General features: G+C 40.0%; 3 protein-coding genes across 3 annotated transcripts; 2 read left to right on the top strand and 1 right to left on the bottom strand.

Annotated features, from left to right (window-relative positions):
- Positions 1 to 16,465: 16,465 nt before the first annotated feature.
- LOC110013859 (uncharacterized) lies at positions 16,466 to 33,057 on the top strand. The gene is made up of 2 exons (XM_023957433.2): positions 16,466 to 16,872; positions 29,924 to 33,057. The coding sequence occupies exons 1-2, from the start codon at positions 16,701 to 16,703 to the stop codon at positions 31,084 to 31,086; spliced, it is 1,335 nt and encodes a 444-aa protein (XP_023813201.1). The 5' UTR covers positions 16,466 to 16,700; the 3' UTR covers positions 31,087 to 33,057.
- A 10,020-nt stretch (positions 33,058 to 43,077) lies between these two features.
- LOC101157186 (mitochondrial calcium uniporter dominant negative subunit beta) lies at positions 43,078 to 58,311 on the top strand. Its single transcript, XM_023957439.2, has 8 exons — positions 43,078 to 43,409; positions 52,865 to 52,934; positions 53,029 to 53,196; positions 53,866 to 53,970; positions 54,084 to 54,244; positions 54,317 to 54,520; positions 57,896 to 58,012; positions 58,099 to 58,311. Exons 1-8 carry the CDS (start codon positions 43,299 to 43,301, stop codon positions 58,174 to 58,176), a joined length of 1,014 nt encoding a protein of 337 aa, XP_023813207.1. The 5' UTR covers positions 43,078 to 43,298; the 3' UTR covers positions 58,177 to 58,311.
- Positions 58,312 to 60,264: 1,953 nt separating this feature from the next.
- Positions 60,265 to 64,669, bottom strand: LOC144994423 (caspase-6-like). Its single transcript, XM_078952207.1, has 8 exons — positions 64,508 to 64,669; positions 64,200 to 64,241; positions 63,775 to 63,808; positions 63,543 to 63,692; positions 63,330 to 63,406; positions 63,065 to 63,240; positions 62,749 to 62,899; positions 60,265 to 62,084 (listed from the first exon to the last, which is right to left on the bottom strand). The coding sequence occupies exons 1-8, from the start codon at positions 64,521 to 64,523 to the stop codon at positions 61,852 to 61,854; spliced, it is 879 nt and encodes a 292-aa protein (XP_078808333.1). The 5' UTR covers positions 64,524 to 64,669; the 3' UTR covers positions 60,265 to 61,851.
- Positions 64,670 to 72,089: the final 7,420 nt, after the last annotated feature.

The following is a 72,089-nucleotide window of genomic DNA, read 5'->3' as shown; positions in this document are numbered from 1 at the left end:
AAAAATAGACAATTTCCTCTATATTTACAAAAGAAAACCACACTAGAGGCAAAGGTCCTACATTATTTGAAGAATAATTTCCAAAGTAAAAAATAAATCAGTTTAAAGCTAAATCTCTATGAGAATCTCTCTAGAAAACAAAATAAAAATGATATCTACCAAAACAACATTTCCGCCTTCGGCGATCGGGAGCTTCGCGATCCGCTGTGCAAAGGCGGCTGCCGGTCCGAAGAAAAAAAGCTTGTCCGAGGTGCGTCCGAAGGAGGACGGCAGAAGGCGGAAATGCTGCTACGTAGTCCTGAGAAGCTGTGTAAAATTAACAGAAGTTCAAAACCATCACAAAGCCCTCTTCTCTGACGCTAACACAAAGCTACACTTCTCCTAGCATCTTTGTGTCTGTTAGCAGCCGGACACACGGAGAAAGCAGTGACGTCATCGCCCCGCCTCCCCGCTGGAAATGCTTATTCGAATTGAATAATGTGACAATGTTCACAGGGTGGATTTAAAATGAAAATGCACACCCCTCGTTGCATTTTCGTTTCAATTAAGACACAGAAGAAACGGTTTTTAAGTAGAAAATGAAAAAAGCATTTTGAAGTATTGATTTTTCCTTTTAATTTTGAGTCATTTGATGCAGCTACATTTTGAAAATTATAAAACCATTTCTGTTAATCCGTTTTAATTGTCAAATTAGATATTTCTAAATGAATTTTGCTACACATTTACAAGAGAACCGAAAATGGTATGTTAAATACCATTTTCTTTATCATTTTAATGAAGTAACAGAATATAGTGTTGAAGAAGAAAATGAAAGAGCATTTTGGCTGATTGCTTTTTCGTTTTAATTTTGAGTCAAAAAATGCAGCTTTATTTTGAAAATGAATATGCATTTCTGGTTTTGCCTTTTATTTTTAATTATGCTACACAATCCATAGCAACTCACTTGGACTGCTGGACACAGCAAAATCAGCAGTGTTAATTTAACTCCCATAGTGTCAATTTTAACACTTTGCCAGTGATTATATAATTCTCACCAGCCCAGTGTTAAAATTACACTTTATAAAGTGTTACTATTTTACCTGTCAGCAGCCAGGCTCCAACGGACTCCCTCTTCAGCTTGATGATGACCCTTACTCTGGTGTCCACCATGCAGGTCAGCAGCACTGGGATGGTTTGTGGCAGAGTGTGAGGCGGTTGGGATGAGGGTCAGCCCCACTAAGTCTGGATTTCTTGGGGTCTTATTCATGAGTGTGGGAAGATCGTAGCATGAGATAGACAGGCGGATTGATGAGGCGTCCGTGATTATGCGGTCACTGTACCGGATGTTGTGGTTAAGAGAGAGCTGAGCCAGAAAAACTAAGCTCTCAATTTTCCAATCTATCTTCTTTGCCATTCTATGGTTATAAGATCTGAGTCATGAGCTCCTGACTACAAGTGGCTGATATGAGCCTTCTCCACAGGGTGGCTGGATGCTCCCTCAGAGAGGGTGAGAAGCTTAGTTACCCGCTGAAAGCTCAGAGTAGAGCTGCTGCTGCTCCACATGGAGAGGAGCCATTTGAGGTGGCTGGGGCATCTGGTCCAGATGCACCCATGACACCTCCCTGGGGCGGTGTAAGGGTCATGTCCCACTGGGCAGAGGCCCAGGAGACGGTGTCTCGGTTGGCCTGGGAACCTCTTGGGGTCCAGTCTAAAAGGTCTGGTTGTGATTGACATGATTAATTTGGTTTAGGTTCATGTTATATGACCTTTTTGACAAAACCCTCTGTGTTCACTCAGACTTGGGACCGGGACATGGAGACACTTGATTGCGTCTCCATGTGGTTGCATTATTTTGCCAAAAAGTCAATTTTGATCAATCCAAATGACATTTTTCATTTTTTTTTATTTATATCTACATTTTCATTAGAATATGTAAGGGTTAATGGGCAACGAAGTGTGCATTATCAGAAATTAACGCACGCCGTGGAAGCCTGAACCATCCGACGTGAAGTGGAGGACGTGAAGTGAGTTAATTTTATGATAATGCACACTTCATCTCATTTCATTGTCACCTACAGAAGAAATAAATATTCAATTAGTTTTTAGTACTTTATTTTTGTATTAATTTTTTCAGTTTTTCACAAAAAGCGAACAATTTGTTATGCGATGCAGTGCGTTGTCACGGCAACTTGACAACGTGCTGCTTAGCCGGCTGAGCCGACTGCAGCAGCAAAGGAAAGCGACATACATGCTAATCGTCATGATGGGTTAAATAAAGCATAAGTTCAGAGAGAAAGTTCACCTCTTACGGCATGTTTTTGTCCAGATGATGAAACAAAAGTTTGTTTTTAAAAAAGCCAGCGCAATGATATAGAACATTTAAGCTATGTGACCGGAACTTCTTTTTTAGCTGTGCATTATCCCTGCAGGTTAACAGTTTTTATACCATGGTCTGGGTGAATACTCGATTCTGATTGGCTGCTGGGTGTACATTAAAAAGTCACCTAGCTTAAATGTTTTGTATCACTGCGCCGGCTTTTTTAAAACAACCTTTTGCTTCATCATTTGGATAAAACAAGCGGTAAGAGATGAACTTTCTCTCTGAACTGACGCTTTATTCAATCCATCGGGACGATCAGCATATATATCGCCGAATATTGACTGCAGCGGTGGTGCGGCGCGACGCGGACTATTTGGACTACTAACAAATAGTCTCATAGTTTGTGAGAAAAGGGATCCAAATTTAAAAAAAAAAACAAGAATTAAGGACTAAAAAAGGCTTAATATGTATTGCTTTTGTAAGTGACCATAGTATGTAAGGGTTAATGCGTTAAAAAGTAGTAACTGCACACTTCGAAGGCCATTAACCCGCTTATACCATGGTCACTTACAAAAGCAATACATATTAACCAGGTTTTAGTCCTTAATTCTTGTTTTTTTTTTCGATTTGGATCACTTTTCTCATAAACAGCGTACTATATGTTACGTAACACGTTACACGTAACATATGGTCCGCGTCGCGCAGCACCACCGCTGCAGTCAAGATTCGGCGATTTATATATGCTAATCGTCCGATGGGTTGAATAAACCATCAATTCAGAGGGAAAGTTAATCGCTTACCGCTTGTTTTTGCCCAGATGATGAAGCAAAAGGTTGTTTTACAGAAGCCGGCGCAGTGATACAAATCATTTAAGCTAGCCGACCGGAACTTCTTTTTTCACCGTGCGGTTATCAGGTTTTAACGCATACCCAGCAGCCAATCAGAATCGAGTATTCAACCGGACCATGGTATAAAAGCGGGTTAATGGCCTTCGAAGTGTGCATTATTACTTTTTAACACACTTTGCAGAAGCAACCGTCCCCCGCTTTGCGTCGGACGGGTTAGGCTTCCACGGCGTGCGTTAAAAAGTAATAATGCACACTTCGTCGGCCATTAACCCTTACTTAACGCAGACCCAGAGGTCAAACAGAATCAAGAATTCCCCCGAACTACAGTAGAATTATGGTTATTATACATTTTTTGTTACAAATCTAGTTTATATTTTTATTAGAACTGCAATGACTGATAACCCATTTGTTGTTGAAAATATGGTTTACATTTGTTGTCCTGCTGTCAGCCTGCTGTTCTTTCATCTGGATTTTTTTCCTGCTCCCTGTAATCAGTCCTCACTTGTCTCATCTGTTAACCACTGCATATATCCTGCTGTTTCTGTTCGCCCCAGTATCAGTTTGTCTGCTTTGTCTTTGTTGTTTGGGTTGTCACTGTGTTGGATAAATGTGAGGTTTTTGTTTTATTTTTATTTTTTTCTTTGTGAGGTGGTCCGCTGGCGGTTTTTAATTTTTCTTCTTGTTGGACTTTTTTTGAGGAGTCTTGGATCTTTAGATTCACTGGACTGCTGACATCAAGATGGAGGACAAACTTTAAAGCCTACGATTACCTCATGATTAATCATTGACTGATATTTTCTCCTGCCATGTCTGTTTCTCCTCTATCTCTTTTTTGTGTGTTAGACTTCCTCAACGTGGGCTGATCACAGTTGTTCTTTGACATACAGCGAACACTAGATTGTGAAAGTTGTTCCCAGAGACCAGGTTCTCCAAAGGACGCTCGACTGAAGCAGCCGGACGCGGTACGGGCACGGGGCGATCAGTGACCCATGCCAGTGACGTGCAGTGATGTTGATGGCTAGTGAGGCACTGACTCCTCTGGAGTCAGATTTACAATTGCAATAACTGAATATTTCACCATTCATCCAACATCTGGTAACAACATACAAGATACACACAAGAAGACATTTGTCCTACAGAGAATGTTTCTTTCATAGAAATGGATAAAACACTCTTCTGGTGTACAGTAAACCCTTGTTTTTCGCAGGGGTTACGTTCCAGAAAGAGCCTGTGATAGTCAAAAACCGTGAAGTAGAAACCTCTATTTTTTTTCAATTATGATACAATTAAATACTCTATTATACATTGAAAAGAAAGAACAAACCATTTTACAGGCTCAAGCATTTGTTTCACAAATCAAAGTACTTTAGAAACGTTTTTTAACAAATAACTTCTGTTCTGTACTGTCAAATAATAATTTTAATCATCAATGTGAACAGAAGGCGTCAAATCGCGGAGATTAGCCCCGCCCACCGCGACCCGCGTAATTGGATTAAACGGGAGAAAATATAAAATGATGATTATGAAAAAATACAAAGTACAGTCGCACAAATAGTGACTCGGGTGTATTTAACTGCTCTAAGTTCAGACTGAGCCGCTGCATCCTGACTCCGCTCTGCAGATTTTTCTTCTTTTAAAGCCCGCGGTGCAGCTGCAGGTGTGTTTGTTCGGGAGAAGAACATAGTGATAGGCAGTTGTTGTCGCTCTTTTTTCTTCTTCGCAAAAACATCCTTATACACCGACATGCCAACATCAAGAGAATTTGCAAGTACATAATGTAAATTTGGCAAGCTGTTTTACGTACGTGTACATATTAAACTGCAACGTTATTGACGCACAGGTAGAGAAGAAGCTGAGTGGCTTTTTAGCCAATCAGAATGCAGAACACAATGCACGCTGCAAATCCGTGAAGTAGCGAAACCGTGAAAAGTAAACCGTGTTATAGCGAGGGATCACTGTACACATTATTCATATATACTGTAAACAATTTAAAGTGTACAGATGTGTTCAACACACATTTAATTTTGACCCTCATTAACTATTTCTGGTATTTTTTCAACTTTACATTCTGGTGCTTTCATCAGTGTTATCAAATGTTGTCTGTTAATTAAAAATAATTCTCTTAGGGCTACAATTTAGTTTCCAAATACATACATTTTTTCCACCTTCTCCCATGTTATTGTAAAAAAAATTTGCTGCTTACTTTTTGAGTCCATGCCTTCTCCACAAAAAGCTCTATGATCTGTTGGAAAAGTCTCTCTTATTTTCCTTTAGTTTAATGATTCTCTTCCTCTCATCGGAGATTATGGCCAATAAAGAAAGACGTCCATGGTCTGTTCTACTGCTGAGTACTTCTCAGCTTACGTCTGCCCCCTGCTGGCGAGGCTCATCTCACCAACAGCCTTTTGTTCGCGTTCTTACTGCACGTCACTGTTAAAACTGAGCCCTGCAGTCAGACATGACCGGAATGGAGCGCCAAATTGTTCATAATTAAAAAAATTAATAAGACCTTGTGCAATCACACAATCAACCAATAAATCTCTCATAAATATATAAAAAGATCATGAAATTGTGAAAAACCTGCACACAGATTTTGAATTAGCCATTATATTAGTAAATATATTTCATTTTGCTTTAAAAAACTGTTCATTATTTTTAAAACAGCATTTTAAAATAATAAATTTTAATCATGTTGACTATTATTAAACAGACTTTATAGTCCAAGCATCTGCAATCCATTTTCTAATTGAGGCGTAACTTGCCTGGCGATGCCTCCCAGTCTTAGTTAACTGTGTTCGGCATCCGTCATTCATCATTCCTACGCCGTTCACTACCTTACTTTGGACGCCCTGTTCACAATCTTTTCACTGCAGTAGGAGAAGATGGACAGCTTTTGGTTGTAATCCACTAAAAGTTGCGCCGTAGTCCTTGGTCTGATGGAAAGATGGCCCAGTTTCATAAAGCAAACACACCAAGACTAACCTCCTTGAATATATTTCAGTTTAAACAGTGCTTCATAAGCGTGTCTCTTTGTATTTGTAATTTTCAGGGTTATTTCAGAGTTGTTGCTGCATAATGCATATACCTGCACTTTTGTACTGTTTGGGGGCTATGTCTTTTTTCACGTCCTCACTTCCCTCCTTACCGTTCTTAGGGCTGCACAAATGAGGAAAACTTGCAATGTGCGATATAAGTGATAAAAATTGCGATGACAGTATAACTTGCGGTATATGAACAAATGGCAAAACAACCAAAAACAATATTTCCATTTCACTGCAACAGTTTAATTTAAATACAAGTCAAAATACCTTTAATTATTCTCCAAATGACATCGTCTACATGGCCAACAACGTGAAGGGCTCTATCTGATTGATCAAATGCATAAAGGCATTCATTTAATTAAATATTTTAAGCTGCCATAGGATTGTTTTTAGCACATTTAAGGTTTATAATTTATCATGATTTTCGCCGACTTATGCCTATGGATATCGCACAGCTTGAAATTGCTATAATGAAAAATTCGTGATTTATTTTGCAGGTTTAGTTCACATGCTGTCCTCTCCTACGTCCTCTTTACAGAACTCACACAACAACACATTAGGGCTCCCTGTACATTTTGGAGAAAAACTTTAAGTGCGCCTTATGGTCATGAAAATACTGTATGTATAAAATATCCCCCCCCCCCCCCCCCCCTTACTGGGCTAATTAAGCACCCAGGTCCATTTATTTTTTTTAAATAAAAGATAGTTCTGATTCAGAATCTCTGAATGATCTCATGAACTTAAACATGGAAACATGATTACCATGTAGAACTCTTCAAATTAAATGAACCTGATTTCTCAAAATACTCTGAGTCTTCCATGTTTTGTAAGTGAGATAAACACAAACACTGCTCCATGTAGTAATCAGGCAAAAAACAATGGCTGGTAGCACCTCCCACACATGGCTGCGACGTCAAGCTTTAAAGAGTACAATTTTTTTTTTTTTTTTTTATTTTTATTTTTTTAACTTGTCCTGTCCAACAGCTGGGCAGACAGACGAGAGCTGAGGGCCTCTTGTGTTGGACATATTTTGCTTTAACAAGAGGGGTTATTAATCTTCTGACAAACCAAAGGTATGTCTGAATAAACCCCTTTTGTAATTGAGGCCAAACTTTATTAATTTCAATCATGTCTGAAAATCTTTGGTGTTGGACCGGACGGAAAAGGAAAGAGGGGAAGAAGAGAGAAGAGTAAAGAGTACAATTTTGGACAGGCAGGGCGGCAAATCCCCAACAACAGGTTATATGTCTCCTCTGGTGCGTTCGTGGAGGTCCAGTATATAGAAGCTTAGCGGAGCTTCAACAGCCACCCAGCCTAACCTAGTCCACAACTATCTTTTGATGAGAAAAAAAATCAGCCAAACCGACCCTAAAGCCGCCCAAATTATGCATACCCAAAGCCATAACCTGCAAAATTATAACCAAAACTGCCCAATTGGGCTGAAAACTGTCAATGTTGTCGATGTGTTGAGGTGCATACTCCTACCTAGTGTTGAGGGGTGTGCACGTACGCTGAAGCAACTTTGATCGATGTAGTTAGGGTGCTGCTGCTTATGTCTGGGTAAAGGAGTAGCCAATCACAAAAGTGCCTCTGTCTTGTTTGGTTTTATTGGCAGACTCATTCTGATGAAAAAGCTCATCATGAAATAAATAAGTCATTCTGAAAAACAGAAACGTGAAATAAAAACAAAGCTACTTTGGAACATATTGATTTTGAAATCTGAGTTTGTGGAAAAAGCCATAGAATTATAATAATATTCAACATTATTAAAAATGAATATTTTAAAATACTGTTTTAAAACAATGAACGTGTTTTTAAAGCAAAATGAAATATATTAAATATTTAATGGCTAATTTAAAATCAGTGTGCAGGTTTTTCACAATTTCATGATGTTTTTATATATATATATATATATATATTTATTTTAATTATGAACAATTTAGGCCTCCATACTCCCGAGCCTCACCCAGAGTTTGCGCTCTGTATGTGATCGCGCGGAGGGGTGCAATGACCCAATTTCATAGGGTATGAGGCCACATTATAAAATGCGACCCCCCCCCCCCCCCCCAGCTATCTAAAGACCCTCCCAACACTGTTATTGTTTAAATGTGTTTACAGTTTTTCTCAAATGCTAAAACATAAAAGCCAGTCCCCTAAACCAAATGACCAGTTCTCTAAACACATTTACTAAATCTAGCCATCATTTTCCAATATCATAAACACATTTCACATGACGAAACACTTCACAAAACACAATCCTCCATTCTCATAAATCTTGACACATTGTTCTTTGCTAAAACACAAGTTGCAAAAGGACTCTGCTCATATTCTCAAATGAAAGCTGACGTGATACAAAATGCTTGCCACAGTCAGCAATAGTTGAACACAATGAACACACCTGGCGTCATTCATTAAATACAACAAATCAAAATTGAAGACAATTGTTGCTAATGCTGTGAGCACATGTATAAAATCAAGTTCAGAGTCACAGTTTGATGAAGATTCTAAACAAACACAACAGATGAAGGGAGAGTTAGGGGAAGAGGAATTAGAGTCAGCAGAGGGAGAAGAGCTGGCCATGAAGGAACAAACCAATGAGGAAGAGCAGTTTAAATCAGTGGAGGAAGACGAGCAGGTCAACAAGGGAGAGGAGGGGGTCAAGGAGGGAGAGCAAGACAACTTCACACCATCATTATGGATGAGATGTGAGCAACAGTCATTGACCATGTCATTGTCCATGCTATGACAATGGCTAAAGCTGGACTAAGAGTCCGTCCAAACCTCAGTTTGTTCACCGTGGCAACTATTATCAGAGCATTCAACCTGCAGAAACGAAAGCAAAGAGGCCGTAACATCTTTGGCCAAAGAGCCATCACTGACGTTCCTGGCCAATATTTATTTTAGTAATATTACAAAGAGTAAGATTACTCTTTGTGCGTTTAGAGTGGCTTGTCCACAGGCATGCTGTCCTTGGGTCTCACAACACCCAACGTCCCCTCACCTTCCTCCTAGAGGAGCCAAAAGACATCCTCCTGGACTGCCAACAACACCATCCTGAACCCGCACATCACATTTATGTGATGATTTGGAACAATGTACGCTTCCGCATAGAAAAACTGTAATATGTGAAGGCCATTCAAAAGGGTTTTCTAAGTAATGTCTTGCCCCAATCCTCTCTTCTTTACCTCTCTGTCCTAGTTCTAGTTTATCTTTTGTTTGTTTAAAGAAAGAAAGAACTTTGGTTGAAAATGTGTGTTTTGACTGTAAAATGTGTAAAATGTGTTTTATTTGATTTTATTCTATTTAATACCAAGTTGTATTGCACTTTTATATGGAAGTTGTGTATAACATTAAAAACGCGATAGTTCCTGAGAACTCGCGGGATTTCGATATCGGGTTTATGTGTTTACTCTCACATCCTAATATTGGAATAGCAGTCAATCAGTTGTTTAACGCCTCGTGACTAAACAAAGGGCACCAATGTGAGAGTGCACATCGACGTGAAAAACACCACTCGTAAAAGCGCCATTTTTTTAAAAACGCCTCGGGTTCGTTTTTTTGGGTTTGACGCAGCGCGTCAAAAAACTATACGACCAATGAGAATGGCGCTTTTGCACACGTGTCTGGAGCTTCTGAAGTCACAGCTCAAACACAAAACTATCTTGCTGAGCACACATACGTAACAGCGAAGAAGATATACGCCAAGAAGCATCTACACTGCTGCAAAGAAATAATGACGCACATTCTAAAATATCCCCACAAAATGCTCATGATACATTTTCAGTTCTTGAACCAGTCGATAAAACTCCCCATGTTCTTCTCTTCTCGTAACTATGGGATGTACCCAAAATCGGCGTCTTTTCCAGCGTCTTTCATCATTCAACAGAACAATAATTTCTTCATCACTGGAGCTAGAGCTACAGCTACTGGTGCTTGAAATATTCATGTTTTCTTTGTATGATTCTGACAAGCACGTAAATACTTGCTCTCTTCTTCTGAGTGAAAAGCGAGTTTAAGAAGCGTAAAGTTGCGCAGCGCCACCTCGTGTACAGGAGTGTTTCTGTTTTACATTAAGCGCCATCTAATGTCAGGGAATGAATTTGCATTTTCACTCGGCTCATCGTCAGCGAAAATCGCTTGGGTGTGAATACAAAGACGTGTTGAAAAACGCTGGCGAATAACGTGCGCCAAAATTCGTCCCGGTGTGTACGGCCCTTAAGGCTGTTTGTCTTATTTGCCAGCAATCCATGGCTGTACTGAAAGAGTACAATATACGTCGCCATTACGAGACTAAACAAGCGGTCTTCTCCAGATGCAAAGGTAAGGTGCAAAAGAGAAAAATTAAGCGAGCTACTATCGAAACTTCGGTCACAGCAAGCCACCCTTACGAGGCCCTCGACAGCACAAGACTGCACCACACGGGCCAGCTACGAAATTTCGGCGCTAATTGCAAAGAGTGGGAGATCGTTTTAAAAGGGAGATTTTGTTAAGGAGTGCCTGTCCACAGCTGCTTCAATAATGTGTCCTTCCCAAGAAAGAGGTTTTTCCTAAGTTAGCCTCTCGCGCAACACAGTGACCCGCCGTGTTGAAGAAATGTCTCGGGACATTAGAGATCATTTAACAGTTAAGTCAAAAGACTTTGTTGCTTTCTCACGGGTATGTGATGAGAACACGACATTTCGGATCCAGTGCAGCTTTTGGTTTTTGTTCGATTTTGTTGGATTTTGTTTGATAAAAGATGGATTTTCGGCATGGCCTTTATGGTGGACATCACAGACCTCAACAATCTGAATGTTAAACTTCAAGGCAAAGAACCGATCATAACGGAGCTGTTTGACCACATCAAGGCTTTCCAAATGAAGCTGCAACTACTCTGTCGGCATCTTTCAGCAGGTAAGTCATTAACATGCTGCTCACAGACTTTTGGCTGTTTTATTTATTTGTGACTGTAACACGTGCTGCTCCATGCGTGTCTGTCGCTGTGATGTGTCGCTGTCCGTGGTGCTTACGCCTGTTTGACAGAAAACGTCATTTTTTGTCTTTGTGGGTCTGCTTTCATTGCTCTCTTTTTGTCTTTTTTGTCCTGTAGCTTATGTGCCTCATAGTAGTGCTAATAATAATAATGGAATGGATTTATCTGCGCTTTTCCAGATGCTCAAAGCGCTTACAGTGTGTCCATTATTCATTCACTCCTCATTCATACTTGGTGATGGTAAGCTACTGTTGTAGCCACAGCTGCCCTGGGGCAGACTGACAGAGGCGTGGCTGCCAGTTCACGCCTACAGCCCCTCTGACCATCACCAGGGAATTCATACACATTCACACACCAGTGGAGCCACACTGGAGGCAAGGAGGGTGAAGTGTCTTGCCCAAGCACACAACGACAGTTGGCTGGGGGGAGTGGGGATCGAACCTCTGACCCTTCGATCGTTGGACGACCCACTCAACCGCCTGAGCCACTGCCGCCCTAATGATAGTAATGGACACCTTCTATTTGACTTTGTCTCTTTAGGGAACTTGGCACACTTCCCCAGCCTGAGAGAAGTGAATGTAGAGGTGGACAGGTTGCCAGAATATGGAGAACTTCTCAGCAACGTAAACAAGGAGTTTGATTTGCGCTTTGTGGACTTTAAGAAGACTGCAGCTGACATGGAGCTTTTTTCTCAGCCCTTCAGCGTGAGTCCCGACTTAGCTCCAGAGCATTTGCAGATGGAGTTGATTGAGTTTCAATGTGACACAGAGCTAAGAAGAAAATTTGTATCATTACCCCTGAGGGATTTTTACCCACATGTGTCAGTACAAAGATACCCACAGATGAGAAAAAATGCACAAGTAATGCTATCACTGTTTGGCAGCACCTACATGTGTGAGCAAACATTTAGTCTCATGAACCTGAACAAGATCAAACTCAGGGGGACCCTCACAGACTCACACTGGCAAGACATACTAACACTGTCAGTGAGTAAGCTGCAGCCCAACATTCAGTCACTGATGAAGTCAAAAGACCAGCTTCATGTCTCTCATTAGGATCGCAGTTTGCTGTTTTCAAATCGAAAAAAGTTTGTTTTAGCTTGTTCTTGTTTTTTAGTTGAAAATTGCCAGTAAGGCCTTGCTGTTATGTTTAATGGTTTGAAAGAATGTTTTTTGTGTGTGTGTGTGTGTGTGTGTCACCTTGATGAATACAGAATAAAAAATAAACACATTAAACCATATTCTTTGTTTTCTGCTTTTATTTAATGACATGCAAAAAACATATTGTATTTGGCCCACGGTCCGGGATCACATTTAGATTTTGGCCCTTTGAGGAAAAAAGTTTGGGCACCCCTGAGCTACAGAGATCCTCAACCAGCACAGCACCGGCACATCAGCTACAATTGGTCGCGGTACCCGACGCACACCACAAGAGGGCGCCGTTACACCAGCTCACCGTTTCCTAGCAGGTGCCTCCTTCCTTAATCAAGGACATTTTGATGAAGTAAAGTAGAAAATAAGAAAGGGGCTTTGCTCTAAGGGTATAAGGGTGTCTTAAAACAAGTTAAGTTTATTTCAGCACATTAAGCCAAAGCTACTTATTGTCTACTGAACCTTAAGGTAATTTGTTCTAATTATTGAAGTGTGAACATTTTGTTTGACATTAAAACCATATACAAAGGTTAATTGAAGGACTATAAGTTAACGTATCCTAGTTGTGTTAAGAAGTTAACTAACCAAAGTTATTCACTAAGAAATAACAATCTGAAGGTAATATTTGAGTCATTTGTGATCAGAAGTGAGATACAGGCTTAAGTGTGGTTAAAATAACTATATGACTCGACTCACCAGATGACTGATGTATCTAAGTATCCAGATACTCAGAAAAATATTTGCAAAAGTGAAAGAACAAGAACATTAACTGAAAAAGGCAAGGAGCTTCAAGGCTCAAAGCTCTGCAACGCAAATACAAAATTTCTTATGAAAAATGGAGATATGAGTGGTTTGGTTTTCTTTGTCATGTTTTAGGTTTCCTTCTGTCATGATTTGAATTTGTTGTCTTGTTTTTGGTCCTTGTTCTGTCTTGTTTCTGTTTCCTGTTTTATTTTGAAAGTCTCCTGTCTTGTCTGTTTTCTTGAGTTTTACTTCCTTTGGTCCCCATCAGCCCTGATCGTGTCCACCTGTGTCTTGTCTGCCCTGTCTGTATTTAAGTCTTGTCTCTGCCTTCCTCCTGTGTTGGTCCATTACCCCCGTTATGGTGTTCATGCCTTGTTCCTTGCCATGCCACAGTAAGTTTTAGTTTTGTTTTGTCATCCTGCTCTGCAGCGCTTTTTGTTTCTATTAAACCCCTTGCCCTTGAACCGTGTGCCTCCGCCTCTGCATTTGGGTCCAAACATGACACCTTCTTGTCAGTCACTCCAGCTTCAGGTTCATGATCCACAGCTGTCTTCAGTTCAGTTAATTGCCCTCAGCCTACTTAAGTGTCTTGGTTTCTGTTCATCCTGGTCAGGTCATCTGCTCTGTTTTTTCACCGGTTTGTTTCTCCCCATAGTTTTGTCATGTTTCAGTTAATTAAATGTTTTATTTCCTGTCATCAATCCTGGTCTCCTGCATTTTGGGTCCTCCACCACCAGTTCCTGATAATGAGGCAAGATTAAGCAAGGTAATATTGACCGACAGCCAATGAGAGTGAGTTAACAGAGTTGATGAACAACGTAATATTAGTTGCCAAAATGTTCAAGCTGTTAACAATGAGGTCTGGCAAATACATGCTCCAGATCCAGAGATGAGGTGCAGGGTAGATGCATTCACAACCCTTAAAGATTTCATTGTTAAAAGACCTGAAAGGTGGCTAGAAGGAAATGCTGAAGAGGACCAAGAGCCATGACCAGATGGTGGATCATGTTTGGCTTCAGAAAGATCTAATTCCAGGTAAAAAAAAAAGTAAACTAGCTCATCTCTGTCATGGGCACAGTCAATCAAAAGAGTAGAAGCAGCAGCAGATGCAGCAGCATCTCAAGCAATCTTAACTGTCATTGAGGAACAAGAAAGGCAAAAGAGCAAACTACAAAAATCTAAAGTTAAAACTTTGATGAGACAAGCAATGGAGGAACAGCACAGGAAAATAGAACATTCAGAAGAGATTAACAAACATGATGCTGCCAAAGCCAGGCTGAAAATAGCTACAAAGGTTACAGTTCCACAAGCAGCAACAAACTGGCGGTTGAACGTAATGAAATTTCCCTCACACCATTTATTCAAGCTTCAAACACAGCACAACTTCTAAATGCTACAAGCCCTGCATTTGTTCCACAGAAGTCACAAGTCAAGTCCTTCAACAATCAAGTCCGCCATTTGTTCCTACAGAAGTGCCAGTCCCTGCAGCTGCCACACAACTTCAGCAAAACTCTGATTTAGTGGGCATCTTAGCAGAAGCTTTATGTGCCAATCGGCTTCCAACTCCAGAACCTGCAGTGTTTACTGGAGAGCCTCTAAAGTTTAAAGACTGGCAGTTGTCGTTTGAAACATTAATCAAAAGAAAAAATATCCCCAAAAAACGAAAGGCTGTACCACCTCAGAAAGTACGTTGGTGGACCTGCAGAAAAAGCGGTCGAAGAATTTCTCCTAATAGGCACTGACTATGCATACGACTCAGCTCGACATTTGTTGGAAAGGCAATTTGGAGATCAGTTCACCATAGGAAAATGTTTTTGAGACAAGCTCCATGGCTGGCCAAAAATAATCTCCAAGGACGGAAGGGAATTACGAGAATTTGCAGACTTCCTTAAAAGTTGTGAAGCGGTCCTGATTCTTTTTTTCTCTTCTCGTCTTTCTCTCCATCCTCACAGCTCTATGATATAAACTTTGTGTTAGGAAGACTTTAAAAGAATACAGTGACTAAACTATATTTAAAAACAGAAACATTTTATATTTTAAATTATATTTTAGTTGGATATCAGTTAGTGTGATTAAAAAGAGTATATTTCTTTATTGTTGCCCAACATCTCCAAATATTCAACTAATATCCAAAGTGTTGTTCAGCCAAAGTTATATCAAAAGCAACAGGCCTAAACTAAAAAGTCACTCAAGTTATTGTCCAAATTTTTAACAATACAAAAAAGAAACAAAAACACCATTTAACCCACCATCACACATTCCTCTACCTACTTCTGTCCATAGGAGCAGTTTTTTTTTCATTATTTAGTGCTGTTACAGTCATAGGATTAAAACGTTTACAGTGTTTTGGTACATCAAGAAATTATTTGTCTGTCTGAAACAAATTCAGTACAAACAATTAGTGATACCTTAAATCCTGCTGATTGCAGTTGTAAGACACTTGTGACAATAATAGCTTTTAGCCTGAATGTTTACAAGCCTGTTTTTAACACTGCTGTAACTTACCTGCTGTGTCTCAACCATTCAGAGAAACTTTTCTTCATTCCTTCTACATCTTTGTCCCTCTTGCTTTTTCTGTTTTGATCCCCCAATTGTTTTTTCTTTTGCCTTTTCATTTTAAGCGCACTGTCATCAGATGAGCGCACAATTTAAACAAAAGCAATCAACAGACAGCCCCCAGAGCGCGTCTCCGCGAGAGCGCGCTCCAGCGCGTTTTGCGTACCCCTGCTGGCTGGCGCTCTCTGTGGCACATACACGCTCAACACCTTCACCACACGCTACCTGCTGCCGCAGCAGCCACGCCCCCCCAGGCAGAACCGGCGGGATGTGGACAAACCTTCACCAAATGTCCCTCATAGCCGCAACCAAAACATTTGAAAGAGTCAGAGGTAGCATAAAGCACGTAGTCATAGTCATCCACACGCACATTGAACACAGAATTCAAGTTTTCCTCCTTCTGGAAGATCATGAAGACCTGTCTGTCTGAGAGAGCGGAATGAATGACGGGGTTCAAACACGCCATTGATGGGGATGCGTGTTCGCCCTTCAACCCTCTCCACAAAGAAAACAACGCTCCGTTCATTCGGGCAGCAGATTTAATAGAAGCATGTCCGATTATTTGCCCCGCGGCCAAGGCCACATCCTCCCCGCTGTGCAGGGAGCGGCACCTGTTTAAATGGCGGGTTTCCTGGTAGTGAAGTGAAGTGAGAGCCTTGGCGGCTCCACACCCACCACCCGATAAACCCCCCGAAAACACCACACAACCAAAATAAATGCACCAACAATACACCGTTATCACAGAAAACTAACACCAAAGTGAAAAAAGTAAAGAAAAAACAAAGGAAAGACCAACAGAATCGCACACTCCCCAGCTCCTTCAATCACAGTCCTCCCACACAGAAGAAGAAGGAAAAGCGCGGGAGGAGATGCTAGCATCGTTAGCTTGTCGTTGGAAAACGCTGGTGTTTCGTGAGGACGTTTGTGAGTTTTTTCAGACAGAAAGGGGGATACGTGGTTGGTTTCCGAACTCTCAGCAAATTTCAAAGTGCCATAAAAACAACGTTGCTGTGGTTATCGGAGCTGCAGCGAAGGGGACGGCGGTGTTTGTGTGAGTTTAGGCTGAAGATCAGAGCGGTTGCAGTAACCATGTCTTCACTTCAGTCTCTGAGAGAACTGATCAGGGAGAGACTAGCTGCTGCTGCAGAAGAAATCTTCCGACTCTGTGAAGGAACTATCCTCCAGTACGAGCAGGAGCTGTGTCGTCAGCGCAGACTGCTGGATCTCATCTGGAAACCACAGGTTCAGCTGCACGATATAGGTATTTAGGAAAAGTTGTTTTTTTTCTTATGGAGTCCCAAACTGTCCATAATATAATTAATTAATAAATAAATATGACCTTTTGCAAATACAAAAACATGTGCAAAACCTGCAATCAGATTTGAAATTAGCAATTATATTATTAAATATATTTCATTTTGTTTTAAAAACCTGTTCATTATTTTAAAACAGCATTTTAATATATTCATTTTTAATCACATTGAGTATTATTATAATTCTACTGCTTTTTTCAGAAACTAAGATTTCAAAATCAATATTTTACGAAATATCTTTGTTTTTATTTCACATTACTGTTCTTCAGAATGACTTGTTTATTTCATAAGAGCTTTTTCAGCTGAATTAGCTTGTCTGTCAATCAAACCGGAATAGGCGGAGACGCTTTTGTGATTGGCTACTCCTTTACATAGCCATAAGCAGTAGCACCCTAACTACATCGATCAAAGTTGCAGCAGACAAATTGCTTGTTTCTATTTGATCATCTAATGTCAGCAAAGCCGTGCAATGTCCCCAAACTGTGTCATCTTTCTAACTTTTTTTATATAACTTTATTGTTTAAAACAGAATTACAATACAAAACACAATTCTACAAAATAAACTTCAGATATGCCAGGGGAGCATACATATTATATGCATTTTACATAAAAACATTCAGGTTTCTACAACTTTCATATAAACATACAGCTTTCTGATTAAGACTCTTAGAGATGTTACCGATACATTTCAATTTGTTTGATTAACACCGGGGAAAAATAGAAGATGAAGAAAATTTACATTTTTGAATATAACATTTGCGACAAATAATCTTTCTTTCTCTTTCGGCTTTTCCCATCAGGGGTCGCCACAGCGAATCATCCTTTTCCACCTCACTCTATCATGGACATCTTCTACCCTAACATTAGCCAACTTCATGTCCTCTGTTAAGACATCCATGTATCTCCTCTTTGGCCGTCCTCTTGTCGTAGTAATCAAATTTCCACCGACACCCTGTAGGTTAACAGCATCGGTGGCGGTCGTTGTTAACCCGGGCCTCGACCGATCCGGTATGTCTAAAGTGTTATGGATGATTCGCATGGTTATTTTGGCAATTTTTACGCCGGATGCCCTTCCTGACGCAACCCTCTCTATTTATCCGGGCTTGGGACCGGCACAGAGGCAACTGGCTTGCAACCCCTGTGGCTAGATTATTTGCCACAAATAATAAGATTAATTATAAGTTTATTATTCGAGTCCAAGTTTTTATTATGAAAGCCAAAAATTATATATTCAAACTTCAGAGTAAAGTTGGGGTGAACATAATTTCTAATAAATTGTAAACACTTTTTCCAAAAAATTCTAATTTTAGTACAATTCCAAAATAGATGGTTAATTGTTTCTAGATATTCTTTGCAAAAAGTATAATTACGATCAATTGTTTTAATGTATCTTAGCATGAATTGATTAGTGGGGTAAATTATTTTAAAAGAAACTTCTTTCATTTTATTATTTATCATAATTTTTTGGGTCACACTCCAGCCTTTCCTCCAAAAACTGTCAGGAACAAAATGTCTCCAGTAGGTTTTAGTACACGGTACAGAAATGACATCCCTTTGAAACAAACACGTATTTTTTTTGTTGTTGTTCTTGTGGGTAGGGGTAAATCCAATTTTTCCTGTGGTGGTGTCAGTTGCATCAATAGAGGACATTTCTTCATTGGTAGCAGTTGTTTTAAACATTTGGCATATTTCTTTGGAAACAGCATCAAACACAATGGCATATTCTTTACAGGGCTCCAGACTAACTTTTTTCACTAGGAGCACTGTGGCCCCGAACTGAAAATTAGAAAAATAGAGCCAGCCGTCTGTCTGTCAGCCACAACCTTCCTCATGTTTCTTTTTCCCTGTGACCCACTTTGAAGGCTCAATGTCCCTCAAAAACCCGAGAGGGAAAATAAGAACAAAAATAAAATTAGGGGACCTTTTTATTATTATTATTATTATTCTCACCATTAAAATAAGAAAAATATCAGTTTGGTAAAGTTTGAAAGAAATTCACAGATTTAGTCTTCCGGCCTCAATAACTCTTCTGATAAACGTTTAACACCGCGATGCTCCGCCACCCCTTTACACTTTGTGCCATCAGCCAGCTCCACACAGTGAGATTTGGCCTGGAAGTTTTCATCAAAACGCCTGAACCTCCAGAGATCAGTGATGATATGTGAAGTTGCTCCACAGTCGACCATCAGGCCCTTCTGGTTGATGCCTGTTCCCCTCGTTCACTCAGAGAGTGAACTCTGTATCCTGGTTTTCTGTCTCACAGCAGGCTTAGCGTGCATCATCTTGTTCTCTGTGCTGTTTGCGTCTGCAGGTGCTTTCCTGGTGCATGGTGCTCCTGCACAAGCTGCACCAAAGCTTACGCTGGCAGGTTCTGGCCAGATGTCCCTTTAGGCCGCATATGAAGCATAAGAAGTCCGTTGTCGCCTTCTCTGCTCCTCGCTCAGGCCGGCATGTTGCCCTCTCTGGTGCATGCAAGCCTCACGGTGTCACCTGCTGCAGTCGCACGCCTCTTTTCAGTGTCCTCCTATCTCTAAAGCTTTGTTTTAAACTCAGCAAATGACAAGGTCTCACCTTGTTGTCTTACGTCGATTGCAAATGGTTGGAACGATTCAGGTAACCCCTTCAGTACAATGGCAACCAGCAGACCATCGCTCCGGGTTTCACCAGCGTTTCTCAAGGCTGTGATCACTGTCTTAGCATGAATTATATATTCTGTCACACTTTCTGTCACACTTTTTTTCAGTGATGTCAGTTCAGTATAAAGACTGATGAAAGGAGGCTTTCCTCATTTTAATAATAGTCTCTCAGGATCTGTAGCGCATTGTGCCCCTCATTTGCTGCATTGCGCATTACCAGCGACAGGCTCTTGTCATCTAGAAGCTGGATCAGTTCAGCATATGCGTCTGCATTTCTAGCTCATCGTCATCATCAGGGTCAGGCGCATTCAAAATGGTGTTTTTCAATCCTTGCAGTCTCAGGTGACCCAAGAATTTGGTCCCCCATGGTTCATAGTTTTTCTCATCTTTGTTAAACAGAAGCCGGGACCAGTGGCTTGTATCAGGTGTCAGTCTGCGCATGTTGTCATCTACCTCACAAAAAGTGGAAACCACTCTGATAGTATCAGGTATCTGGGCCCATAACCTGTTGTCAGGTTGGTAACTGCACTACAATGCTGCGTAGTACCTGGACCACTGTGTCAAACTTCACCGCAATAAAGTTCTCAAGAATCACATTAGTCACACTTGCAAACAATTCCTTTTTATCTGACTTCACTCTTAGCTACCACCAACTGGGAGTGATTGCCACATTTATTTAGAGACATTTGGACCAGAAACAAAACAGGAAAACACACAAACCTGTTTCAACATAAAATACACATTAGAAAATAAATGCAAAATAAAACAGAAATGGAAATCACATTTCAATAATATCAAACTCAGCTTACATGTTTTGATGATTTAAAATCATTTGACTTTGAACTCTGTCTTCTGGTTGGCCTGAAACAAATACTTGTCCATGTCCACATTGTGTTTTCTGATGTCTCTGTGGGCGTACTCCTACAATGGTCAAATCCATGTTTATGGGAAGCATTGTGGCAATTATCTATTTTCTTCTTTTGCAATTTATTCTGACTCCAGCTGGGTTTGAGAATAGCGTTTATGACGATGTCATCCATTCAGTCTGGGTTGATCATCAGCTTGGTTGTTCAGTTGCCACATTTCAGCTCTGATTTCAGTCAGAAGTTCCTCTTAAAGTAATGCTGATCCTCATTGGGGGTGGATTGCTCGCTGGTCCATTGCTATTGATTGCTTGGTCCATGTTCTATGGTTTGTCCGTGACAGAGTCTTAAAAAGGTCACGCAGGTATGAGGAGGACATGGGTGAGAGGAGGACATGGGTGAGAGGAGGACATGGGTGAGAGGAGGACAAGGGCATGAAGGGGACATGGGTGTAAGGAGGAAAAAGAGTGTGAAGGGAACAAAGGTGAGAGGAGCCTCCTTCACATCAGTAGCAGTCCACTTAAAATCTAGCCATCTGCTCCAGGCACTTTAAAGAAAGCTTGGACCCACTGGAGCTCACGTCCATGCCTTTGTTTCTTCTTGTGCTATGGACACAGTAGGCATGTGTTGCACATTCAGTAACATGCTATACGCAGTTTCGGCCTGTGGGGTTCATACCGGACAAACCAGAAGCAGCAGGGAGGTGCTTCTTCTTCTTTTACTATTGTTTAGTAGCGCTTGTTTTTCATTTATCCTTTATTCATTTAGGCAAAAAATCTTAATCTTTAAGATTTAAAATTTTAATTCTTATTTTCTTATCAAACAAATTCATAAAAATGCTGATAAAGGGCTTTTTCTGTCAATCTGCTCCCCTTTAGTAAAACTGTTCTTGTTTCTCAGCAGGTTTTAATTTGACTACAGCTTGTTCAGACTACAGGTGACTGACTGAAACTCAGCAAGAAAACAAAAAAACTCATTTGTGATTGAAAATAAAAAATTCAGTAAAAACAGCAAAAGCAGAGATTGAATAAAAATCTATACAGGAATTCCTTATAGAAAAAAAAAACAATTGTTTTTATCTGATGTTTATATTATGTTGTGACTTCCTCTCTGCTTGCATTTAACATATCATCATTTTTTTAAGTATTTTTATAGTCTTTTAAGCATAGTTTTTAACAAACACAAACATTGCTCAGCACAACATTGGTCCAGAATCATGTAAATTTTTGCAAAAGTGTATTCCAGATTAAAGTTCCTTTTCATACCGATGCAGATAAAAATAAATAAAACAAGTAACAATAACAAAAATAAAGTTAGTCCACATTCACGTTGTTTAGTATGGAAGCAGTAGTGAGAGTGGTAAAGCGGAGATAGGGGGTCCACGTTTTGAGTGGAGCAGACAGGTCAAGTACTCCAGAGGAAAGAGTTCAATGATGAGTCTATGCCAGTTTGCTTTGGATGGAGGTTTGTCACTGATCCATGACAGAAAAATATTTTTACGTGCGGCATATGTTAGGATGTCATACAATCTGCTAGAAGTAGAGATGACTTTATCGCCCCTATAACCCAGAAGCAACGAGACCGGATTCAGGGCCAGGGCTGTCCCAAATATTTTTTCCATGTCCTCCAAAGTGTCTCTCCAATATGATGCAGTTTTAGGGCAGAACCAGATACAATGAGAATAAGTTCCCTGTGCTGATTTACATTTTAAACACATTGGTGGTTCATCTGATGTCTTCTGTTTGGAGAAATTTGCAGTCTGTGAATAATTATATACTGTAAAAGCCTGGCATGATTACAAACAGATATTTGTTTTGTCTGGTTCCAAATAGCATTCCATGTATCCTTATCAATAATCACACTCAGGTCGGCCTGCCATTTCTCTGTTGCTTCTGGTACAGTCACTGAATTGGTCTGATTCAGAACAGTATAAAAGCATGTGATTATTTTTTTACCAGGATGTTTGAGCAATAGCTTCTCTAGTTGTGAGGGCGTAGCATCGGAGGTCAAGGTGAATTTCTTAAATATAAAATCTTTTAGGTATCTAAAGAAGTGACTGTTAGGGAGGTTATATTTGACACGGAGCTGTTCAAATGAAGACAAAGAATTTCCTGTAAACAGATGAGACATATTCTTGATCCCCTTTTGCATCCAGACAGGGCTCCAGACTAACTTTTTTCACTAGGAGCACAGTTGCCCCCAACTGAAAATTTTAGGGGCACAACCAGAAAATTTAGGGGCGCATACCGTAAATCAACATTCTAACCAGATCTACTAATTTCCACTGTATTACAAATAAACACTTTAATAATAGATGCAGAAATTACAATGTGCTGTTTCAAATTCAGTGTCAGATTTTATTCTTCACTTTTGAAGATGCAACAACGAGGTAAACTGAAAGCACCATCGCTGTCATGACAGTACAAATAGTAAACAAAATACCATACATTCAGAATAAAAAAAATGTTTTTAGTAACAAAGTGATTACCGTAGTAACCTTTCGGTCATTTCACAGTTTCAAACAATACTTAAATGTATTTAACATTAGGGGATGGAAATTCAAGTTGGCGACACCGACTTCACAGCTGGTGAAGAAAGCTCATCAGCGGCTGTACTTTCTGAGGAGGCTGAGGAGGTTCGGAATGTCCCCAAAGATCCTCAGCAACTTCTACAGCTGCATGATTGAGTCCATCCTGACCAGCTGCATCACAGTGTGGTACGGCAGCTCTACCGCCATGGACCGCAAACGCCTGCAGAGAGTGGTAAAGACCGCGTCCAAGATCACCAGGACTCCTCTTCCCTCGCTGCAGAGCATCTACAAACGCAGGGTCTGCAGGAGAGCTGCCTCCATCATCAAGGACCCCACCCACCCGCAACGAGGACTGTTCACTCTCCTCCCCTCAGGACGGAGGTACAGGAGTGTGAAGTGCAGGACCACCAGACTCAAGAACTCTTTCTTTCCCTCTGCCATCAGACTCCTTAACAGCTGACTGGAGTCTGGAAAAACAATCTGCACCTTTGCTTATTCTAATTGTTGCTACTGTCATTGTCACTTTTGCACATTTGCACTTTTACAACAGCCACTCGACATCTTGTGTTTTTGTGTGTATGATGTGAGTGAATTGTTTTGTTTCCTCTATACTTTTGGGCATTCGGAGCAGACAGCAAAGAAAGAATTTCATTGTGCAGGGAAACCTGTTTCTTTACTGTGCATATGATAATAAACCCTTTGAATCTTGAATCTCTTGAATCTTGAAATAGGTGCAGCCAAGATGCACAATAAGCGTGTTTGAGATCACCCAGGTGGAGGCAACGCTGCACAGATCACCTGGTGTGAGATGTATAATTTTGTTTTTGCTCTAACATCACCTGTCAATCAAAACAAAAATATCACAAGAAAGGGCCAGAAGCAAAACCCCAACCTGAGCGAACGCAGCTGGAAATTTAGTACTGAACTGACTGACAGCTGCCCTACAGACTACAAAACAATTCATTATGGGACATGTGTCCTGATGGGTTTTTTGTAGTTCAGTGTTCAATTAAGATAATTTAAAATACCAATTGATTAAAAAAAGGCTACATCCATTACAAAACATTAAAATAATTATAAAAGATGTAATATCACAGGTCATACTTAGGGTTAGAGGCATATTAAACTAAATTGAATGTTAATGACTACAACTTCCTGTTCTCTTTCAGTCTTGCTTTAGCTTCGCCTTCATGCCCCCCCCCCCCCCCCACCCCAACGATCCAGGCGCGGCGCTGGTTCATCTTAAACACGTCTATCGTTGCATTTTCCCCACGTGTTTTAAGTGTGTCCAACACTAAAGCGTGTTGTTGCTCGCTCGTGTTTAAAGTTCAAGCCCTCGAATGTAGGTGTGGGACATTTATTCTCCTCAGCTGACCATCTCCCGCGGGAGCGGTGTGCTGCCGTAACAGCCGTGCATGAGAACCGTGGTTTGCTTCGCGAGTTTGAGACCCCTGCTGCAGACTCTGGCACTGGTAGACTAGCTGCAGGTCGGAAGAACGAATCAATAGTTCGCTTGCTCATAGCTCAGACGCACGCACATATCAGGTTGTGATGATATTTGTCTCCGTTTCCTTCCCACAGATGTTTACGCGCGCTTGATTATCTCTAGGCCCCTCCACGCATTTTAGCCACTTGCATTGACTTTCCCTATTCTTCTCACACACATTGGCCGCCTCACAGACAGGCACCACTCAATGAAACGTGAGTGTGTGCTCACGTCTCATGAGTATGTGTGCGAGTGTTTGTCTGCATGCGTGTGGATATTGCGATAACGATAAATTGCTCATTTTATTGATCATTGACGTGCCCCTTCCACGTTTAATGTATAGAAAATACGGAGGGTGGGGGAGCCAAATTTACTGGTAGCACATGTGCGACTGGATGTAAAATTCAGTCGCACACTCTCAAATTTTGGTCGCAGTCTGGAGCCCTGCGTCCAGATGTTGTAACCTGCATCAATCATGCCCGGCTGAAACTCAGGGTTGCCTTGTATAGGAGAAAGCAAAGGAGTTAAAAGAGACCTCCCCTCCAACCACCTGGCCAAAAACCACGCTTTAACTGTGTTAGTGATTATAGTGTTGTTACAGCACAAATTTCTGACAGATTTAAGATTTTTACAGGACAAAAGGCCAGGAAGTGAGCAGTGAGTCTGTGATTTTTCGAGGCCTAGCCAGACAGATGTGGGGTCGCCCCCCACCCATTTTTCCACAAATCTTAAAATAGATGACAACTGATAAAGTTTGAAGTTGGGTACATCTAGGCCTCCTTTGGAAATGGGAAGCAGTAATTTTGAAAGTTTAAGCCTTGGTTTCCTTTTATGCCATATGAATTCACTCAGCCAACCATTGAGTAACTTCAAAGATTTGTTGGAGAACAATAATGGGATCATTTGTAAGGCATACAATAATCTTGGTAGCACATTCATCTTAATTATTGATAATCTACCAAGCAAGGAGAGGGGAAGCTGGTTCCATCTTTCAAGGTCCTTTCTATGTCACGGTTGAGACAGGACACAAATGCAGGACAGCGAAAGAGCTTCAAAAGCAAACAAGGTTTAATCACACTTGGTACTTGAAATGACTGAAGCAAACTTACAGAACGACCCAGTGACAAGAAACAAACAGACCAGGGTTTAAATACACAAATGGGAATGACAAACAGGTGAGCAGACAGGTGCCGGTGATGACTGGTGAAGTTACCTAGTGAAACAAAAGGGGCCCTGAAAGGAAGTAACAAAATAAAAGCCCAAAACCGGAAGTGAGAAAACACCCACCAAACCCGCCCTGGCTCCGGCTCCTGACATTCTAATAGTATTAAGGAGAGGTGTAAAGTTAGCCCTGAAAAACTGATGAAACATGGGAGTGATCTGAACACCGAGGTATACAAATCCTGATAATAACCAGCGGAAAGGGAATGGTACCAGTGTGTTAGTTCTACTTTTGAGTCTACCCATTGGCATGGCTAAAGATTTGGAAAAGTTAATTTTGTAACCCGAGAATGTCGAAAAATGCTGAATCATTTCAATGAGTCTAGGTATAGAACAGGGGTGGGCAATTCCAGGCCTCGAGGGCCGGTGTGTCTGCATGATTTCCAGATACTCTTGCCCTACTGATGGCTGATTACCTGGTTCAGGTGTGTCCAGCCAATCAGAACATGCCAGAGCAGGGTATGCTGGAAAACATGCAGGACTGCGGCCCTCAGTGCCCACCTCTGGTATAGAAGATGGGGGTTCCAATACATACAATAAGATATCATCAGCATACAATGATATTTTATGTTGAGTTCCACCAGCAGAGACTCCCCGTATAATCAGGTCCTGCCTGATGGACTCAGCTAAAGGCTCTATCGCCAAAGCAAATAGTGCAGGGCTGAGAGGACAACCCTGACGTGTCGAGCGATGCAATGAAAAACTTTCAGACCTACAGCCATTTGTGATAACTGAGGCCGAGGGGTTATGGTACAATAATTTAACCCAGTGTATAAATATTTCCCCTAAATTGAATAAATGTTGGATGCAGATAAGGCCACTCAACGTGGTCAAATGCCTTTTCCGCGTCTAGTGAGATGACTAGACTGTCCATATCTTGCACTTGACATATATTAATAATATTTAAAAGTCTCCCAATGTTATGACTGAAACTCCTACCTTTAATGAAGCCTTTCTGGTCCTCTTTTATTCAGCAAGGCAATAGGCCTATAACTAGAGCAATGTTCTGCCTGTGTCTTCATCTATAATTTGAATTTCTTATGGATCCTGTTGTCTTTTTATTGTTTCAGCACTTAATATTGTTTACCAAAGAAATGGTGATGGAGAAGCCAAGTCCCCTGAGTTTTTCCCTTTTTTTAAAATGAGTGTAATATCTAGCATGGCCAGAAAGGGTTCCAGCAGCACATGATGGAACTCTTTATAAAATTCACAAGTTAAACCATCTGGCCCAGGAGCTTTACCTGATTGAAGTGATTTAAGTGCTACAAGGGTCTCCTCCTTTGTGATAGGAGCATTCAGTTCAGCTTTCTGAGTTTCAGAGATATTAGGGAGGGTCAGCCCTGAAAGAAAGGACACCATCTCATCTGAAGCTCCTGGATGCAGATCTGACTCATATAGTTGTTTGTAAAACTCCTTGAATATGTTATTAATGTGTATTAGGCCTGCACAATATACCGCAAATTTATCGTTATCACAATATCCAGCTCTGCAACAGGCATATCGCAATAAATCGTAAACCCAACAAAAACAATCTTATGGCAGCTTGACGCTTTTAACGAATCAAATAAATCCCTTAATGCTTTGACCAATCAGATGGACGCCTTCCCATTGTTGACCAAACAGATGGAGGCCTATTATGTTAGATGTTTGTCACCTATGTCGATGAGGGTCATTTGGAGTGTAATTTTAAACTGTTTCTAATGAAATGGGAATGATGTTTTTGGCATTTTTCTATTTTTTTTATATACCGCAAATTATATCGTTATCGCAATATTAATCTCTAATATCGCATATCGCAAGTTTTCCTCATATCGTGCAGCCCTAATGTGTATATTATCAAAGTAGCGATTGCCGGTAGCATCAACAATTGAAGTAATTGTTTCAGAATCAGTCTGGGCCTTTATTAGATGTGACAAATATCTGCTAGGTTTGTTTCCAAACTCACATAGCCTCTGCTTGGAAAATAGAAGGGCGCTTTTAGCCTGCTGAGTTTCTGCTCGCAGAAATACAGGTAATGGTCAATTCTAGATACAGCACTGCATGATCACTAACCAAAATATTTCCAATTTCACCAGAAGAGACTTGTTGCACCTGAATTTTTGGAATTAAGAAAATGGCAATGCGAGTGTGGCATTTATGAGGAGGAAAGTAGAAAGGAAACTCTTTGTTAGTGGGATGAAGGGTTCGCCAAACATCAGCTAGACAGATTTCGTCACAAATGGCAGAAAGGGCTCTGGCTTGGTTGGTTGGGGGCGAGCTTCGAGAAGGATATCTATCTTAAGTAAGCAGTTAAAATCACTCCTACCAGGGAAATGGTGGAAGATAATTCAGAGAATTGAGAGAATGTTTTAGTCAAAAGGGGAATAATTTGGTGGGCAGTTTCATAATGGTCATTTCTTTACCTTGCAAGACACCTTTGATGATAACATACCTCCCATATTTATCTTTGATACAAGTCTCAATCTGGAAAGGAAAATTCCTATTCACAAGTATGCCCTACTGGTTGTGAAAGAGGAAAAATAGACCTGACTAACCCAGCCATGTTTCAGTTTCAGATGCTCATTATCATTGAGGTGTGACTCCTGTAGTAATGCCACACCCACTTTCTCCCTGTGTAGAAGAGAAATCACTTTCCTCTGTTTAATTTTCCTCCGCAGACCCCTTACATTCCATGAACAAAATTTGACTTTAGTTGGTGACATTATAAGTAATGAGATATATGAGAGACGGTAAGAAAACAAGTATAATTATCTGGGTTTGCACTAAATAACATAACAGACCTGTGCTGAGCAGTAACAATATCCAAGAACACCATACATAAAAACTAAAAACAACAGAGAACAATGAACTAAAACGAAATGGAAAAAAAAGGTGAGGGGTTTCTCCCCAGGTTGGTCGGGGATTGCTTTCCTGAAAGACACCTGGGAAAGGTGCACACACAACCAGCAGGAATGCCATACTGTGGCAGGCAGCTACTTAAGCGCCCTTAATGTTTAACTTTAGGAGCAGTTCTCCTTTGATCCAATAAAGATGCCAGTTATAAATGATGCAAGTTCGGTATGATCACATATTCAGAAGAAGATGAGAGAGAAAAAAATGATAAAGACAGAAATAATAAAAAATAAAAAAAACACAGGGCATGAACATGAGTCATAAGGTAAATATTAGGAACAACCAACGCCTTATTTAGAACCACCGGTGTCCTCATTCAGCCGTTATTTGTATGTATGTTTGTATGTTGGATACATACGACAGAGCCTCCGCCGGAGAGAGGAAAGTTTTTCTGGAGCCGTTGAATGAGACCTGCAGCCTCACCGGGAACAGTATGGAGTATTCCCTGCCGATTTCTCTCAGACGCTGTTTGGCCAGTGTAAACTCCTTTTGCTTTTGCAGCACCGCAGCCGACAGGTCGTTGTAGAAAGAGATCTTCTTTCCATCCACCATGATTTCGCCCTCTGCAGCCTTTTGCCGCACCGCTGCCATCATATTATCATTTTTTTTAAATAACACCTATAGTTTTTGTTTGTAAAATAATGGAAGAATTTGGTTGGTAGATTTTTTTTATGTACCAACAAACTTGGCTGGTGAGTCAGAAATGAGATTTTGGTCACTGGAGTTGTGACTTTAAACTTGGAGAGTCAAACCACACAGCAAAATCCATTTCACAGTGGTTGTTGTCAAAAATGTTGCCAAGTGCGTTCAAGTATTTCTCTTTATGAGATGCTCAAGCTAGCAGTAGCTCACAAAACATCTGCTGTATTGATCTGCAAACATTTCTACAGGTTTTACTTAGTTGAACTTTGTGTAAGAGCCAAAATCCAAAGGAGATGTTGAGATAAAATGGTTTTTGTTAAATATAATCTGTTATTGTTGCTAAAGAAAGTAAAAGCAGGGAGAAAAAAAATAATTAAAATTAAAATTGAAATGAAAAATGAAAAAATCTCAGATGGTATTTTTTGGCCATTAAGCCCAGATCTAATAAACATATATCCACTCTATAAAACAATAAGGTCAGCAAGACAGAAGGTCAGACTACAACCTCTTTTAAAAAATAAAGGCAACATTGATGCTGATGGTAAAATTTACTGGCATGTCCATCATGGGGCCATTTGAAGGATAGTAACAAGGCAGTAAATAACAAAGTGTTATTTACTGCCAAAGTGTTATTTACTGCAGCCTTATTTGACACTGGTGGATGTTTTCAGACAGAGGAAATGCTGTTCTTGAAAATAATATATATATTTTTTTTATGTGTCCTTGCAGACCCTGCCCAACATTTTCTGGATAACCATGAGATAACAATACACAATTCCCACTCTTGTGTGAAGCAGGAGGAACCAGAACAGCAACAGGACAAGCAAGAGCAACAGAACTCTCCTCAAATTGAAGAGGAGCAAGAAGAACTCTGCATCAGTCAGGATGAAGAGCAACTTGATCTACAACAGGACAAGCCAAAGCAACAGAACTCTCCTCAAATTGAAGAGGAGCAAGTAGAACTCTGCATCAGTCAGGATGAAGAGCAACTTGATATGATACAGGAGGAACCAGAACAGCAACAGGACAAGCCAAAGCAACAGAACTCTCCTCAAATTGAAGAGGAGCAAGAACAACTCTGCATCAGTCAGGATGAAGAGCAACTTAATCTGATACAGGAGGAACCAGAACAGCAACAGGACAAGCCAAAGCAACAGAACTCTCCTCAAATTGAAGAGGAGCAAGTAGAACTCTCCATTAGTCAGGATGAAGAGCAACTTGATCTGATACAGGAGGCTGGTACCTTGATGGAGAGTCCTACTAATGAGGAAGATGAGAGCAGTGAAGCAGATCTAAACAATCAGCAGAAACTTAATGAAACTGATAGTCAGGATGAAGCAGGGAGCCAACATGAGTCTGATGAAGAACCATATGTCTGTAAAGAATGTGGTACAAGCTTTAAACGGAAGTGTAATCTCAAAAGGCACATGAGAATTCATACAGGAGAGAAGCCTTTTTCCTGTAAAGATTGTGGTAGAAGCTTTAATCGGGCGTCTATTCTCAAAAGTCACCTGAGAATTCATGCAGGAGAGAGGCCCTTTTCCTGTAAAGAATGTGAAACAAGCTTTACACAGAAGGGTGCTCTCAAAAGGCACATGAGAATTCATACAGGAGAGAAGCCTTTTTCCTGTAAAGATTGTGGTAGAAGCTTTAATCATGAGACTATTCTCAAAAGACACTTGAGGATTCATACAGGAGAAAAGCCTTTTTTCTGTAAAGAATGTGGTAGAAACTTTCTTCAGAAGGGTGCTCTCAAACAGCACTTGAGAATTCATACAGGAGAGAAGCCTTTTCCCTGTAAAGAATGTGGTAAAAGCTTTTCTCAGGTGTCTACTCTCAAAACACACCTGAGAATTCACAGGAGAAAAGCAAAAGAAAATAACACAACCTAAAAAACCACATGATCTCTAGCAAAGGGACATTTTCTAGTTTCTAGTTCTAGTTAGGGTTAGGGCAACCATACTAATATTTACAGTTTAAAGACTGCAAGGATCATATGTTGTTGTTGTTAACTACTTACTGTATGTGTTACCATGTGAATTTAAAAAAGTTCTATACAAAATTTTCATAACTAGATTGAACTCTTGTTCAATCAAGTTGTTCTTAGCAAACAGATCTTTGATTTTCCATCTTTTGGTGTAGGATTTCCACCTCTTTCTGAGTAGCTATAATCTGGGCATCAAAAGTAGAGGTGAGGTCTTTGTGAGCTGCCTTCAAAGGTTCAACCTCTTCCTTCAGGATAGTCTTTGTTTTGGATTCTGGAGCTTTGGAGTCCATCTGCCATCTGAGACATTTTATTTCTCTCTGAATGTTGTTTAGATGATGTTATCTGATGTTGTTGTTTCTCCCTACAGCCTTAAGTTATTTTGAAAACTTTTCTACATTTTCTACGAAGGTCACCCTTAATTCCTCATAATATCTATGGAGGTCCTTCTTGTGTCTGTGTTTGATGTCTTTTGTCACCTGGTTTGCAATTTCGGCCGCCCCTCAAAACTTCTGGATCGACATTTTTTTTGAAACCTCTCCAGTTCCAGTTTGATTTCTTTTCCATCATTAATCTATTTCTCCGTCAATTGTTTCTGTTTGGCCAGTTGTTGTTTGGCCTCTTCCAATTCTCGATTTTATTGGGCAATGAAATACTCATCATGGAACCGAGATTCCGCATGTCTTTTAGATCTATGATGTCATGACATGTAACCACAACAAAACTCTTTGTGACATTATAAAAATACCCCCCCCCCCCCCCCCCCAGTGATGTCAATGTGAAATTCAAAAAAGAGGGACAACAAAATGATGACATCACAGCAACATGTCATGTCTTATCTTCAGCCACAACTCAATTGACTGCATGTTTTTTTTTGGTCTAGCACTTAAGGAATTATTTTATGTTTTACCATGAAATGTAAAGTAGATACTCTAAAATACTGTACTTTAAATTTTTAATACTGAAATCAAATTTAAATTTTGCATCAATATAAATCCCACCATTATGAGAGCTGTGCTGGTATATCAGCTCCAATTATTGGCGACAGTCCATGAGGTCTTTATGTATGGCATGTCAATGGTCACAGCAACAGAAATCAATGCAATCGCCATTTTTAACAAAATAGATGTCATGTTGGAGGAGTTTTTTGTCCTGCTTTTCATTGTTTGCTCTGTCTTGTTGTTGTGTGGCTCTAAGTGTGGATTACTGGAGGTTGTCACTGTGTTGGATTGCTGTAAGTTTTTTGTCTTCCTTTTTAGTTTTTCTTTGTGATATGGCCCACCGGATTTTGTTTTTTTTCTTGTCGTAATTTTGTTTGAGGAGTCTTGGATTTTTGAATTTACTGGACCACTCACATCAAGAGGACGAACTTTAAAGCCTACGATTATCTCATGCTTTAGCATTGACCCTGATATTTTCTCCGGCCATGTCTGTTTCTCCTCATTATCTCTTTTTTTGTGTTTTAGACTTCATTACAGTTGTTCTTTAATGGACAGCAGACATCCTCGATTCATGTTTTCTTAATGTTTCTATAACGCTTTCGGCTGTTTTACGGTAGACTGTTTTCGGTTGTCCTCAATAAATCCTTACATTTATATTACTAATGATATTAATACTTTTGTTTTATTAAATTCTGATTGAAATAGAATTTGCCATAATCTTCTATTTTTATAAGAAGAGAGATGAAAAATTAAAACTATTAAAAGTATATTACAAATGAAAGAATTTATAAAAGAAAAAAAGAAAACTGCTAAACTTCCTAATTAGAAAACATGTCAGCTCCAATAAGTGTCAACAGTCCATGATGTCTCTAAGTATGTCATGTCTATGGCAGCAGCGACAAAAGTCAATTCAGTCGCCTTTTTTTCACAAAATACATGCTGCCATGTTGGAGCCAGACATTGCCCATAAACTTCGATTGGTCAAAATCTGTATGAGTCAATCAACATTTCTATGGCAACCGTTCTTGTCTTTTGAGAGGGAGCTTGTTTCAAATCCCCACCCCTACCACTTGAAAACAAGCTCGGGAGAATGTGTCAATCACTTCTTTCCAACTTGTGTTTAGGGGCTAGTGGACACCAAATGCTTTTATTGAGGCAGCTGATTGGTCAAGTTATAATCTGAATAACCTTAATTGCGGAAAAAATATATTTAAAAAAATTCAGATTAGCAAGAAAATGTTAACAGACAGTTAATGATGCAGACAGATACTCCACTAGGGACAAGAATCAGACATACAGCCAATAGCTGAGCAAGGGCTCCACCCCGCTGTCCTATCAGCACCTTTCACCACAAAGGAGCCCGCAGCATCCCTACCCACTCTATCTAGGCAAGGCCCCACAGTACCCAACCAAGTTATTTCTAAAACACCCCCACTTCCAGTACTCCAACCCAAGAAGACAGTCGGAGCTATACTTTAAAATGATGTTAACTGTTTGGGACCAGAGAAAAAACTGTTTCTTAATTGTTATTATTTGAGTTTCAATTAATCACAGCCTTCCAGTCTCAGGGCGGACACTCTACCGCAAGGCCACTGTGACAGATTAGGTCAATTGGTTAAATTGTCCCTGAGTTTGAGTTTCTTTGAGTGATTGCAGCCCTGTGACAGACCAGCAACCTGCCCAGGGTGTACCCGACCTTCACCCAACAGCAGCCATGACAGAAAATGGATGGAGGAATATCTCCACCACTTTCTACCCAATTGCAGGAATTACGGCAAGACACAAGTCAACAAAACTAAAAAACGAACCTTTTTTGTTGCCTACAAAAATGATCATGATTACTGTGGCCCATATCACGCGTGAGGCCTTCACTTCCTTAACCCCATTTCTCTCTCTTTCTGTCTGCCACACCATCCCATTCAGCTCCACACACAGGAATCTGCTCACACCCCCACCAGCTACAATTAACACTGCAGTTCCTATGGTGTGAATTATTTAGCAATGAATTATTGATAAATAATAACAAAGGGGCTTGGGAGAGAAGCGGCTTGGTCAATTAGTAGAGAAAGGAAGAAATGAGGCAAGAAGTGGGGGGTTGGAAGAAGGAGATGTGCAGCTGATCTGATCCCGGTCTCATCATTATTGCTGCCCGTCAGACGCTATTACTTCACTTCCATGCATGCTGGCACTTCAAACAACAGGCAATGTGTCGACTCTGACTGCCTGACTCTGACTGACACACATCCAGACGATCTAATAAGGCACTACAGACACAGATTTTCATCATATGTTACAACATGACCAGAAAAGAATGTTACCATACACCAAATGAGTTGCTAAACAAAATCTAGTTCTGTGAACGAGGAGGATACACATGAAAGCGTTTAGCTTTGCTTTGAAGCTTCTTTGTCTTGTTACAAGCTGAAACTCAAAAACACAAAATTAAACATGGAACAAAATGGTCTGAACTAGAGAATGTGTTGATGACTTGAATTCAACGGCAGCAATAGTTCAATAGCAATATTCAACTGCAAAAAAAGGTGGAATTTTTAACAACCAATGTATCTGATTACATGTCAGATTTGCAGGAAACTGCAAAATATACACCAAAAATGCAAAACACCAAATTTAAAAACATTATTGATTTAATAGGTAAACTTTTTACATCCCGCCTAATGTGTTTTTATATTGAAATAATTAGTGAATCAGGGCAAAACTGCATTGAAACCATCTTGTTGCAAAGCTGGTATATGGGCAAATTGGCAAACCTTTTACACAAGGTAAACCTTTTATCGTGAAGAAAAATTTAATATGTTTTTATTTTAGACCTAAGAAAAAGTGAAAGGCTGATTTAAAGCATGCATACATCTCAGAACGTTTCATTTAACTAATAATGACGATTTGAAATGTTCATGATCTTATAACCTGAGGGTGGGACCAAAGAAAAGAACTCTGACACTCGTCATTGGAATTGTGTTTTATTAAGAAAATCTTTTCCTATCTGACAAACAGGTTCTTTTGATAAAAAAAAAAAAGGCATGAAAAAAGGTGTGATGGTAATGTTTCGGTCAGTTTCTGCCGGCCTACATAAGCTTAAAGTTTAAATGATGGAGCCATTATATAAGTGTAAGAGTTCCACAGTTTTACTCCTTTATTTTAGGTGTGATTGGTTCCCCTTTGCTCAAAATATCAGTTTAATTGTAAAACATAACTAATGCAACCAAAAGGGGGCACAATCCTGTGATTTTCTGGATCCTGTGTCTTTAGCCAATAAGGAAATTCAATGGCAGGTTGGTTGAAAAACAAGTTGGACACCGGCCCCGAGGCCTTCTGACACCCCTGATATAGAGCGTTGTGTCAGGAAAAGCATCAGACGTAGAACCAAAACCAAATCGGTCATGTGAATCGTGAACAGAGGCCTGTTGCACAAAAGTAGGATAAGGGATTAAGCCAGGATATCTTGGTGATCCTGGCTCAATTGATCCCCAATCCCATTGCACTAAAGCTGGATAGGGGGCAGGAGGATATTTTATGATATAAATTACCATGGAGATTTATTCTTTGGAGCTAGCCTGCTCCAGACCAGGCTAAATTCCAGGATCTATTTAATTTCATCCCTAATGTCAGTCAGCAGTCGCCACAAATGGAAACCAATAGTTATTTCATTGCTCACTATACATTGTTATCACACATAACTAGACCCACTGTCATTATTTAAACGTTTGTGATCATTAATTTCAATCATTTTTGATAAATAATGAGTTTTAGATGATGTTGCTATCATTAGATAATTAACAGTTTCCCATAGACAATAAGGCTATATGTAAAATGATAGAATATTAGGGCCACAGAGGGGAAAAAAAGATGTCATAACATTATAACCAGTTGTTTTAAAGGAGGACAGTTGTTAAAAAGGCAGATGTGGGGCATTTCCTGAAATTGTACTTCAGTATGGTTTCATTAACGAAGACATGCTGATGTGCCAGAATATGAAGTATCACATTGTCATAACTATTAAAACTGTAAAAAGAATATGTTGCCTTTTTACAGAAAGAACCAGTCTCATAAATTTATGACTTTATCCTTTTTCCTCAGTTGGGGCCCTAGTACTCTGTCATATAAACAAATACACATTTAATATGAATATAAATACACAATGTGTAACATTATGGTCCTTTATTGAATAAGGACAAAACAAAGAAGGTCAACTACACTCATAAAACGTTTACTTTGAATGAACATAAAAAAATTATGGAAATGATTTCCACATGATTAGACAGCGTTACTTGAAGAAAAATGAATCATATTGGTCCTACTTAATGTACTTAGGTTCAAACTAATAAATTTATACTGCAGTTGGACCCAACTTTTAATTAATATTGTTGATCACTCTCAAAAGATAAAAGTTGATCCAACTTAATTGAATCACTCCAATTGGTCACACCTCATTAAATTAAGTTTATTCAACTTAAATTTGTATGACTACCTAACACAATTTATATTGATATAACTTAATTTTTTGCTTTAATTTTATTTATACATCTGACATTGATAATGTTTTCCAAAGTTTCAACCAATAGGTCTTTTAATTTTCACATCTAAGACATGAATTACGCAGCAAAGTCCCACATCAATAGACAGAGGCTCGGATAACGCAAATTCTGTCTTATTGTAACATTAACATTATACCGCACAAGGGGGTTGGTCATCATTCTCTCCCACACTCTAACTCATGGTGCAGAAAAAAAATAAACATATCAGTTTAAATCACTAGTTAAAACAGAGTCAAACAGCTAGACAATAAAACTCATGGACAAAAACTCACACTTAGACCCCAATCTGCCCAGATAGACAAAGAAAATGGAATCCCACAATTCGTTGCGATTACTAAGGTATCCAATTTAATGGTATCATGTTGGAGCAACATGATTGAAATTAGTAACTTTTAAATGGATTATTTTTATGTACGATCGACATGATTCATTCACGTAAGATTTACAAACATAACATTTTCTGGTTGAAATGACAAGTTACATTTTGATAAAATTAATTGGCTGGTAATTTAATTTAAATTCTTTTTGAGTGTGCTTTATCACTGTGGTGGTGTTGCCTTTCTTCTTAATTATATTGTAGCGACCTGGGGGTTAGCCCCGCCTTCAGCCCCTGAGGCTCATGGGAAGTGGGGAGCTTAGGGTGAAACCTTGAGTCAGAGGGCTGGAAGCTGAATTGACAGTCCATGCTGTTTGGGCTGTATGTGTGCTTGAATAAACGGCTTGATGCATAAAAGGAGACTTTGCCTTTCTCCCTGCTTATTTCTGTCCGAGACTGTCCGGGGTCATGCGGTGTATGGGGTACGGACAGTTGTCCAATGAAGCCATCTACATAGCAGTCTGGCTATTGCTTCCCCACTAAACTGACGGTCCGGCCGGATCGTTACAATATCCTGTACCTTCTTGTATGCCTCCATCAGGATTTGAGCTTCCGACGGGGAATGGTACGCGGCTCCAGTTGCCATGGTAAATCAGTTAATCTGTGATCTGTGGCGAGGTCTGTTTGAGTGAGCCGTGAGCGCTCACCTATCCAGGATTGGTTTCACCTGGCTTGATGAATCCGTGTCTGCTCATCCTGGCTTGGTCTTTGTGCAACCAATTAAGCCTGGACACACATGTTTTGGCTTCATTGAGCTCAGCTCAGTCATTTATCCCGGATGTCTTAATTCTACTTTTGTGCAACAGGCCTCAGAACTTCCATATTGGATTGAACATGGCCCAAAACAATAACAACCACCACCAGTGCTCTTAGTTTGACACCTGTGGTCTACCTGGTACCCACAGGATGACTCTGGTGGGGAGGAAGATGAAGAGGACACGAGGAGAGCAGTGGACAAAGAGGTGGAGTGCTGTATGACTTTTATAGCAGAGTTGAAACCGGCTTTGGGAGATCAGGTTATCCCAAACGAATGAACGGCTGCAAGATTAGAATTTGATGGAGGTGGAGTAACCAAAAGACCCATAAAAATGAGAACGTAAAAATATTATCGTGCACTATTACAGCTTTTTTCCTATTGTTTCACCCTGAGGCAATGCTCAACACATTTATAACACTTGTGATTGCCAACTTTTGCAGACATGAAGCAGAGAAATGAACAGGGCTGCAGTGACTCCTCCTGGCAGAAGCTTGTAACTGCAATGCTGAAAGTTACTCAAGCTTTCCAAAGAAAATATTTTTAAAAACACAAATAGTCTCCTGACACGACTAAATCCCAAAATTGTAAACATATGAAACAATGTGTTGTGTGGTAAATACTTTTTTTACTTCATGTATAAAATAAATTAAGTAAATTAATATCAAAATATCTTATCTTACTATTTTTTACATATTTAGTGATTAAGTTCCTCTTGTTCCTTTCATTTTTTTTCTAAACAATAAACAGAGTTAATTTATAATTGCCTTGGAAGAATGTTACTCATTAAAACCAAAAAAAATCTCCCACGACTACCAGCAGGTTTTGTTTTATTTGTATTAGTGTAACTTGTAAATTCTATATATATATAATTTCAGATTTTTGTCCCAATGCTTTGAATCTTGATTACAACCACAGGAAACAACAGTTTAACTGGAATCTTCACCATTATCTATTTGTGATTCAGCATTTGTTCAAATCTTTTTTGCTAAAATGTCCTAACCCCTGTGCTATCCTATGGGGTCCAGATGACCCAATCCTTACATTGTGTTATTCCAACCATGACAAAGGTGGATAAAGGTGAGGAGGATTTCATGTAATCCATGGACACCAGTGAAGATCACAAATCATTGAAGAAAAAAGATTTAGCGCACTGTCTAGTGGGTCTAGATGACCCCACTCCCGAGCTTTTATTTTCTACTAACAAAACTGCAGGAAAAAAACAAAGATATAACTGAAAACTGTTTTCAAGTAATCCTTGATAAAACAAATATTGTACTCTGTGGAAGGTTTGATTGTAATTCTGCTTTAAACAGACAGAGGGCAAGCTAGTTCAAGGTTTACAAAACCGAGAAATAAACAGAAATGGATTTTTTTTAACTTCACATTTAAAGAAAAAGTATGAAATGAGAAGGTCCAATGAAAAATCTGGTTAAAGAGTCTACATATTAATTTTGATCATTTTTAGAAAATTTGAAATTCAACTACCAATATGTGAAATATGTCATGTTTTTTTTCTCAGATAAACAACAAAAACACTTCTATCTATCTTTAACTAAACAGCTATAGTGTAAAGAACCAAAAATTGTGTGTCTTTAAAGGGGTCCACTTCTTTATGTGCTGAAGAATTTTTTGGATGGATTTTGTCTGCACTGCTCTGATCCCAAACCACTCACCTTGTTTATGAACACACCAGGATCAATTGCTCTTTCAAATTGCCATTTTGTCTACTGCATGGCCCTATTGACTGAAAGTCATCAACAACCCTCTTTATTTATTACTCAGCTAAGTCACACACTACTCAATTCATCAATCAAAGTGATTTCAGTCAACAAGCTTCCTTCGCTGCAAGGTGAGGTAGTGGTTGGCTCTGTCCCCTTACAGCAAGAAGGCCCTGGTTCAATTCCCCAGCTGGATCCTCTCTGTGTGGAGTGTGCACTCCAGCTTCATCCCACCATCCCAAAAATCTGCCTTATTGGTTAATATGTAACTAAAATGTTTCTAGGTGTGAGTGTGCATGCATGGTTGTATGTCTCTTCGACGATTTATCCAGGAAATACCCCACCTTGGCCCAACATAGCCTCCAGCAACCTTGTGAGGATTAAGGGACTATAAAAGTGCAGAAAATAGAAATAGCAGCTATTGAGCCCAAATCTAATACTAAACTACTAAAAAAGAGGGGGTGGTCCAAAACATTGTGTTTATAGTGACTTTTTGTTTAAAGCTGCAAAAGACAGCAATGACATGCAAATCTATGTATTACTCAACAGAAAAATGAAATGAAAAAAAAAGGTACACTTGCTTAGCTGTAGCCATGTATAAACATAACTGTGAATAAGACAGTGTGAACTGTGATATTTTTGTTGAGTGAGTAATGAAAGTTCATTTGTGAAAGGATGGATGCTAAAACAGACAACATGAATTTAGATGTTTTAATGAGTGACTGACGCAATTAACATAAAAGTTGTTAGGACTAAATAAACATTTGAAGAAGGTTGTAATTTAGTAACATTTTAGATTATTTGCTGCACATAAACTGACTATTTTAAACATATATTGGCAAAACATCTAAGCATAAATTTAGTAAAAGATCACCAACAAAAGATAAAGTTATGCTGTGTTTCACAATATGGAAAAAAAATAATTCCTTTACTTTATAAAGATGTCCAGCACTGTTGTGTGTATTGGTTACAGTTGTGGTTTTGCTTTCTTAGGATGTGTCTATAGCAGAGCTAAAGGGCTTGTCTGTGTAGAGTGGATGCTTGATTTGTAATTTCCTAACAGTATGCTGGAAACTCACCAAAAAGAGAAAGTCTGGATTTAGAATTGCATACCACACATTCCAACCAAACTTTTAAACCTCAAGTGACGTATTAGGTGATGCAGAATTTATTAGAAAAAACACAACCATCTGCAGTTCTTTCACATGAGCTCTTTGTCATTTCAAGTGTGTTCAAAGGTGTTTAACACACAGGTTGCAAACTTCCAAAATACTGGTATGAGTTGGGCTGCATTCAGAGAAAGTTCTTATAAGTGATTTGAAGGTTGAGTTCAAAGTGTCTTGCTGCCTTTAAATAGGACAAAAAAACGATTGCATTCCCTGTTGAGTTAGACTTGTTAAACTACAATGCCCAAAGACATGTGACCTCCATTGCCTCCCGAAACCACATGGTTTATGTGTCTATTTTCTTTTTTGTTTTGGATTTGCTTTAAAACTCAGGGCTATAAAAGCCTCAAAGCTCAAATGAAATTATATTAGGTCTGGCCGGTTGATCTCAATCAGGCATGAGTCATTTTTTAAAATTATAGACGATTTTTACTGATTTACCCACATATTTAATTTCTTATATGAAATTGAATGATTGTGAGGATTTTACCCTTTTACAGTTTTATTTCCTTGGTTTTTATTCAGTTTTGTTTTCGAGTTTTCAGGTTTTCGCTGTCAGTCACTAAAAGTTTGGGCTGTCCTTCATCCACAGCTGTCTTAATTTGTGTTATTGGTCTTCTCTGTACTCAAGTGTCTAAATTTCAGCTTTTCAGGGTCAGGTAGGTCATCTGTTTCATTGCCCTGTTATTGCTCCCTCAGTTCATGGTTTTTATTTGTGTCAAGTTTATTTTTTAAATGTTTGAGTTTCAGCCACCAAGCCTGGTCTCCTGCATTTTGGGTCCAACACCACTGGCTTCTGACAACAATACTTTCAGCAAATGTTTATAATGAAATCCTTGTGCTAATAAACTTTTCCAGCCTGCCAAATGGATAATGTGTTACCAACTCCACACTAATAAAAGCTTAGCTGAAAAGGGACTTTAACCCCATCAAGAGAAAGGTGCATCACACAGAAACAGCCAGCTTTGAAACCTTTTTCTAAATTACTTTGATCACATTTTCCTTATGCTGACCAAAAACAAAACAAAAACCAGCTCAAACTATCTAAACAAAGGCACGTTTATTCCACTTCCGGGTTTGGAAGTGGAAGATATGAAAATAAAATATAAAATCACTCATGAAGTCATGCTTTTATGCCAACACTACAATTAGGGTGTGCAGGTTGGTCATCAGAGCATAGTTTGTGTGGCCACTTAGGTTTCACATGAACACCCTTTGCGTGCAGCATTGCCATGCGATCAGTAAGGAGCCAGTATGTTCACCATACAAACTACCATAATATGGTGTAAGGGCACTGTACGACAGCATCACACGTACATTGCAAGTGAATGTAACTTCCTGTGCATTATGCATACTTACAGACACTTCACAAAACACCTACCACATGCACACAACAATGGCACCTTCCATTTTCATGACGTCCCTTGAGATGGCTGTGTGAGCCACAAGGGAACAGCAAGACACACCTCTGCTCCCCTCAAAGGGCCTTTATAATGCAAAATCAACTTTTTGGAGCTTTTAAGTGTATTGTAATGTTAATTCCTCAGAAAAAAAAAAACCATAGAGCGGTATTTGGATCCATTCACGCATTTCTGAGCATCCCTCTAAAAACCTGCGCTTTGAGCACCTGACCCAACCAGTACAAAAAACAAGTGGGTTCTCACACCGTGACATAGTAGATAAGTGAGGAACAGCCCCTTCCAGGAAGAGTCTGCGCTGCCCCCAGGGAAATACACACATACACACACACTTTCTTCGCGGAGCCAGCTGTGTTCAGCGAAATGCTTTTAATTTATATGCACAAAATGCACTTCATCATGTTGTCATGAAATGGGCGACACCCAAAGGAGCGAAAGCCGCTGTCTCAGAGAACTAGTCGTTTTACTTCCTGGTAGGAAAATGAACCTTCAAAATAAGTCATAATTTATTCATAAAATTTGTTCTTTAGTGTGTCAAAGGTAATATATTATCTTATATATGGATATAGTTTCTTTTGAAATCCTTAAGAAAATCACCATAAAGGCCCTTTAATGTGGTGAATTGTAACTTTTTTAAAGAAAATAAAGTGAGAAAAAAGTGATATAATAGTCTGAAATATGATCATTTTAAGACTTATTATTTCAGACTTCATTTTCAGCATTTTTAGTGTATTTTGTTTCTTTTGTCTTTTTCTGGGTTTGTTGTGAGTTCAGTGGATTTCTGAATCGTGATGACTGTTTGCTAAGTGCCCACTGGTAATTAAGCAACTATCTTGGTGGTATTAATTTAATACTAATATTCATACAGCATCCAAAACAATATATCCAACCAGAAGGTGGAGTTTGACATGAATTATTGTGGCAACAGAATATGCTCAGCGTTTAAACGCCTTCCAACACAGCGCTTTTTGACCCAGCTTGGCTTGCCATACCCGGGGCAGCATTCCGGCGCGGATGTTTTAGCAGCTCGGTCGGGCTGTGTTGTTCCTCCGTGATCCGCGCTGTTATCGCATTCGTGGCTTCTTACATACACAATAGCCGGGCTCAGCAAGAAACTTTGAGCCCTTAAGGACATCGAGTGACGTAACCTTGTAGCGTTATGCCTCAAAGAGGCAGCTAAAACCCTTCAGGATGTCTTTCTCTGTGCGGATGATCGGCAAAGTTGGGACGAGACTTCGGGGAAGTCTTCAGACTCTTCACTGCGGCTTCACCCGTCCTCATCTGGCGACATTTCTAGAACAAGTAAGCGGGTGTGGGGGATCTGTGTGACCTGCTGCCATTAAGGGGTTTTACAACCATGCAGAGCTATTAGTAAACAATGTAACTTCTCAAAAAAAGATGGAGGTTCCTTCTTTCTGTTGTCTTTTCTTCCTCGGTTTCCTGTTATGCTATGTCCAGTGTTCTAAAACATGAGGTAGCCCGTCTTTTCTGGTTGTTCTTTCTCGTTGACAGAAGCTGGTTTATGAATATCTTAAGGAGAATGTTGACTACTTTTACTGGATCCCTCACATCTTTTCATTTCCGGTTCCAAGCTAACTTTTTTGATGTTTACATCAGTAGCATCCTTAAAGCATGACCCTAACATTGCATTATCTTCACCAACTCCATTGAAAATAATGTCTTTAGTGTTCTTGTAGCATTTTTTTAGGTTAGAGGGCAAATTAAGCTTAGAATTTTAATATCTAAGTATTTATTTGATCAATTCGTTGTGAATCAGGAGTTGAGGCTAAAATGCCTTTGGAAAAAGCTTCTACGGCAAGCCATAAGCTCCCTGCTCCGCTCCATTCCGATGCATCCACTGTCAGACAAATACATGTGTGTCCTTGTTTTCCTTGGCATCTGAAAATGCTAGGTTTGGTTTGTGAGGGGCTGTAAGCTAGTGGGAGAGTGTAAACAGATGGATGATGGGAAAAGGGGTGGGCTTACTTCTCGCCAATGGTCCCGCCCACAACTCAGAGGTGAATTTCTGATGAGCTACTGCTGCTTTGCAGTAACTATGTTCTAACAAATTATACAGGTTTTTTAAAAATTTGGGTAAAAACAGAAAATTCATAATTAACAACACTTTAAATAGATCAAAAGATGATTGGAGTGGGACTTTATGTCACACACACACAAAAAAAAAACTGTTCAGGCCTTTATCTAATATTTTTCTTTACTTTCTTTAAGTTTCCCAATAATAAGTGATGGAAAATTCATCATCTGTTACCTGCTGCCCTTCATCCACCAACATCACTCCCTTGTCCAAGAAGAATTAGTGCACAAATAAAGCATCCAGGATTTTAGTGCAGCAGGAAAACGCTGCAGGATGGGAAACCATCAGAGCTTCACCAAACGGTTGATAAAGTGGGAATCTGCACACGCCGTTAAACTCATGGGTTGTTCAATTTGAACGTCCATCCTGCAAACCTGCAGTAGTGAAAGGTGCATTAATGCAGATAGAACGGCAGGGCCTCTCTGCCAAATGTGCTCTTATATTCTGCTTACCGAGTGAATATACTGACATGCAGTGTGTGGGATTGAAGGTCATGACTCACTCCACATCCCAGGATGACTAAAAAGGGGGGATTCTATTTTTAGTTTGAATCCTATGGAAATCAAACTTTTTTATTTTATTTCTGATTTGATGTGGCATTCATGCTAACAGCCTGCATGCCAGATGGAGGTGATCAGACTCAGTGCTGTGTATGCAAGCTTGAAAATTCCATACAGCGGTAATCCTTTAACATCAGGAACCAGGAAAACATATTTGCAAAGTAGCATCTGCAGCGCAACCTGTATTTACATGACTGCTGCATTTTGCACAAAGGTTAGCAAGATGGACAGAAAATTCTGGGCGTTTCTAGAACCCTTTTTTAGATGTTTTTTTTGGAGTAAATTATATAATGATATATTGCATTGCAAAGATAATTTACTTTATGAATAAAAACAAGTAAAAAATTAGTATTCCACATCTTCAGCACAAATTTTGCCCAGCAGAAATGAATCAAAATGTTTGGTTGTTTTGCTGAACATTTTGATTAAGATACATGTTATAGACATAGATATAGAATATTTTACATCTTAAATCCATATTGGAGCCACACTGCATGTGAACTGCATTATTTCTGTATTTGACTCTGCACAAATTGGCAGAATCCTGCCACTGAATCAGCTCAGGACGTAACAAGGAAAAGAGCAGGAAGCAGCTTTTCAGATAAAATTGCATCACATTTTGCACACTAGTGGTAAAAATAAATGCCAAAGCACTCTTTCTAAGCTGTAGATGTGCCCCACCTACAGTTGGCATGTTACCAGCTTCCTCTTAGCCACAACTTTTGTTTGTCTTTTTGGTTTGCGACCAAAGAAGTGGCTAAAAAATGTTGGCAGTACGAAGATAAAACGATCTTCACTAGCAATCAGAGGAAAACTGTATTCATCTATCACAGTGAAGTTGGACACACTTCAGTCAATTCATTGATTTTTATCTCCTGGCTGTTTTTTTAAAATGGCGCCGGTTCAGCTTCTGTTGTAGATCAGCAGCTTGTTGGTGTGTGTGTAAACACATCTATGAAGGGAAAAAAAACAATGAATAACAATAAATAAAATGTTTAAGATATAGAAAAGTATATTTGCATAATAGTTCAATAAAAAGTAAACCTTATAGAAGAGTTTATGTGATAGTAATGACTTCACTAAGAGGACATTAGGTTCTAACAGCAAACTGTGGGGTGACAGTGGTGTGAATGCTTTTTTTTGTTCCTCTTTTTCTTTGTTTAACAGTTTTTGCCCCTAGTCATGTCCTGACCATGTGATAAGACGAGGAAAAGGTGATCCGTCCCTTTATTGACTCAAAGGAGTAGAGGCGTAAAGCTCTCCTGTTTTAAGGATGGAAACATAAGCTGTGTTTACATGGACAAAAGTAATCGGACAGAATGCCTGATCGGAAGAAAAATGTTTCATGTAAACGGAATAGTCTGCCCCAATCAGACTCGTTCGGATCAAAATTTAAATTCCGACGGAGATAGGTGGGTTATGCCGATTGTTGATCCGATCGTTGTTCATGTAAACAGTTTATTCCGATCGTGTGTCACTACTGCTCTGGTTTAACATCATGCATAGGCGGTGTTTCGCTCCAGAGAAAGTTTTGGAGCTGTTTTATGATATAATTTTTTGCAGGTTCGAGGGAGGTAGGCACTGAGCAGAAACAAATGACTCAAAGACTGCAAGCTAGAATAAAATGTGTCTTTTTATTCCCCGCTTCAAAACAGTCACACAACATAACACAGGAGTTTAAGCCATGCAGTTTCAACAGAAAACATTTCATCTGCCCCTACCGTGACACACGGACTGGAGAGCCAACAGTCCCGATAGAGTGGCTTGAAACAAAACTCCGGCTGGGCGTTCGTACGTAACCCACAGCAGACTCTGAATAAAGTTGGGCTTCCTTATCTTTTATATTCTTTGATGAGCGTGAGGAAAAGGAGGGCCGGTCCCTTCCCGCAGGCTCACCCTTTACGTAGACTCATCCTATACCATCATAAACATGTCAGACTATCTTCTACAGAGCACTCCTTTTACGGGTCAGTAACATAACAGGATAGGATAAAATTCTAAACATTGTCAGGATATGCTCTACAGAGTCCTCCCTTAACAGGATAAAACTTTATATTAAACATTCCTTTTGGGGGTCAGTCATAGAAACATCATAAACATATCAAGACATTCTCCTTTTTTGGTTATTAGCAACATAGAACCTTATATAAGAGTACATAAGAGTTTACATAAGTATTCCTTTTTTGGATGGTCAGCCACAGAACATTATCTTTAATGCAGGGCAGAAGGCTCCCCCCCCCTGCCTACAGTGCATTGTCCATCTCAGGAGCTCAAACAGGACCGACCAGCTTCTCCGCGGACGCCCGGTGCAAAGCACTGACGCTGACTCTGCGCTCCGCCTCGCCCTGCGGGCTCTTTGATCTCCCTTCCTATGTTCTCAGACACCTTCTCCCCCAGACGCGGCTGCCGGTGGACGGAGTGAACCGTGTCTCTGAGCAGAGAAGTCGGACTTAATAAATTTTGTGTTTGAGGGGAGGGGAGGATGCTTTTTTACGTGTGGGAGACTTCGGACTGCCATCTGTCCTGCAGCTCTATGTGAATGAGCAGCCGAATTTAGGAGAACAATGTCTCCCGTCTCCCGGACCGCCAGCTTACTCAGCGGCTTTGGGGTAGTGTGTGAGCTTTTTAAAGCAGAAATGCCGCTCAGTCCTTAGAAACTGTTCAAACAATCACTAGGATTTGTGTCCCGACAAAATAAAGGCTGATGTTATTCCCACATATTTACGTGCAGCCAAGATGCAGATTGCAGCATTTCCCGCATCCATTTATGTTAATCAAAGGCTAAATGTTGTTGTTAGCGCGTGTTAGCCTTCTCCTAACCGTTCTTCCGGCTCCGTTCTTTCACAAAAAATCACTGACCACACAGATTAAAAATAAAATGATGAGCGAACAGGCGCTTCATATTATTCATAATATTAATAAAAGCATGTTTAGAAGATCATCTCATATATTACGGAGCTGCTCAATAGATGTATGTAGCCCCTCGGGTTGTTTACATCGGGACTCATTTCCTCTTTATTTATTCCGACTGAAAGTGAGACCATGTGAACGTTTGTTCTAATCGGAAAAAGTTTTTCTGGGCCCATGTAAACGGTTGAATTCTAATCTGACCATTGATCCGATCAAGTTATTTTGCACATGTAACCGCGGCTATATTCTTCACGCAAAGCAGGAAGGATACTGTTCTTTTATTCGTCTTTTGTGCTTCACTTCAGACACAAATAAAAACCTTCTGAGGGCACTTATCGCATTCATAAAACCCCTAAAGACCCACTCCGTTCAGAAAAACATGTTCTTGGTGGTTTTAACATGTTTTCAAGAGCAGAGGGAAAAAAATGCCACAGGTTCCCTACCCCTTCCCATTCCGATGCTTCCATTTATAGACTAATAGATCCATGTACGTCTTTGCTCCTCTGAGCTGGCATCTGACTCCAAACTGTATTGCTCCAGTGATGGATAGCTCCATCATTGCTCGCCACTTTTGTTGTACTGGTAATGTTAGGTTGGAAGTGTGAGGGGCTGTGAGCTAGTGGGAGACAATGTAAGCAAAGGGATGATGGGAAGTAGGAGCAGGCTTACTCGGCACTGACGGTTTTGCCCACACCTCAGAAGCACAACCAATGAGCTCCAACCGCTCTGCAGAAACTATGTCCTGGAAAACGACACAGGTTTTTAATTTTGGCTAAAAATGTCCTAATCATAATTAAAAGACCACTTTTACAATAGATCAAAAGATGATCGCAAACTAAAAGCGAATCTTCCAACACACTGTATATCAATGAAGGTGGGCTTTTTTTTTTAAAGTCTTTAGCTATAAGGCATTTTTCTTTGCTGATTTACCTTAGGAATTGTTGTTACACCCCCCTTTTCCTTCCCCATTTAGCACCCTACCAGATTTGTTCATTCTCCTTACTTTGCTAACTGCAGTGGGTCATTAAGTGGCCATAGGAAGATGTATGGCTCAGTGCAAATCATTTCATGGTGCGGTGCCCACCGTTCTCAATCACACCGGCGACAGGAAGCAATCTCTTTTCTTTTCGCATTCGTGGTTATTCACTGCAACCTCTGGCGTGGACTGTGTAGAATTTCTTTTTGTGTAATCGTGTCAGGTGTTGTGAATGAGGCTCAGCCACAAATGAGCGTCTCCTTCCCACACACTTGGCAAATTTGAAGGCTCTGGCGTGAGTGGGAGGAGACTCCCTATAGGAGGCCGTGAGGCAACAGACTATTGCTCACTTGTGACAGGATTCATAATGGACTGACCCGCTGAAAGACTGCAGTGAACATAAGAGCTGCTTGTCACCGTGATCATCACTCAAGCAGGAAGCGTTGGTGGGAGACTGCAGTTTGTCCCCGAAACTGTAAAGCCTCCCCCCCTCTGTTCTGTTCCCATCAGCTTGGTATTAATAAGGAATGTTTATCTCACGGGATAATCGCACCATTGCCTCTAGATTTCTGCAGGAAACAACAGCCAAAAGTAATGGTTTAATAATAGGTGGCAGATGTGCAGCATCGATCCCTGCTGCTTCAGGTTTGTGTGTTCGCCTGTTAGTTGTGTGTTTGTCATGTTTGGGCGTGTTCAAACAGAGCGATCTGGTCTGGCGTTACAGTCATGGGTGTGTATGCAAACAAGTCATTCCAGGGAAACTCAAAGTTTAAGGCAACTAAAAGTGCTTCAGTAATTCAGACACAGTTGCCAAACTACCTCTACCTATTATTGAGCTCTTTGCAAACTGAGGAAAAAATGTTCAATATTTTGGCTCTGCTTCTTCAAATACATTTCTATTTGACTCTCAGCCTTGACAAATGTCGGGTAAACAGCTGGTTTTATTCTACCAACAAATGTTTTTGCTAAAAAAAACAACAGCAAAACTTTAATGAACAAACACAAAATCCTATTTTAATTCAGATTGCTTTTCTCAAATGTCCATCAAAAGGCACAACACAAATCAGCAGTGATGGGAATGTTACTTTAAAAAAGTAATTGGTTGTAGTTACTCACACTTGAGCCAAAAAGTATTGAGTAAAGTAACTATTTTTGTGTTAATGTATAAAAACGTAGTTTTACAGGTTTTTGTTGATCAGTCTTTGCCAGTCTAAACATGTATTTGCGTATAACGATTTTGTTCACAACAACGTTTAGATTAAATAAATCAACTTTAAAATCTTAGAAAACTGATCATGTAAACATTTGTCATTTTCTGGATGTTGATCATATCTTTGTACCTGGACATAATATTTACTCTAGAGCATTGACTGTATAAGAGAACTGGACTGAGTGAGCATGACGTCACCCACAGGAAATGTTTTGCTTCTGGTTCCAATGAAATACAGTCAATCTGTCCTTGTGGATCCACATGTTTTTAACAAGAGTTAGCATTTATTAGGCCTGAACAATAAATCCCAAATTGTTGTTATCGCGATATCAAGCTGTGCAATACGTTTATCACAAAAGATGGCGAATGTTGCAATAATTGGTTACCATAAATGTGCCAAACCAGTCTCATGGAAGCTTGAAGTATTTAACAAATCAAATGAATCCCTTTATGAACTTGACCAATCAGAAGGATGCCTTCCTTCACGTTGTTGAATACTTTAAGTTATGTTGATTCTTATTTAAATTAAACTGTTGCAGTGAAAAGGAAATGATGTTTTTGGTTGTTTTTGTTATTTGTTCATGTATTGCAAGTTATATCATCATTGCAATATTGATCACTAATATTATATTAGTTTTGGGATAGGTGCCACGTTCTGGCCATCTGTTTTTCTAATCTGTGCACAGCTTACACTGTGCGGTCTTTGGCTGGTGCTTTACAATTTATGCAAACCAAATTGTCTACATTTTACAGACATTTTCCCTTAAAGAAATGGTCAGAAAATTACATTTAACATACTTAATACCTGAATGCTGCTGGCTAAAAATTCTGCTCAGACGATGCATTTTGAAATGCAGTCTGGGCGTAATTTTCAACAGCTGGCAGGATCTGAAGGACCAAATACTGCAGGCAGAGTTTTGAATCGGGTTAATAATATTAGTTAACATTCGTTTTCTACATTTATAATTTTAATTATATTATAATTTCATATAATTTAATAACTTTTTAAACACTTCTATTCTTTGACCAGTGCAATTAAAACACTATTAAAATCATATCTACTCTGCAGTCTTATGCGCACACGGTGTCCTTGTATCCTGTTAACATTTCTTTTTAATTGTTCATATTGCATCCAAAACAATGATGCTAGATGGAAAGCAATTTCCACATTTAAAACATTTGCTTTGATTCAAGAAAGAAGGACGTTTTTGGATCTTTGTGACTAGATAATAGTATAGTATAGTATATAGTATAGTAATGAAGATATGAAGCCAAATAACAAATCCAGTCTGTTAATCAAAATTCCAAACTGCTTTTTGTATTGTAATAAGAATTTGTGTACTCCTATCGGGCACCTTCCACACACGCGCAAACTGTGTTTCAAGCATATTCCAGTCGTAACTCCTTGAACTGTTATTGCTTGGTGTCAGATCTGCTATTTTCAATTGCACACATAAACCCTCCTTCACCTTATTCTAATGGAAAGCCTTTATCGATGTGAAAAATGCGTTGGAGTGGTTCATCTGTTTCCAAGCCATTGCTGCACAGCATGTGTCTGCAGCCAGTTCAAAATGTAAAAAAAAGAAACACAATGACTGTGGCAGTGTGGATGGAATATAAAGGAGTGTCTCTGCCCGTTTAGCATTCTGTGGTTATCTATGAGTTGTCTCAGAGTTGCACTGTACTGTCAGGTCACGTCATGCGTTGGTGCTGCAGAGGTTTATTGACAGTAACACTTTTTTATTATTATTTTTTTAATATAAATAGCTTTTAAGAAATGTTTGTACTGTTCAGAATGCTTTTAACGCTTTTGAAAATCCACTTTTATTTTTATTCAAAGTTCATTTTTTTGTAATTTTCTTGTCTTCATTATCAGACAAAATTTGTTTTGGGATGAAAATTTGGTAGTTGCATGGGGTGTGTAGTGATCGGCGCTCTTTCCTCACAGCAGAAGGCCCCGGTTCAAATCCCGGCGGGGACCTCTCTGGGTGGAGTTTGGGTGTTCTCCTGGTGCAGGGGTTGGGTTTTTCTCCGGGCTCTCTGGCTTTTCCCCACAGTTCTCATACGTGTCTCACAGATGAATTGGAATCTCTAGGTTGCCCATAGATGTACGTGTGTGACCCTGCGACAGGCCGGCGACCTGTTTAGCGGGTACCCCACCTTCACCGGACAGCCGTGTTGGCTCCAGCAGCCCCGTGACCCCTGAAGGGTCACAGTGGAGTCCTAAGATGGATGGGAATTTGACAAATAAATCCATATACCATCGAACGATGTCGGATTGTAAATCCAATTGATATAAGCTTAAAAAACGAAAGTAAGGGAAAAAAGTAGATCAGTTCAACGATGCTCAGAAAAAAACAAAAATTACAATTTTACATTAGAAAAGGTTTGTGTAAAATCTGAAGCTGAAGTTGGAGGATTTATTCTATTTACTTAGAGATGCATTTCAGGACCTGATGACTTCTGTTTGACGAGTTACCACCGTTGTTTTTTTTTATCACTGAATTATTTCTAACCTATTTATGATTTTTTTGTACTTAGTCTAAGGTTGTATACAACAAAAACTGACTAACAGTCAGATTAAGTACCTAACAATACATTCACATAGCAAAACTCCCAAATTCAGCTTTAATTACAAACTGGATGGGCTCCATCCACTGACACACTGAAGTGGAAAGCCCCCCCCCCCAGCATCTGCAGCCTTTTCCTTATCCGTGTTCTGTGCATCGTCATGAAAACGGGCAACTCTGGAGGTTCTTTTAACTCAGTTAAAAAAAAGAGAAAAGACACTGATGGGATAAAATAAGAAGTGATTGTAATACATGATCAGATAGAAGTCTGAAACCAGGTCTGGCGGTCTGTGAGCGCGGCCATCTTCAGGACGATCTATTCACTCCTAGGTGTCTGCTGACGCTGCAGTTAACTGTGGGAGGGGCCTGTTGGCACAGAGGGTAAGCTGTGTTATCTCTCTTTTCTTCCATTCATTGAGTCTGTATTTCTGTTCAGGTTCATCACAGACATGCTGCCCTTGGAAGTCGCAGAGCTCTTCTCTTCAGCACACTAGCTCCCTCTTGTGGTAAAACTATGTTATTACTGAGAAACTGATATTTAGAAGTAGGCCTTTTAAGGGCTAATGACAAAAAAGACAATTCTGTTTGCTTTTGTTGTAGACTTGTCTTTGGAGTATAAACATGGCCGTCTGGTGCTGGAGGTGCCACTGCCATCCAGACATGAGAAGTGTCTGTTCTTCCTCAGGCCCATGCTGATGAATGTGGGAGATCTGATCACGGATCTGCAGCGGGAGGACTCTGGGCTGACAGCTGCTGTTCTCTCCAAAGGTGTGGCACCAAGAATCCTGCAGTGCAGGCTGGAGGGGATAGCCAAGCCTGGGCTGGTTGGTCCAGTTTGATCAATCTGTGAGAGAAATGCCTCCCTGTTTCTCTCAAGCAAAATATTTTACCCCTCAAAAAGGTTTTAGGAAAATTGTTAAATTGTTTTACTTTCTAAAAATAAAAATGGCAACTTTTTTTATTTCTAAGTAGAGATTTCTGCCTCAAAATAGGATTTATGTCATCTTTTTCTTAGACTAAATGTGCTTCAGGCAGCATTGTATCATGTTGTGTAAAGCTTTTGTTTGCTTAAAAAAAACTGATGCGTTGGATCTTTAGAAAGTGTTTGATCTGGACATCTGAGGAGAAAGTCGACTGGTTTTAGATGAGAAAAAAAAAAGTAAAATGTTTTTGACTTTCAAGCTTTAGTTTGTGTACTGCTGCATTTGAGGAGAGATACTTGAGAAATTAGATCTGGAATTGAAGCTGCAGCACATCTAATGAAAAGACATGAGACGCTCCAAGTCCAAGTGACTAGATTACTTTTTTTTCATGGAACTATTTCAGAAAAAGATGCAAGTTTGGCCTGTTGAGAACCAGTCTTTGAAAGGATTTCTATTTTACGGTAAATCTCTATGAAGTAAATGAATGTTCTATTAACTTCCTCCATCCTCACAGATGGGGAGCGTGTTGCTAACTCCACGCTAATAGAAGCCCTCCTGGGCAAAGACTTCCTCCTCGTCATTAATGATGTTTGCTACAACGTCTGCCCTCCTGAAAAAGGTAAAGCGCACTCCTCTGCCTCCAGATTCAATCGCTCCAGTTAGCTCTTCTTTCTTGATGAGCTAAGCTTTCAGGTGGAATGATCTCATCCCTTTGCTTTCCCTCCTCCTCAGTGTTTGCCACCAGTGAGCATGCCACGGACATAGAGGACATGAAACATGTCGTGCACCTGCTGCACACCGCTCTTCACCTGCCTGAACACCACCTTCTGAGAGAGAGGCAGTTGCTGGAGAAACTGGACAACCTCAAACAGGAGTTAACACCTCTGGAGAAGGTATGAGCATCAAAGTGCAGCTTTTTACATCCACACTCCTCACTTTTCCCTTCTTCTTTTTTTTTTGTTCAGATGAAGGCACAGCTGTCCCAGACAGCTGAGTTCCACAGCTCCAGGGTTCTGTGGACCGGCATGGCGCTGCTGTCTGTTCAGGGCGGGGCCCTGGCTTGGCTCACCTGGTGGGTCTACTCGTGGGACGTCATGGAACCGGTCACTTACTTCATCACGTATGGGACCAGCATCGGAATTTTCGCCTACTATGTTCTGACCAAACAGGCAAGAGCAGATTCTCTTTTTTCCCCCGCGGTTTATAAACGTCTTCATGTAAAGGATGACTTTACATTTTCTCCTGACTCACTCATCAATATTAGATCGGAAATTGTTTCAGATCTGATTCCTGTAAGTTTCACCCGAAACGCAAAATGAACGAACAGTTTACTATTTTTGATTTTTGCTTATATAATTTAGTAACAAAAGGAGCCCCTTTAATCCTAATGCTCTGTAATTATTGATCAGATATAAGGCTGTATTACTCTGGACATTTTTCCTTAGACATGAACTTTCTAACATCCTAACTAAATGAATTCTTTGTCTTTTGGCTGCTCCCTTCATGTGTCGCCACGGCGAATGCTCTGCATCCTCCTCGCTCACAACAACCACCCTCATGTCCTCCTCGACTACATCCCTAAACCTTCTCTTTGCTCTTCCTCTTGGCTTCCTTGTTGGAAGCTCCTATCTCAGGATCTTCTTATCAACATAATCACTGTCCCTCCTCTCAATGAGTCCAAACCATCTCAATCTGCTTCCCTGCATTTATCTCCAAAACATCTGAAGCTACGTTCACACCGGCCTCGGCAACACGCCTTTCAAGCAGCCACTTCCAATATAAAGTCTATGTAAATCTACATAAATGCACGTTTTGGGCTTCCACGTTAAAAAATCTTGTGTTTACACTTGTTGCGTAAGTTTCCAGTTGAGGGCTTTACGTACAAAAGACGCGTCCATTGAATGCTAGTTGAAGGTTGACCAGGTCAGACTTTGACCAATCAGGGCTTTGGATTTGGTAGTGACTTATGGATGGCATCCTTTTACTTCACAGGGGAACCAATTGTTTAAAAATTGATCAAAAAGAGAAATTAATAATTGCGGTTTGTTCCCTGCCGGAATTCTATGACATCAAGTCTTTCATGAATCGGAACAGAGCTGTAAAAGAAAAAGCCTGGAGCAAGATTCCTGAGATTTGCACCGCTTCAACATTTCACACCAAGCCTCCTCCAACTGCGGCATGCTTTAGTAGAGTGTTTTTCAACCGAGATATTGTCAGGTGTGCCGTGGGAAATTACCCATTTAAAAACATTTACCATCGCCAAGATATCAGCTCTTTGTTCATCCAAACAGACCCTGATAAAATACTGAGTAGTTATGAATATAAAAGACCGTACAGTACTTTTTTCTTTCTGTTTATTTGATTCTATTAAAGACATTTTGATAAGAATGACGGTACCGCAATTTAGCCACAGCTCCAGCTCTGTTTTTGGAAAAGTCCCACCCCTTTAACTGTCTCCACCAATCAGTCTTGGAGGCTTAATCACACGTCATCAGTCTGACCAATCAGAAGTGGTTAAAGTCTTCACTTCCTTGTTCAGATTTAGCTCATAAAGTCTCTTTCTAAAGTTCTAACAAAAATACCAGCTAAAGCTCGTCTTTAGCGGTGTAGCTTTCTGCAGGATCTGATATCAGACCGTGGAACAAGTGAACAAATCAATGAAGCACAAAGAAGTGAGTCTGTCTGGCATCTGCGTCGGTTTTGCACTACATCTCCCATGATGCATTGTGTTAAAGTGACAGCATTTCTGCCTTACAATGAGTCTTCCCTTAAACATCTTGAAACCACAACAAACACACATCAAACAGTTTTAAATTTTCTTGATGAAATCAGAGGTCAACAGTTTACTTCTCCTTCAAAGTTTGTGTTTATGACAGCCAAACATCCCAGAGTTTGGTCGAAGTTCTAAATGAAACACTTTTCTAACAACGTCTGGATTATTTTATATGTTAAACTTAAGAAGTAATAACATTTAAGAAACAGGATTTAGGTGAAGTGGCCATCAGAAACACTTTAACTAAATTGAAATAATTTCATCATCTAAAAAGAAATAAAAGTTTTTTGTTAAAGTGTTCAAAGACTTCATTTTTGATTAACATGTTCACTTTTTGTGTCGCTACAGAAAACATAAATATAATGTTGGCTTTTTCGTGTGTAAAATTTCAAACATATTGTGATCATATTGTTCAAAATTTACAGTTGCCTTTTCAACTTTTAAAAAATAAATCACTATTTAGAAAGAATCTATTTGTATTTTGTGAGGTTACATAAAATTGAATGTTAATAAACTGAAGGGGATAAACAGCTACCAGGGTAAAATTTAAAATAATTTAATTGAAAATTAATACTGAATGCTAACTTAACTATTATTACAACTTTTAGAAAAATACAGCTGCAACTTCCAGCTTTTTTCTCCACAGATTGTGGAGGGACTGTACATCAATACAGACCATAGAGTTTCTCCTTTTTTGAATGTTTTTGATGCTGGTGTGCAGCAGGATTTTTGTCAAGGATAAAGTGTGCCCTGGCTCAAAAAAGGTTTGAAAAACAGATCTAGTAAACCGTTCTTAAACACGTGTGACGTGCCCGATGTGACAAGTAACATATCATGAGCTGTTCCTCTGATTCCTGATTCTTTACATCTTTCTCCTCCAAAGAGACCCTCAACGTCTTCAGCTCTGCCTCCTGTCTGTTCCCTACAGCCTAGTCCGAATTCCTTCACTGCTCTCTGCATAGTGAGCACTATATAGTGTGTTCACATTTTGTAGTGCTGTCCAAATCTACAATTCCAAAATCCAGTTCCCTAGAAATTTCCCAGAAGTCTCTGTGAAAAACTAGTGTGCTTTGATGCTCACTAGATTAGAGAATATAGACCAGAATGCATTGTGTTTGAACACATTTTCACTTTTTATAAACCAACCACATTTTCATCATCAGAACACAATGGATTCATAAATAGTCAGGAAACATGACATCGTGTCTGGCACTTAAAAAAAGAAAAAGTAGGGAGCATGGTGTCGGAAATACTGTAAAAATCCAGAGCACTAGATAGTTTTTTAGTTGTTGGGGACAAGGAAGGGAATTCAGACGTAACCAGAGTCTCTAGACCAACAACACGGCTGCTCTCTTCGGTCTTTATTATTTCTGACAATCCTGTCAGACATGACACCTGAAACCTTTCTCCACTGCCTGCAGCATCCTTCCAACAAACATGCATATGTATTCCTGTGTGACTGGTTTGTTGATGTTGTTTTTTGTCAGCTTTGCTAAGGAAAGAACCACAACAAAAAGTCCTTTACTGGTCAAAAAGCTGCGGCTCTGGAAGCTTTTTCTCTGTCTTTTTATAGGACACATGCATTGTGGAATTAGCTTTTACGTTAGATTGAAACAGTTATCATTTAGACACCTAACAAGCTTGGAGGAGTCTGATTGAAAAAGCTTCTGTCATTAAAAGGCTACTGTAAATAAGACATTAGATCAGCTTTGGAGGATAATTGTAGTTTTTTCTTTTAAAGCAATAATGACTGTTTGATTCATTCCCACAGGATTATGTATATCCAGATGCCAAAGACAGACAGTTCCTGCATTACTTTTATAAGGGGGCCAGAAAGAGAAGATTCGACGTGAAAAGATACAATGAACTGAAGGAGGAACTAGCTGAGGTTGGTATGACATTTCTGTTTTTAGAGTGAATCACGACAATTACCAGTTCCTGAGCGAAAACACCTTTTTGTTTCTGGTCTGTCAGGTGGAGGAGGATCTGAGGCGTCTGAGAAATCCAACCCAGCTTCAGCTGCCACTAGAACAGATCCAGCCAAGGCCATAAACCAAACCTGAGATCAATGTCAACACAGTCAAACAGACGCTTCCCTTTTTTCATAATAATCTGGAATTCAGAGGATCATGAGTTGTTTAGTGTTGTGATGCCAACAAATATAATAAAAAGGTGTTTTTTTTCCAACATGTCAGTTTGTTGTTTCACATAGAACTTGAAGGCGAAATGAAAGTTGAAATGCAATCCTTGGCAGTTAAAAAAAACTTGTAATGAAGCCCAATTTCTTTAGCCTCGTCACCTTTCCATAAACATGCGTGCTTGATTTATGACTTTTGGTTTTTATGCTTGGCTCTTAACCGTAACAAAAAATGAGGTGAGACAAAGACAATTTTAGCATGCACAGAGTTTTTAATAAGTTTAATATCCCTTGTTCTATCCTTGGCACTTTAACATTGGGAATTGGGTCATCTAGACCCACTAGACCAGGGGTGTCAAACTCATTTTTACCGAGGGCCAAATCAGCATAGTGGCTGTCTTCAAAGGGCCAGATATAACTTATACATATAGCTAAATGTAATGAAAAGAAAATGTAACTACTCCTTGATGTAAAAAAAAAAAACATTATTTATGTATTATAACTGTTTAAAGTGGCAATTGAAGTTGCACAGAAAACATATGTCTGCTTGTTACTCTACCATAAATCCTTTTAAATTTTGACCGCTTATTAAAACCCACATAACTCCATTAATGAAGGATCAGACTGTCCAAGTGAATAAAGAGAAATAACATAAAACTGAGCTGCAAAGATCATGTATTACATTTACATTTTGTTTTAACATTTTTACAATGTTACAGTTTGTAATATTTTACAAAAAAGGCAGCACACAGCCTCGCATCCAACTGATGGTTTGATGACAACAATTTGTCAGCAAACTCACACAAGACCTGCAAAAACTGAATAATTACAACAGTAGCTACACATAAATAATATGTAATCAACTAAAGAAACATTTTATTTTAAGAAATTAAAAACTCTTATGCTCTCGCGGGCCACATAAAATAACATGGCGGGCCACATTTGGCCCCCGGGCCTTGAGTTTGACACGTGCACTAGACAGTGCTCTGAACCTTTTTTCTTCAACGATTTGTGATCTTCACTGGTGTCCATGGATTACATGAAATCTGTCCACCTTTATCCACCTTTGTCTTGGTAGGGAGAACATATCAATGGTCATCTTGACCCCATAGGATAGCACAAGGGATATAGTAACAAAATAAAGCAAAAAGGTGTGGTGTTGCAGGGGTGTGTGAGTGTAAGCTTGTGGATGGAGTATAAAGCAAACCAAGGGCACCCAACTCCCAAGGTTGCATGATGACCGGAGCAGAGTTGTTGCAAAGACCTGAACCACGGCAGGAGCACAAAGAGGGAGAGACACAGAAGAGCCCTTAGCCCTTGTGCTATCCTATGACCCAACTCTTACATTGATGTGTTCTCCCTACCATGATAAAGGTGGATAAAGGTGGAAAGATTTCATGTAATCCATGGACACCAGTGAAGATCACAAATCATTGAAGAATAAGGGTTCAGAGCACTGTCTAGTGGGTCTAGATGACCCAACTCCCAACGCCTAGGATAGCACAAGGGGTAGGCATTTTTACATTGGGGGTAAGGTCAAGGGTAAATTGCCTAGGATAGCACAAGGGTTTTAATTGCAGTCTTATTTCCCAGCATCTGTGCAGGAGGGAATAAAAAGGGCAGGAACCAAGAACACATCCACATGGCCCTGGGCTGCTAGAGTGTTTGGATGTGTGTTATGCACAAGAGATGCCCAAAGCGCTTTACAGTCAGCAACCTTTCACCAGGAGCAATGTGGGGTGGGTAGGGCCAGAACCAAAACTGCTATATCCCGATCAGGGGACAGCTGTTCTAGTTCTGCACAACCGCCCTGCTTCATGTTTTCCTTATTTCTGTGTAGTTAGAGATTTTTCTTTTTGGTGTGGCTGTGTATGTGCTCAATGTTCTAAAACATTGTTAGGCATCATCGTTTTCTTTTAATTCTATTTTCTATATAGTAGTTCTGTGTTTCCAAGGAAAAACTTGTAAACCATTTCAAAACAAATAAAAGATGCACTCTGTCATTTAAAGAATATTTTTTATTTCTTTCCCAATTAAACACACTGAGAAAAAAAACCAGAGATTAAAACTGTTACAGTTTTACCCAGAAAGTCACAACAGTAGAGCAACAGTTTTCAGCACAAGACAAATGTGCTGGATGTCAGACCCACATCACAACATTGTGGAAAAGGAAAAAGAAAGCAAACACAGTCCTCCCTGAGATTTTTCTACAGTAGTTTGTTTTAACCAACGCGGTGCAAAAATGCATTATTCAAAGTACCATGAACTGCTGCGACAACAGCACAATCATGAATTCCCTTTTAAAGAAGTGGCTTGGAATGGCAGTGGGTGTCTTTCTATGGGTGTGTGGTGCTGTGGTGAAATATTTTTCTCTAATGATTGCTCCTTTTAAAGATCCTTGACAACTAAGCTCACCTAAACATAGCTAAAGATATATATGTCAAAACTACATGCCTGGAGTAAAAACTGAATGCTGCAGAGGTAGAGGAATTTAGCTGAATCATCAGCTACATCTGAGCCCTTTTTGAATCACTGTCAGCAACCAACACCTGAGCATAATAAAGAGGTGGACAGCAATGGTGAGTTTGGTATTAATAAAAAACTTAAATGAAGGTTATTATTGTTTTGATAAACTGACAAACTACATCAGGGATGCATTTGCATGAAAAAGTACAAAACTGTAAAGGAGTTAGAAAAACAGGCATCGTCAGCACCATTAACCCTTGTGCTATCCTAGGCACTTTAACATTGGGAGTTGGGTCATCTAGACCCACTAGACAGTGCACTGAACCTTTTTTCTTCAATGATTTGTGATCTTCACTGGTGTGCATGGATTACATGAAATCTTTCCACCTTTATCCACCTTTATCATGGTAGGAAAACACGTCAAAGTAAGGGTGGGGTCACCTAAGATAGCACAAGGGTTAACCTGAATTCCAGCAGGGTTCATGGTATTGGACTGCATATTCTCCACACTATTGCTTACAAGAGAGTTGTGATCTGAAAAGTCTGTTTGCTGGTCTTCTCCACAGCATCAGGACTGAAAATGGGGCCATTTCTGTAGTGCTCTAGAGCAGTGTTTTTCAACCTTTTTTGAGCCACAGTTCACTTTAACCTTGACAAAAATCCCACAACACACCAGCATCCAAAAATTTAAAAAAAGGAGAAACTCAGTTTGTATTGATCTACAGCCCCTCCACAATCTCACGTGCATTTTTGTGATAATTGTGGCAGAAAAAGCTGGAAGTTGCAGCTGTTGACTGTGACAGAAAATATGATGGGGGAGCCAAAAACTCCCTGCTTCGAGCTCTCAGCTACAGGGGAGGGGAAGGGGGGCGGGGCTGCTATGCACCAACGATCACAACACAGAGACACATTTCTAACTAACTACTGCTGCTCTACAGAAACTATGTCCTGAAAAAGAGGACAAAAGTTTTTGATTTTGACTGAAAACAGCATAATAAAAAATTAAAAGAATTCTCTTGAGTGTTTTCAAATAACTCAAAAGATGATCGGAATGGGTCTTTAAGGATATAGAGTTAAAAAAATGTTTTTTAATCAATTGATTTTCTAACCGTGACCTGACACTGTTACTTTTTCTTGAAGTACAGCTTCTTGGTTAACATGGAAGCAAAACAAGGAACCTGTTTTTTCCCAATAGCATTTGGGTCTCTACTCATCCCCACACTTCTCATCGCCACTTTTCTGTTGACCAGGGTGAGTAACTCTGTGAACTCGAGGGAATCTCCGTACTTTCTGAGGAGCTCGCACAGATCCTGAATGTACCAGGAGCCGTTGATCGTCTCTCGATGGGAATAGAAACCTAAAGAAACAAAACAAGGCCAATAAAAAAAGGCACCGACTGAGTTGTGCAGTGATTTTTCTTTTGATAATCATATGCTTTAGTCATATTCTTTCCTGATCTTATAGAGTTACTTAAAAAAACCTAAATCTCTTAGAATGTTATTGCTCTTTAATGAGACTTAAAAAGTGATTTGGTTCAATAATAAACATTTCAAGTATTTTAAATAATGCTTCTTCTTTTTGGCCAAGGAAACATTGACCAAGCAACGTTTCTCCTATTTATTTTCCTCCATTATTATACAAAACTCAGTTTTTTTATCATTACATGTAAAACTGTAACATGTACAGCAAGTTCCATTAAAGGCTTGGAAATGTGAAAGTGCTACAAATACAACGAGAGAAAAGGTGTTCAAACTATAAATCCATTAAATGTAGAACTTTTAATCTAGGAGACAAAAAGGGGGAAGTTGCAAGTTAAATTATATAAATTACTTCTTCCAAAATGACAAAAACCTGTTTATTTTGCCTGAAATACTGTAATATATTGATCTTCTAAACCCGTTTTGTCCCTTTCAGGGTCACCGGGCTGCCAGAGTGCACACGGCCACTCGTGGCCTCAAATTTATTTGATAAAAGCCGTAGAAAATCTGACAAATAACTCTTGAGTAACTGTCTTAACTCACCTTCAGCTACAGAGTAGCACATGATGAAATCAGCTCCAGCAGGAAGTGTGTTTACTGCACTGGCATCCACCACCACCTCATTAATCACCTGCTTGGCGTCAACAGCATCGGTGATAACCACTGGAGTGTCATGTTTGTCTCCACGACACGCCTGCAGACAAACTTTGAAGTATTAATTTCATATTTTCCCTAAAAATGGGACAGCCAGAAGTTTTTCCAAGGCGGCAGGAGACTGTTGGCTTGATTAAACAAAACAACTAGTAGATTTTTGAGTGCACCCCCTAACAGTTTAGACATCTGTATTGTTTAAATGTACCTGAAAGATGAAGATCTTGGGCTTTCCTACGAGGCTCGGACAGTTGTCTCCTCTGAACGCGGCTGTGATATCCTGGATGTTGATCATGCCGTCGTAGGTGTAAACGCAGTTGTTCTCGCCGTGGCTCAGGAAGACCAGCAGGAAGCAGTCGGCATCAGAGTGATCCTCCTCAGAAGCTAGTGGGAAACGCATTAGTCAAACTTTGCTTAGTTTTACTGTCACATTAGCTCATGCAAGAAAGAGTAGAGGCACATGTCATTATTACCTTCATGGATTCTATCCAGGACATCTGTCTGTTTTGCATCGTCATAACTCCGGACGTCAAAATTTAAATCCAGGAGTCTATATGATAAACAAAAAAATGGGTTCAGGTGGAGCAAAATAGAAGCAAAGAAACCAAAATGTTTTCTGCAAAAAGACAAAACACGTTCAGACATGTTCTTCTAAAAACCACAGCGGTGGAGTGAGAGAGGGATACCGTTTCTCCAAGCTGTGGCGGTCAGCATTTGTTCCACTCCTGCTATTCATCCCCAGACGCCAGTAAAATCGCTCGTGGTTGAAAATGAGGGCCAGGCCTCGACGTTTGTGGGTCATCCTGTACTGCTCATTTGGATTCAAATCTGATGATCTGCCATCAAAAAAGAAAAAATATAATATGAATGAGTGTTTTCCCAAAAAGAAATCCATAAGAAAAAGAAAGAAGTCTTCACCTGTTGAAAGAATCCGTCTCAGTCATCTCAGTCTCTGCAAAAGACAACACAACATTAGATGACGTTCAGGAGACTGCAGGTTTTGCACTTAGATAGATAATTGCAGAGGAACACATTAAAAAAGTCGTCTAGTGGAGCAGTCTATTTTTAGTTCCTTTTATAGAAAATGCATAGACATCATCCTGTAAATTCTGTAATCAGCTGATTGGTGGATGAGTGTGCATCAAGTTAATGTAAAACAGAGGATAGCAATGGAGACTTTATGATGGTGGTTTTCTAGTTTTTCTTTCACAATTGAAGAGATTTATTAATCATAAATTGTGTTGAAAGTTGTTTCCTGTCTTCTAACCCCACTCGTGAATATCAGAGCAGTATTGAGCGAAGCTGCAATAATTAGCAGAGTTATAAAACAACAACGTACTCACCCATCTGCACAGTTTCTGTTTTGCTGTCCTTTTCAACGCTTCCTAGAAAGAAGACAGAAAAAAGAAAGAAGTTCTAACTTTAAAACCGCGTAACAACATTTTACTTGATCGTGTCATTTCAGCTGACTAAATAAAAATAAAACTGTAAAGTTTGGGAGAAAGAAACCCACAGGGATTGTCGTGAACACAACTTTATTGTTCATAAGAACCTAGCCAATTCTCGGAAGTGTAACTTCAAACTTGCTCTTTAGTGCCTCAAACAAAGTCGGAAGTTAAATATATTTCAAATTAATCATGTAAAACGTTACCTCCGTGGGTAGCCATGACAGATATATTCACAGTGCTTCTTTTCTCCCAAGAATCACGCACAAAAGTGGCGTTTACGAGCAAAACCTGCTTAAAAAACAACGAGCCCCACCTCCACGATGACGCTTATTGGCTGATACGCTTGTCTTAAGTCCCTCCTTTTACAGGAAGTGACACCGCAACAGCCAATCAGAGAGGACTTCCATTCCATTATATTACTAGTACATTTTCTTCCAGGATATGAGTCGTGTAAATCAAGCCACGCAGCGTCGTTGTTTTACCACAGACATTTATCAGTTAATTTACCCCAGGGAAAAGAAATATTTTCAGCAGTTGGACTTGCTAAGAATTTAGTGGAGTAAAAAAAAGTTCAGGGTCATATTTGATGTTTATTTTTCTTTACAGTATTTTCTGGAATATTAGTCAAGGTTTTTCAATACTTTTGTCAGGGATACAACTTACACTCAGGAGCGACTTATTTGTGATTTTTTTTTTCATATACTAATTTTTTTTCTCATAAACAACCGGTTGCCATTCAACCACTAACAACCGCTAGAGGGCACCATAGGTGCAGGTATCAGAATTATTGACTACTGAGAGGCAAGGCAGGAGAAAAAGCACCATCCAAAACAAACAGAATCTGACAGTTTTCTTCCAACTTTGTGATATTTTTTCTTATCCACATTGGTAAAATATTGCCTTAAAGATTAAATAAACTTCAAATGTACTACTTTTTGGGATGGTATGATGGAGATGGCAGTCTTTCTGTTTTCTCTAAGCTTTTTCCCAAAAAAAAAAAAATGTACAGGAATTACTCAAATAATGTTAATTCCTGCTCAATTTTCACGCTGCGGTTCCTAAGCAACCCGCCAACTTTGAGCTGACAGTTGTAGGTTTCTCTCCATTTTGATGTCTGATTACAAGTGACACCTTTTTTTTTTTACAAAAGTGAAAGAAAATGTGAGGAAAAGGCAACAGTTAGCATAAGTTCTATTATAATCAGCGAGCAGTGGAACAGGGATTTACTTTTGATCAACTTGTGTACTTGAGAGACACTACTGGACGAGGTCCCAAGTTGATTACTAGGGTGATCACATAACAAACAGGTCCTGAATCCTTTATGTCAGAGAATGTCAGATGGACAGAGATGGAAGAGACTGTGAGATCTGAAGAACAAACAGACAAGGACTCTGACATATTAGCTGTTAGTGTGTTGGGGAACTCCCTCCAAATGTTTCATATTGGGTGGACACAGTTTATCCCATGCCATTTTGAAAGGACCGTTAGACGACCACATCATTACGTTCCATAAGTAATGTGAAATGTGTTCAAGAATTGTTTATGGTTTATAAAAAGTTTGTTAAGAGAAAAGGTGTCTCAACATGTACTGAAGTTCTGAAAATTATGTTTTGTAGAGTAATTTCCTTTGACTGCGAATAGAATTTGATGAGATGCTGGGATTGGTTTATTAGTGGCTATGACTATGTTTAAGATGGGGGTGACTATGTAATGTATGGAATGTGTTGTTCTGGTGACATTTGGAGACTGAAATTGCTAGGCAGCGCACAGACTTTAGGTCAACAGTTGTAAGTTTTTCTCCATTTTACTGTCCTATGAAAAGTGACTCAATTTTTCAGAAAAGTGTCCGGATTATTGGAACATTCCCCTTGCAAGACGTAACACTGCCACACACAGGAGGTCCCCGGGCTATCCAGGAATGGCTTGTATCCCAAGTGCATGATTGCATCAAAAAGGAGCGTTACTGACTACGCACATGCTGTGGAGACAAAAGATGGAATGCAAGTCGTGAGAAAACATGTCCAAGGGAAATTTTTATGTATGCCACAAAGTTACTGCAAGTAAATGATAGGTTAGTCAATTCAAAATTAAAACTGAAAGCAGTTTGTTATTAACGAAATCTGAATCCCATTTCTTTATAAGAAAAAGCAACAGCTAAACTACCAGACACACCTGCATGACAAATCTTCAAATAAAACTTTAAGTGGAACTTAGAACATTAAAAACCTTCAAAACACCTCCTGTAGGGAGTTCTCCCATTGGTGTGGGGATGCATTCCACATTTTTGTTATGGCAATACAGAAGAACACTTTTTCTTTTTAATTGGTCTCTGATATTCCTAGCATTCACAGTTAGAACAGTTTCTAATCTGAGATGCACCACCTGCCAACACCAAGTCAAATTCCTCGTTTTGTAAAGTGCGCTCTACTGAACCTGGCAATAAACCTTTTTCTGATTCTGATGACATGTAATAACTACACTATCAAATCAAAACTTTATTTATAAAGCACTTTTCATATAAAATATAACACAAAGTGCTTACATTAAAACACAACAAAATATAAAAAAAGCATGACGATCAAAATAAACAAGCACAAAAATTAAAAAATAGGGCCCCCCTCCCCGTACCTATCCCCCCACTCCTTTCACACTCCCCACCCCTAACTGATGGGGAAAGAGGATGAGAAATAGGCTGAGCACGAAAACCAGTTGTTGGAAATGCCAATAATTGGAACCTCCCTCTATTTGAATAGCTGCATAGACAGCCAAATGCAGCATCACAGGTGGGGACCGCTCCACCACAGCTAAGCAGTGATGCAGGTCCCCATCCAGAGCCGCAGCGGCTGAACAGCAGCCGACCCAGAGGGAGAGGATCCAACCGAGGAGGCACCGGAAATAAAAATGAGAGTCCATCTGTCCCCTACCCCTTCCCTGGTGGGTGTGCGGGCCCCTTGGCGATGGTGGCCGTGTCCCTTGGGTGCCGGCTCCCTGGGCCCGGCGGTGCTCTCTCTGCACGGTGGGGGGGTTCATATTACACCTGAGCCGGGGGTGTTCGTGTCCCTGGGGGGTGGGTCCTGGACCTTGCCCCTGAGCGCTGGGCCCCGCCAAACTTCCAACATGGCCGAGCCTGGTCGGGCCATATTTATAACACCCCTTGTGGGCCACCCTTTTTTCCCCGGGGTTCCCCCCTCCTGGGCGGGGGCGGCGGGCCCCTGCCTTGCTCCTCCCTGGACCAACCGTGGGCCGGGTGGGTGGCTGCCTGGAGTGCGGAGCGGGTCTCCCTTGGGGGGTCCTGGCTCGTACCTGGGGTTGGGGCGGGGGGATGCACGGAACTCCTGGGTGGTGGTGGGGTGCTCGTCTGGGGCTGTGGGCGTCTTTCTCCGGTGGGGCCCTGCGTTGGGCTCTTCCGGCGCGGCGGGGGGGCTGCTTTCCTGGCTGGGCTGGGGCGGCGCTCTCTTTCCCTCCGCGCCTCCCTGCTCTCTGGCTCTGGGGGCCTCGCGGCGGTCCTGCTGGCCCTGGCCTGGGTAGCGGTCTTGGTCGCCCGGGGGGCGGTTGTTCCCTGCCTGTTCCCGTGTGGTGTTGGGGGAATTCCGGCTGCCGCTGCTGCTGTGGCGGGGGTCTGGGTGTGGGGGTGGCTGGGCGCTCCTCCTCCTTCTTTTCACATTCCACCATCCATTTTAGAAGAACATAAACACTCACCTGAGCACAGGTGTTAGCTCACTTTGCACTTATAGTTTGCATGATTGAATGAATGAAATATTTCACACTAGTTGGTTTAAAGGCATAGGTATGCGTTCGTGAACACTATCTGTTTTGTGTACATGTTGACATGTGAACATTTTTTTGCAGCTAGCAGGTGTGTTGATAATATTTGAGTGTGTGTGAACAGGCCCCGCCCTTTCTGTACTACATTTGAACTGTACCGTAATGATAAACAACCAGTAAACCTGTCTGCTTTATGCTGCTTCATGGTCTTACCCCCCCCCCTCTCACTATCACCACCCCCCCCACCCCCCCTGACACCCCTCCCTCTTCTTCCCTTCTTTCCTTTTCCGTCCGGTCCAACACCAAAGATTTTCAATCATGGTTGAAATGAATAAAAGTTTGGCCTCAATTACAAAAGGGGTTTATTCAGTCATACCTTTGGTTTGTCTGAAGATTAATAAACCCTCTTGTTAAAGTAAAATATGTCCAACACAAGAGGCCCTCAGCTCTCGTCTGTCTGCCCAGCTGTTGGACAGGACAAGTTAAAAAAAAAAAAAAAAAAGGAAATAAAAATGAGAATGAAAATGTAAACATATTGATAAAAACAATAAAACATTGAAATAAGGTAAATTAAAATAACGAGTTAAAAATCTAGTTCAAGTTCATAAAACAAGATTCTTTTTTTTCATTCATTTTCTATTCCGTTCTGTCCCTTTTGGGGTCACGGGGCTGCCGGAGCCTATCCCGGCCACTGGTGGGCGAAGGCAGGGGACACTGTGAGGCAAGAGCGCTAACCACTGCACCACCGTGCAGCCCATAACAAGATAAAATGGATAAATAAATAAATACTTATAAATAAATAACTAAATAAATAAATAAAAGTAATAAAAAATTAGCTAAAAGCCAGGTTAAAAAGGTAGGTCTTGAGCCTATTCTTAAAAGCATTAATGCTCTCTGCGACCCTCAGGTCCTCTGGGTCCTTCGGTTCAAATTGATTGTCTGAAGAAGTTGCTGCAGTTTTGCCATCCAGAAGTAATGGTTTTAAAAAAGTCAAATGAAAACCTGGGAAAGCAATGTAAAGAGATGGAGAAGAAGGTTGAAGAGCTGGAAACTAAACTAAATGATGCAGACAGCTACAGCAGAAGATTAAACCTACGCCCGGAAAAAGTCCCTGAATGAAATTCACAGGATGTCAGATCCAGAATCCAACAAGAAATGTTACCAACGAAGGTCTCTACAGTGGTGATTTCTGCACTTGACAATGCTCACAGAGCTGAAAAACCCCGAGCAGATGGATCTAACCAACCTGCTTGACCCTTAATCATTAGGTTCTTGCCCAGATCAGCCAGAGATCTGCTGTGGAAGGGCTCCAACCTGCTGGATCGTCTTTTCTGTCTACGGGAAGACGTCCCATCTGCCGACAAAGCAGCCCGCAGCCGCCTCGACAGCTTTATGCATCACAGCATACAGACCACCCAAACCAAGCTCTGTTTTTATTGAGGAGTTTTCTGAGTTTTTTAGCATCTGTCCACACTTCCTTTAACATCATTTTAATAACTGGTGATTTTAACCTGCATAGACAGGAAGTCGGACTATGGCACCTCTCAGTTCTTGGACTTGCTCGCTTCTCTTGATTTTAAACAACACGTCATGCAGCCGACTCACAACAGGGGGCACACTCTTGACCTCGTCATCAGTCACGGTTTACCTACCAGTGTGTCCGCTGTTGTGGATCTGGCTGTATCTGACCATTACTGTGTGCTTTTTAACATCACTGGTTTTATAAAGCAGGAGACCTCTGTGAGAACGGTGAAGAAGCGCTACTTGACTCCTGAGGTGGTCGAAAGATTTATTACATCTGTTCGCTCCAACTCTCCACCTGTCTTACCAGCCCCCTGTGATCTACTTGTTGAAATTTTTAACAGTAAATTAAAATCCAGCCTCGACTCAGTTGCTCCTCTAAACTCTAATAAGATAAGAACCAAAGCCACACCCCCTTGGAGAACTGAGGAAATTAAACAATTGAAGAGTCGTTGTAGATCTGCCGAAAGACTTTGGAGAAAATACAAACTTGAAATAAACTATCAATTATACCAAAACCAACTAAAACTATAAAACTATAAAATCAAACAGTAACACAAACCAGAAATTCATATTTTGCGAACATCATCTCTGTAAATAAAAGTAACCCCAGAGTCCTCTTCACCACAATTGATCTTTGAGCAACTCAAATGAAAACAAAAACACAATGCCAGCCTCTGCCTCATTGTGTGAGGACTTTGCTGACCACTACAGGAGCAAGATCCATTCTGTTTGATCGAACATCATAAAAGGACAGAAAAGCCTCTCTATTGGTAATGATGGCTTGATTTTACCTGAGGAAGCACTGGACAGTTTTGACCTGGTTGAAGCTGCAACACTTGGTTGAGTTTTCTCCCAAGTTAATCCAACGACCTGTTTTTTAGATCCCAACCCTACATCACTTTTTAAATCATTTTACTTTTGAGAGTGAGATTTTAAATATCATGAACTCCTCTCTACAGATGGGTATTTTTCCTGCTGCCTTTAAGACTGCAGTGGTGAAACCCTTACTAAAGAAAAACCAATTTAGACCCTTCAGTTTTTAATAATTACAGGCCTGTGTCCAACTTTCCATTTTTAAGCAAAGTTTTAGAAAATCTTGTTTTTATTCAGCTAAATGAGTTTCTCTTACAAAATAATATTTTTGAGATAAACCAGTCTGGCTTTAGAACGAACCACAGTACTGAGACAGCCTTGTTAAAAATCGTTAATGATGTCAGATGTGCCTTGGATTCAGGTCAGATCTTGATTTTGAGATACTTTTAACTGTTTTTAAATATCTTAACGGTCTTGCGCCTTCTTATTTATCAGATTTTTTAGTAAAGTATGAACCCTCGTGGACCCTGAGATCCTCTCGCACTGGTCTTTTAACCATTCCGATTGGAAAAACAAAACCTATGGAGAGGCTGCGTTTTAGCACTATGGCCCCCGTTTATGGAACAGTCTGCAAGAGGACCTGAGAGCTGCAGAGAGCATTAATGCTTTTAAAAAAGGCTCAAGACCTATCTTTTAACCTGGCTTTTAGCTAATTTTTTATTACTTTTATTTATTTTTTTAGTTATTTATTTTTATGTATTTATTTATTTATCCATTTTATATTGTTTTATTAACTTGAACTAGATTTTTAACGCGTTATTTTAATTTACCTTATTTCAATGTTTTATTGTTTTTATCAATATGTTTACTTGTTCATTCTCATTTTTATTTTCATTTTTATTTCCGGTGCTTCCTCAGTTGGATCCTGTCCCTCTGGGTCGGCTGCTGTTCAGCCGCTGCGGCTCTGGATGGGGACCTCTTACCCCAAAGAATGGGTAAGAGAAAAGCGTTGGACTATTCTGAAGTGGCCTTCTATGAGCCCAGATCTGAATCCAATTGAACATTTGTGGAAGGAGCTGAAACATGCCATTTGGAGAAGACACCCGTCAAATCTGAGACAACTGGAGCAGTTTCCTCATGAGGAGTGGGCCAGAATACCTGTGGACAGGTGCAGAAGGCTCATTGTCAAATACAGAAACAGTTTGATTGCAGTGATTGCCTCAAAAGGTTGTGCAACAAAATATTAAGTTATGAGTACCATCATTTTTTTTCAGCCCAATTTCCTTAGTTTTTTTTTAAAACAATTCTGTTAATCAACAACTCAAAAGTAATGGCTGTTTTTGATTATTTAATTTTCAATCAATTTCAAGCCCTGAGCACCAGAGCAATAGAGGCTCAGATTTACTCCACCAGACAAGACCCAATGTGTAGGCTGTACAAAGAGGCGCCTGAAACAATCCAGCACATAACTGCAGGGTGTAAGATGCTGGCAGGGAAAGCATATCCCCTTGCCGTTAGTTCATTGAAATCCATGTGTTGTACCTGTAAAGGGTTTTTATAGTTTAGGGAAAGTCTTTCCTCCTGTCGACACATGGCATTGCCCATGTGTATGAATTGACTCTGCTGTTGTTGTTTTCCGGAGTATAAGTTTATCATGCAGTTTATAAATTTGTTCTTCAGTTA

Source organism: Oryzias latipes, chromosome 1 (genome assembly GCF_053564925.1).
Source record: "Oryzias latipes strain Hd-rR chromosome 1, Olatipes_Hd-rR_3.1".
NCBI lineage: Eukaryota > Metazoa > Chordata > Actinopteri > Beloniformes > Adrianichthyidae > Oryzias > Oryzias latipes.
This window is presented reverse-complemented; position numbering and strand designations above follow the sequence as displayed.

Bases quoted from the DNA above. Each gene is read 5' to 3' on its own strand.
- LOC110013859 (XM_023957433.2), top strand. From the start codon at position 16,701: ATGTCTTCACTTCAGTCTCTGAGAGAACTGATCAGGGAGAGACTAGCT. The intron at 16,873-29,923 runs GTATTTAGGAAA...GTGTCCTTGCAG, and splicing joins GGTTCAGCTGCACGATATAG to ACCCTGCCCAACATTTTCTG.
- LOC101157186 (XM_023957439.2), top strand. From the start codon at position 43,299: ATGTCTTTCTCTGTGCGGATGATCGGCAAAGTTGGGACGAGACTTCGG. The intron at 43,410-52,864 runs GTAAGCGGGTGT...ATTTCTGTTCAG, and splicing joins TGGCGACATTTCTAGAACAA to GTTCATCACAGACATGCTGC. The intron at 53,971-54,083 runs GTAAAGCGCACT...CCTCCTCCTCAG, and splicing joins CGTCTGCCCTCCTGAAAAAG to TGTTTGCCACCAGTGAGCAT.
- LOC144994423 (XM_078952207.1), bottom strand. The intron at 63,693-63,774 runs GTGAAGACTTCT...TTTTGATGGCAG, and splicing joins GAGACGGATTCTTTCAACAG to ATCATCAGATTTGAATCCAA. The intron at 62,900-63,064 runs GTACATTTAAAC...GTTTGTCTGCAG, and splicing joins CCAAGATCTTCATCTTTCAG to GCGTGTCGTGGAGACAAACA.